The following is a 71,254-nucleotide window of genomic DNA, read 5'->3' as shown; positions in this document are numbered from 1 at the left end:
GCTAATTTCACTATAATATATATGAATTGGCACCTTTCTGCCTGCAAATTCCTCTGACTGTGAAAAATATTTTTGTTCTTCTGAAATAGTACTTCCCACCCAAACAAAACTGTTTCCTTGGATTTGGAAGAGAGGTAGAGAAAAGGGGAGTCTCTCTGCTGCAAACCAGAAACAAGACCCAGAAAAGGCTGAGCAGGAGGAAAAAACACATTTCATTATTCAGTGAGCAAATCCGTCTCGTCTATTCCTTCACTGGGCAAGTGCCATTCCCTCTTTGTTCAGTGTGATGGCAAGGCAGGATGAAAGGAGGCTAAATATGGCAAATGATGTGATGAAAAAGCAGGGGCAAGCATCATCAAGTGTCTGGCCCTTCAGATTAAAGAAGCCAAAAGCCCTTCTTTTTGTATAAATGTCTTTGCTCGTTTTCCTCCTGGGGTGAATTTGGCAATTCCTTTGTTTCCATCTGGTGAGCAGCCACAATCCAAGCCCTTGTTGTCCCACTGTTGTGCTGCAAGGCTGGAAAAGGAAAGGGTAATTGCACGGATCCAGACATTGGCTGCATCCAACTGAGGTAAAAGTTGTGATGGTGTAGAAAGGAGCTGTGAGGAAAACCTCCAGCTCCTCTTTAGGAGGTTGTCAGAGCAAGACTGGGTGGAAAATCCAACACAGGAAACCAACATAGTCTTCTGAGAGCTGTCTAGAAGTGGGACAGCAAATCTGACACAATGGTTGATCCATCACTGCTTTGAGACAGGAAGAGTGATTCAGAAAGGGAAACAACATTGGAGGAGTTTTGTAAATATCTTTCAGAATCTGTGGACCAGGCTGCTGGGGAACCCAGCTGGGATTGTGTGGAGCGTGGGCTGAAAAGTCCAAGGCAAAGCTGTTTTGTTGGTGCACCCACGTGTCCGTAGAAGTGCAGGTGGGGAAGGAAGCCCAGCCTTGAGGAGCAAAGATTGGCTTGGCCATGGATCTTATTCCATAGGCAATGTGGACACACCTGACATCTGCCAATGGGCCGAACACAGGTGCAGCTGGTGACAGCTAGGACAGCTCAGGCAGGACTTTGGGATCAATGATTTTCTGCTGTGAGAAATATTTTCCATCCCCGAGCATGCAATTCTAAGGTAATGCTTCCTTTTAATAAGGAAAAAAACAAGTTTCTGCAGCCTTGGATGTTCTTCATTTTTCTCATTACTGGTGCCCTAATCATGTCCCCAGAAGGAAAAAGCAAGATCCTTTTACACCTGACTAATTCTGCTGCTGTTACTCAGTGCTGCTTTCACACCACTTCCCAAGCCTGCCAAGATACCCTTGAACCTGTTTAGAAAAGGTTAGGATGCTAATTAAGAAAAGCTATTTCCCCCACCCCAAACCTGAGGGAGAAATGTAAAAAAGTGTGTGAGCTGGGGTTGGATCTGTTATTACTCTTTCTCCTTTCCCTGTGTTGTGAGACGTGTCCCACTTTTCCCTGGGGAATCCACTGCTCTTGTGGGCCCCATGTGCCAGTGTGGATATGGAACAAGAGGTTAATTTGTAGCCCTGTGATGCACGAGCTTTCCCTTTGCACAAATATTGATCCAAGGCTGTTCAAATATCCATCCTGGCTGGAATAGCAGCAGTGTGATATTGCTGCTAGAGATGCACAAGGACATCAGAGGAGAAGGGAACGAGGAAAGACAGGAGAGCTAGGTAGAGCTGCAGGTTGGGCCTCTGTGTTCTCACCTTCTCCCCTCCCTTCCCAACTTAAATATCCTTTTATTGACATTTGTCTCACTGGGCTGAGCAATCTTTCAAAGGAGAGGGAAGCAGCAGTGTTGTTCCACCCTGGGCATTCATTAGACAATATCGTTTCACCACTTGAATTGTCTGAGCTGCCTGAGCAGTGTTTAGGAGAAGGTTAAATAGAGCTGTTGGGTTCTGGGCAAATAAATCTCCCTTTGCCAGCTCAAAACAGAGAAATGCTCTCCTGCCTCTTGCCCAGAAGAGCAGTCAGAGCAGCTCCTTTGCTGAAGGAGCATGAGCACGGCTGGTTCTGTCCCTCAGCAGCACAAAACCAGTCAGGCTGAGGAGACGCCGAGGTTTTAACCCACCCCAGTGGGTTTTGAACATGCCCTGCTTTAGGCAAAACGCCTGGTCCCTCCGCCCGGTGGGCACCTCCGCACTCCACGCCAGAGCTCTCTGGAATTCTTTCTCCGTGAATAATGACGAGAACCCTTTATAAGTTAGCTGATTAGTCAGCTCCTCTAATTAGCTAATTACTCCGCTCTGCTTTCACTTGTGCTCTCCCGTTGTTTTCCCAACCTCAGGTTGAAGGAATGAGCGCGCACGTGGCTGCGCCAAGATCTTATCCTGCTTTGAAGGCTTTAAACTTGCATGATTCAGCCGTGTAGGGCTGACACGTGGCCGACCTTACACAACTTCTCTCTTTCAACGCTTTTGTGTTGAGTGCTGTACCTGCCTCCTGTGCCAGGGACCGGGAGTCTCCAGTGCCGGCTTATGCAACCGTTCCCTCCTCCGTCCCCGCTGCCAGCAGCTATTCCCGTTAAACTCCAATCCATCTTCCTGCTCCGTGTGACGTCTTGCTGTTGCCTATGGATCCGGCAGGTTTCCCCCAGGCTGGAGGAGAGGGGATGTGTTGTCTGGAACTAGCGAGGTGTGAAGGCACGATAAGAGTCATGCAGGGTCAGACCAGGCATCCCCCAAACACAAGATCCTGTCTCTGATTCTGGCAAAGGCATGTTCCTGGAAACCTGTGTAAGTACAGGGTCAACAGTAGTGGGGATTCTCTGGAATATTTCCCCAGCCTCCTGTGGTTTGTAGATCAGGGACCTCTTCCCCCCAAGCCATGTGTTTGTACATAACAGCTTCCACACAAAAGCTCTTAGCAAGAAAAATCCAGAATTTTTTAATGAACTCTCCTGAACTCCAGGCAGGCACAGTTCCTCTGTTGAGGAGTCCCATGTCATAGAGACAGGCTGGGTACAAAAATAGCTCATTTTGTTTGTTCTGAACTGGTGGGCTTCCTCTGATGCCCCCAGTCCTTACTCCAGGAGAGATGGAAACAGCTTTTCTTGTAATTCTCAGATCTCTGTCATATCCCTTTTCAAGGCTGAGGAGCCCTTACTTAGCTAACATTCCTTGTTCCTTTGAGCATGTCTTTGCCAGCCTCTGAAGCTGCTATTCCCTGAATCTGTGATAGCTTCCCTTTAACTTTTGGATGGGGAGGAGGGGTACACAACTTCATGGAGAACTCAAGGCTGGAACAGTGCTTTCTGCGTTGTCTTTTGCTCTTCCACTTCTGCAAGTCTTTTCCTTGATCCTCCATGGAAATTTATGAGCATGGTGAAAACCTGAGAGGGTCAAGGAGAGGAGGCTGTTTTGGTCAGGGGGGGCCCAGGAAGGGAGACTGCAGGGGGAAAGTTAATGGATTGTGAAGGAGAGACAGAAGCACTAATGAGAGAGAGAAAAACCAAGGGAAGTGCCAGAAAAAGAAAGCTCTGATAATCTTCAAGTGGACATTTTCATGTGGCTTTGGCTGTTGTCCATGTGGTACATCTTCTGTCCCTTCTGCAGAGATGTGGGAGATGAGCAGGCACTGCAAGTCACACCACAGTAGAGACCTTCCCCTCAATAGGAGCTGCACAGAGGAAGCTGCTTTTATTCTGGCAGCATCTTGGACCCTCTTCTGAGATATTTTGGGGTGACTACAAGTGTAGGTGCCACACAGGGGTTGTTAAGCAGGGACCTTCCTTACCCCAGACTTGGTGTTGGCTTTGAGGGCACTGTTAAGTTGACTTTACTCTTTTGCTGCTGTCACATCGTTCTCATGAAGGGCTCAGTGATGATCCCATCTGTAATCAGGGCCAGGATTCCCCACCTCCTGCTCCTGCCTTCCCCATTTACAGATAGAAATTAAGTCTGTGGTACAGATCCTTAAGCTGGTTAGACACTTGAGACTTGGAAGTCCTTAAGCACATTAGCAGCTGGAGGTCCATTATTATTCATTGAATCTCTCCCGGGCCGATTGGAATCCTCCTTTTAATTGTGTGCATTTCCCTCTGTCCTTTTTATCATGGAAGAAAGAAAGAAAAAGGGTGAGAGACACAGCAATTGTGTTATCTCATTACCCATCCTGGCCCTGGAATGGGACACAGGCTGGAGTCTGCTCTTCCCCTCCAGCAAAAGGAGGGAGAGGTGCCCATTTTACATATTAATGGCAAAATGACATCCCCTCTTCTATCTCCCTTAGCACGCTGCAGTTAATAATTCACATTTCATTAACACATCTTCGTGGCCTTACGGTGTTTCCCTTCTGTGAATGAAGAGATATTGGGAAGGCTTAGAGGACAGGGAATTGGGGCAGGACCAGCTGAAGCAGCTGCTTCAGGCTGGACTTGAAGCAGACAAGCTTTCAGAGCAGGGGAGTTTTGGGATCTCCTCTCTATATTTATGTATTAGATGTACTGGGCTTACAGCTCCTCACCAGCTTGTAAGGAAGTAGAGAAGGTCCCTCCCAGCAGGAAGATGCCTGATAATATCCTGTTGGTCAAGCAGGAATAGGGGAGAAGTGTTGTGGACTATCACAACCTGGCCTGGCTGTAGTGACAGAGGGGAGGGAGCTGGGAACACCAAAGCAGGACATCCCCACACTTGTAGTCAAGCCCTGAACTAATCACACTCTCAGAGCACCAAGCCACTGGTGAGAGTGGTTTTAAAGGGGGTCAAACAAAATACAGAGAACTCAGAGAAGTTGGCCATACAAGTCCTACTGCCAGCTTAAAGAATTTTACATGAGGAAACTTGTCTCTTGAGCTTGGTTTTCCACACACTGAAACATTAATCAGCTTTTGAACCATGTACCATATGAAATATTCATCTTTTCTCCTTGCGAAAAACAAACCAGAAACCCCAGCTATCTTCAAAGCTGTCTCATGGTGTTCCATGCTCTGTTCCTTTAGGAATTCCTGTGTCACTTTCACCTAAGTTTATTCTGTGATTGCTCAAGAGCTAAAAATCACTTCAAGAGGGACTCTACTGGTGTGTCTGGGTTTAAGAGAAAAATGGATTTTGGCTTGGAATTTGCTGGCCAGACTCAGGCTGGTTTTGTTTCTCTGCAGGAGAAGAAAGGGGTTTAATGCCATTTTCAAACCTAATTTCATGGGGAGCCAATTCATGCTGTGATCCATTGGCAGGTGATTTCTTGATTAAAATGTTTGAAGAGAAGGCAGCTTAGATCAGCCACCCTTGAAAGGGGAAAATTCTGTCCTGCTTGTCCTTTAAACTGGTGGAAAACCCTTCCCCAGCAGGCATTGATATCTCTCAGGAAAGGTAAGAGCCATGAGACTTGCAGGGATGATCTTCCCCTTCACAGAGATTGGTAAATATATCCTTGGCAAGGCTGCTCCTCTCAAACTTATTAAACTACGTGCACTTGGAAAGGAGCCCTCATAAATAAGCGTAAAACAAAACAAAATAAAAAATCAGATATAAAATGTCCCTTCCATTAGCAGACCTTAAGGTACTTTTAGAAACATTGAATGAATGAAGTCTCTTCCTTGCCCGGTCTGGGGTAAACAAATCCATCCCATCCTTCAGCTCGATCTGCAGTAATGTCATAATCCCACCTTTATTACATCACTGTTGTCATGGAAATAACTGTGATTTCATAAAGTCTCTGTAATGACTTTACCACAAGATCCATTAGGATGGGAAGATGGATTGTGAAGGCTAGAAAAACGCTTTCTTTAAGCAAATGCATACTGGATAATTAGCAAATGCGGCAAAGGCAAGGAATGGAAATTGGATGGGAAAAAATAAATGGATCCATCTTTAACACGGGCTATTTATTAACATTTTATTTGATTTGGTTTCAAATGGCACAAAGGCACTATTATAATATTCCAAATCAGTCTAGAAGTCCCATACTTCAGGGCATAGTCAGCACATGTTGAACAAAAAGCTGAGCCCTGCCCTAACCTTTTTACTCTGAGATTCCTCAGAGTTTGAAAGAAAGGTTTTGGCTTTTCCCTGGTGGCCCAAGGACCCCCTGCTTTACCTTTGCCTGGCTGAATGGAGGAGCAAGTTGGACATATGCTGAAGAGGAAGATCCTGGGGGTTGCCCTGGCCAGGAAGCCTTTTATGTCTCCAAGGTCTTTGGACTTGCCTGAACTATGGAGCCTGGAGTGGGTAATCCCTCCAAGGCTGGAGAGGTGCTTGATGCTGGGATCCTGGGGATCTGGAGGAGGCAGATGGTGGGATTAAACCTTGGATGAGCAGGAGCTGGGATACAAAATGGAGAATAAGCTGCTTTGGCTTGCGTCTCATTAAAGGTGTTGAAGGAAGAAGGCTGTGGAAACTCCCTGTGAATGTTCAGAGGTGTGAGAAATGAGACAACTCTTAGTAAAAAAAAATTAAAATAATTTATTGAAAACAGAAAAATTGAAAAATTACAGAAATTAGAAAAATATAAAAATTTGGGATCCTATGGCTCGGTAGATGGTATGCCCCAGGAGCGCAGGGATTTGAGATCTTCTGGCTGAGACAGCACTAGACCTCAGGTAGAGAAAAAGAAAGACTTGCAGTGCTGGGCTGGCTTTTGGCTGGTCCAAAAGTAAAAATTACTAAAGGCTCCTTAAAAGGAGTAAGGCTTCTAATGCCCAGCACCGACGTCTACCACAGCTAGCCTGCAGAGACAGAGAGAGAGAGACTGCCTCTTTGCCTCGTTGTTTTTATAGTGTCTTTGCTCTGCCCTGGTCCGCCCACAGCCCGCCCCTTTGGTTTAAAGTGATTGGTGTTTTCCCTTTGATAGATCATCTCCATCCACCAATGGCTCATCGTTGTCAGAGGGGCGGTATTAGTTGAGATAAGGGAGCTAAAATGCCTTCATTAAACTTCAGGTTGCCGTGGAGCTTGCCTACAGAGTAATGGCTCTGGGGCTAAAAATAGCTGCTGGCTGTTAGAACTGGGGTTTTTGGCCTTGGAACCAAAGTGCAAGTAAAAACACCTAAAAAAAGTATTAAAATACATCCAACACATCTTAAAACACTTGTAAAAGTATACAGTAAACACAGGAAAGATAACTCTTATGGTGTATAGGTGGTTTGAAGTTTGAAAAGGGAGCAAGTTGGTGATTTTTAACTGGGGAATTTTTAACTGGGAAAGGTACAACTCTCTTAATAAACTACTTTGAACAATTGAAAACACTGATAATGGAATTTGATTTTTGTACCTGGGCTGATGGGTTAATTTTAAGATTCAATTTAAAAATATTTAACTCAAAATTAATTAATTAAAGCACTTAATGTGCAAAGACCAAGCACAAATAGGGATTTCATGTATGACAGAGGTGTGGCACTGGATGCAATTCCTGGCTGGAATGCCTGTGGGTGCCCCTTGCATTGCACCCTCAAAATACAAGTGGGCAGCTCCTGCCCATTTCCCTGCAAGGAGACACGGGCAGGTGATTAAAAGTTTGATGGAGTATCAGAGCTTCCTGAACAAGAGTCCTGCATCTCTCAGCACTTCACACATCAAAGTGACCTTGCACTAACAGTTAATGCATAGAGGAATTCCCACTCTGATTTCTTCTCTCTAAGAACCTTCTGATGCAGATGGCTTTTTCCTTATTTCTGCTTCCCTTAGGAACATTGCAATCCCGTATTGAGATGTATTTATTTTTAATTTCTGGAGAAAAATATTGTATTTGTGATAGTGAGGCACACGTTTCTTGCTGAACAGTCTGGCACACTGTGATGGAGGAGGCAGCAAAGTGCTGGCAGTGGAATCCTGCTCTAAACTGTGCAATCCCTTCCCTCCTGTCCCAGTGGCCTTGTGGCACAGCTGGCAGCACCATGTGCAGCCAGCTCCCTGGAGACACTTGAGCTCAGGGAACAGGGAGGAGCAGGGCACTGGAGTTCAGGGAGGAGGTGTGGGAACACCGTGCTTGAGAAATGCGCAGGCACCGCACGGAAATGCTCAGTTGAGGGCTGCTGGCTCAGTGCTGAAACAGCTCTCAGTGAGCAGGGGCTGCTTGTGCTGCCCTTCCCTTCAGAGTTCAGCATCTCTCCAGCTCCTCTTTGCCAGCTCTGCCTGGCATGGGGAGCAGAGATGCTGAAAAGCACTCATGAGCTAATTAAAGTGGTCACATCCTCGCCAGTAGCATTTCCCGCTTAGCCAAATTTCATCTAAAACTAATCTCCTAGTCAAGACAAATCTCTTCTCTGCAATCCTCTTATTATATTTACATACTGGAATCCAGGGATGGTTACTGAATTGGGCCATGGTGAAACTTGTGGGGATGGCTCCTGAAGTCCCTGGCACTGCTGGCTGGAGAGGGTACAAGGCACTAGTGACTCCTGCATTCCCTAAATCCCTGTCTTCCCTGAAGGGGTCTGAGAAGTGGAGTAACTGGAGCTTAAAGTAGTTTTGAGCTGACGATCTGACTGTTCCTCCTGGTACATGAAAAATACCAGCTAAGGAAAAAACGCCCTGTGGTTGGATTCGACACAGATGCATGATGATCAGTGAACATTATCTTGTTAATCAGATCTTGCCTAACTTTAATTGCCAGTGCTGTTACTGACTGCTGTCAAGCCCATGATGGAGACAGAACATGACTTGGCTTTGAGAAATAACAACTTTTGGTTATTAATTATTGCTGCTGGTCACGTGCAGTCATTAATAATCTCCTGGGATGTCTGGCTGAAGCGGGAGGGAGAAGGTATGAGCCCCTTGTCCTGGCTGGGCTCCAGCTTTGGCTGTGCTGCTTGGCCAGACAAAATTCTTACTGGGCAGTCAGCCATCCATCGTGGAGTGCTACGGTGAGAGCAGCCAGCCTCAGGTTGTGCCAGGGGAGGTTTAGGTTAGATATTGGGAAAAATTTCTTCGTGGAGAGGGTTGTCAAGCCCTGGAACAGGCTGTTCAGGTAGAGTCACCATGCTTGGAGGGATTTAAAAGTAGTGTAGATGTGGCGTTTGGGGACATGGCCAGTGGTGGGCTTGGCAGTGCTTGGGGAATGGTTGTATTTGATGATCTGAGAGGGCTTTCCCAAACGAAACAACTCCTTGTTCCTCCCTTCTTTCTGGCAGGGGGAGGGCAGGGTAATGTGTGGTCTGAAACATCTGTTGCAGTTCATAAAACCAATGTGTTATAGGGGAGAGAAATATTTCTGTCTGCCAAAGGTGTAGTAAAGCAGGTGACCATTGCTGCTGACAGGGGAGGGAAGAGATTGGCATAGCCAAAATGGGAATGACCTCACCCCTTACCATGTGAATACCTCAGCCCCACCTAAACCCGCTCTTGGACACATCCCAAGTTGCCCTCAGGTGCTTTGCTGGAAAGCAGCAATATCCCAGTGCTGACTCATGGACTGGGGATTGGGAATGCCACATCCTGGCACTCAAACCCCCAGCGCTACTTCTACTTTTCATTCCTTCTGATACCACTTTGGGACTCACCACCCTGGGCCATGGAGCTTTAGCACAGAAGGATGGTCAAGAAGGTTTTTTCCCAAGCTTTGTATCTGAGGTTGGAAATAGGGCACCAGTGAAGGGGGTAACTTGTATTTTCATTTTTTCAGTTAAAAAAATATTATTTAAAAGAAACCCACATAAATCAACTGAAATCAGAAACAAACCTCTGCATAGAGGGTAAAATGAAGCATTTTGATTCACCTTGAAATAAATTTGTTGTCTTCCAGAGCATTGGTTTTGGGGTGTGATTTTTTGCACCGCTCTGCTAATGAGGTCCTGAGGTCTGAAGAATTGGTACTGTATTGACACCTCACTCCCTTTTTGTGTCTGATCCAAGCTCTGCAGAAGTCAGTGGAAAATAATGAATTTAACGGGAATCAAAACGAGCCTCTAATTTGTGTTTTGTTTGGGCCTGGCTGAAAGATGTGGGGATCCTTTAGGACACGTTATGAACAGTGCCGTCTTCTTCCTTCTCTGATGTCTCTTCTTGGGCAGCTCTCAAACAACACCAATTTATTCAGATGGACTGCTCAGGGCTGAAAGTTCTGTCTATTTATTACCAGGATGTTTTCCTCTTTAGACATGCTCTGCTTTTGATGAGGTCTGTAAGGAATGCTACCTTTGCCAATGTGGTGATGTTTCATGGAGTAGCCAAGGAGCAGCAGGACAGGATGTGTGGGGCATGCCCAGCCACTGCCCTGGAGGGATGTCTGCTGAGATAAGAGATTTTGCAATCTCCCAGCAGGACTCCCTGGAAAGGCAACTACTTTCGGGTCATGGCGAGGAAAGGTAGACCCACAATCCTTTGGGAGACACTATGCAAATCATTCTGTAACCCATTGGTCTGTCCCAGCCCCTCTGTAATCCATTGGTCCCCTACTGATCCCCTGTATCCCTATAAAGGCAAGCTCCCTCGGACCCCTCAACAGAGAGAGCCCGTCCCTGGCTTCCCCCTTTGCCGGAGGGAACCCATAATAAAGCTACCTTCGTGCGGAACCAGCCACACGGGCCTTCTCGTCTCTCTCTCTGGTCTGGCTTGGCCTGGAGGCTGCCCTGCAGAGCTGAGCTGGAATCACGAGCTGATATCACTAAAGAGCTGACAGTCTTTGCAAGGGCCCCTCTGCCAGCAGCTGAGAGGAAGACACCGGACCTCAGGAAGGCGATTCCTTTCGGGACCATCTCCCCGGACCGGTCATCTCTTCCTGGGTCACGGCCACAGACCCCACCACCAGCTGTAATAACGATGTATGCTGCCTCCTTGGCTGCCTATGCCATCCAGGAGAAGAAATCCTTCCACTGGGAGAGGTGTCCCTGCACCACCAGGTGCGTGTGTTGCTTGTTTACACACTCACTTATCTTATTAGCAGTAAGAAATGAGCCTTTTGGCAAATCACCAGAGACTGAAGAACTGCTCCCTGCCAGGCCGGAGGCTGAAAAATGTTTTAAACCAAGTCCTGATCTTGAACTTACCCTGCTGTGCTCACTTGGGAGCAGCTTGTGAGACAAACACCTTATTTACCACCTGCAGATGAGTTGCAGAGGTACCCCTTTGGATATCTCCAAAGAGGGATTAGACATGTCCTGGCTTTCTACCTGTGTTTAAATGGACTTGGATCATGCAATTTGCAAAACACCCCTTAGAAAGTAGTAACATATTACTGGCATAGGGAGCAATTGTATGTCTAAGTGTGTTTTTCTTAGGTACAGTTACCTTCACACTCCTCAGTGTATCCATAAAGGACACCCTGGGTCTCACAGAGTGGGATGGAGAAGGGAGAACATGGACAACTTCTTTTTTTTCCTATAGGATCAAGTTCAGGAAGGTCTGAGTTGTCTTCTTTCCTGACTAAAAGCATCCAGCTGCTGCCACGATATTACTATCAGAGCCTCTGTTCTAGGCAAGGGAAACAACCAATATCCCAGCAACTCCCTTCCCTCTCCCTAAGTTGTAGATGTTGTGTCTGCCCCATCCCTGGAAGTGTTCAAGGCCAAGCTGGATGGGGCTTTGAGGAACTTGGTGTAGTGGAAGGTGGAATTAGATGATTTTTAGAGTCCCTTCCAATCCAAACCATTCTGTGATTCCAAGACACGTAGCTCGGGGTTATCCCTCGCCCGCTGAAGATGTGGTATATTTGTGAATGGACTTGTGTATCAGACTTTAAGGATGATGGGGCTAATTTGCTGTATGTTGCACTTTTATTTTCCCTATCCTTTGGTTTCCCAAGGAGTGTTCCTGCCACGCTGGAGTCCTACATTTGCTGTGAGCAGCCGCAGTCAACCCCGTCTTGCCCCATGCGGTGCCCGCGAATGGAAGGAGCGGATCACGGACATTCTGAGTGCAGCTCCCAGCTTGTGCAGCAAATACACGAGACAGAGGGTCGGCCTCATGGATCTGAATGTCCACTCCTGACCTAAACCTCAGGCTGGGCTGTGAAACCAGCTGAGACTTGTTCCTATAGCACTTCAGGCTTGGAAATCAAAGTGAGCTCCAGGGAGAACACGGACAGCGTTTGAAGAGTCAGGAGGAGCTGGTGGATCTGATTAGCCTGACATGCCAGCAGGGGAAAGCGTGGGATCCCTCCATCCCTTAACATGCCCCTCTCCAGCCCTGGCTCTAATCACAGCTGCCTTGATTTGTGCCAGGAGAAGGGCAAGGAGGAACTGATGGGCTGGATTTTTCCCCCCGCCGACTCTCTGCAGAGAGGCGCTGCCACTGTAGGTCTGAGAGATCAAGAGCTTTCCCCAGAGCCAGGCTTTGGAGGCATCGTAGCCCTGAGCAGCTCAATCCTTTCCCTCTTCCCTTTTCTATTTTCATTTCGTCATCATGTTCAGGACTGAGTGGTAACAAGCAAGTCCCCAAATAACCTGGTCTCCAGCAGAAGCCTCACTTTTCCACTGTGAGGAAAACCTGTTTCTAGCATAGTTCATCCCCATGTGTGTCCTGCATGACCCCATAGGAGCTGTGGGCTCTTTGTAGGGGTCTGGGACAAGACCCAAAGCAAAGCAAACATGTCTGAATTCACTCCATGGGGTTCACAGTCCCACAAACCAAAAGGTTGAAAAATACCTGACTTGGAGTCCCGAGTGCAGTAAAAAGCCTTGGGAATACACAGTCAGTGATTTGTGTGAGGGAGGATTTCACTGAGCAATAAGGATTCAGACAAACTTGCAGAAGTGGAAGTGCAGCTTAATAGCAGAGCTGGGTTCATTTGTCAAGCCTCTTCCTTGCTTCTGTACTTAGGAGAGTGAAACAATAATTGGGAGCAAAGCTTAGGTTAATCTACACTGAGAACATGATATTCAGTAGCTTTATTAAAAGGGGTGGGGAGGGGGGAAGCATGGGGCTGCCTTGGCTCATTTTAATTTTCAGCTTCATCTTTGGTGCTCACAAGTGTTGGAAAATAACCCTGTGCTCCACTGACTGTGTGAGAAAGGAATCTCAGCTGGAGAAGATGGAGCAGTTACTCCCTTTCAGAGCAGCCTGCTAATTGTGAAAGTGCCATTAGACAGCTTGTGGAAGAAGGCTCTTAGGTGTGAAAACTGCTTTTCCCTGTGCAGGCTGGAAAGGTCAATGTGGCATTTACAAAGCCCTGGTGAGCATCATTGGCGTGAAACTTCCCTCTCTTCCCTTTCCAAATCCAGTTCCCTGCCAAGCTGTCCCTGAGCACTGTCACTTTCCTTCCCTCTGCAAGCCAGGAGAAACCTATCTTCTCCCTCTTGTTTGCTCCCACAGCTGGCTGTTTGTTCCAACATGGATCTTTACTGAACCCAGTGGTGTCTTTCCCATTGGTTTGATCCATATGATCCAGGAGGCTTTGCTGAGTCAGTGTTCACCAAGAGAGGGAATAAATGCCAGTGTCTTCCGAATCAGGTTGTTTTATTGAAAGAGAAGTGGAAGGGAATATATCAGAAGGGTGAGGAAGGCTGTGGGAGAGGGAGAACATCCCCTCCCCTTCCGCCCAGGTCTGGTCAGGCAGCACTTGCACCAAGCTGATAAAGGACTTCTCAGGTGTTAGGTTGTCCCTCGGACCCCTCAGAGGAATTGTAGAGCCATAACTCACAGCTGTTGTGGCGGGAATCTCCATATATACAAGCACCTGTCAGGCATTTATTCCTTATGTATTTTTACAGCAGCCTTTACAATAGGTAGAGAAAAGCTCCAGCTGCCTCTGGAGACCTTTTAATCACCAAGGGATGCCTTCAGCTAAAAGCCCTATGCCTGAGGTGATAAACACCCAGCCCATTGTTGGAGCCCTTTGGCTTGATGAGAGTTGCACGACTCATTCTATCTTTTGTGGAAAGGAGAAAACACAGCTCTCCATCCTCTGTGCCTGTGAAGAAAGCAGTTCTGGAATACAGGTGTGGCAGTGTCTTTCCTGAGTCAAGAAAATCATGGCAAGGAGTTATTTTTCATTTAAAGCACCTCTGGTGGGTACCTGGGTACCATGTTTGCCAGTTGGTGTGAGGGCAGGGCGTGGAGGAAGGCAGGCTGCCTGCAGTGATGTTGAGGGATCAGTTTTCCCTGCTGCACAGTTTGGGAGAATCCTTTTTCTTGTATCAGTACCAAAGGAATGGACAAGGGGCAGTCCACTGAGGATGGATGGTTGTGTTCTAGCAGTGCTGGTTCCCAGTGTGGATAGTGAGAAGGGATAAATTTCTTTGCGGGCTTTCAGAGGAGCCCTTTGCAGGTCTCCAAAACTGAAGCAGACCAAGTTCTACTTCAGCAGACACCCAGACTGCAGGGATTCTGATCTGCCTCCCTAAATAAAGCCCACTATCAGCCAAAACAAGAGAGTTACAGCAGTTTGCTCTAGATAAGTGGCTTAAGAGCCTAAAATTTTGCTTTCAGGGAAATGCAGGTCTCCTTACCAGGTTGCCTGGAAGTGTAGAGAACAGAAGTAGGAAGGAGATAAGCAAAGAACTTGGTGCTCTAAAAGCCAAATAACTGTCTCAGAGTTTCACAACTGGAAGATGATGTATGAACATGCAGAGAGATAAGGGAATGGGAGCTCCTGAGATGGTCTCATGCTATTTTAAAGGAGAAACAAACAAACAAACAAAACTGTTTGCTGGAGTCCCATATACACTGTACGAAAAAACATTCAGGTTTTTTGGATCTCTCTTCTGCGATTCCCACTTGCTGAAGAGAGAAAAGGGCTTTATGTTAGCAGAAGAGTTGGGCTTAATGTGACCAAGTGAAGTCACCTTAGTAAAGGCCTCCTTCTTGCCCAAGAGGGGCTTCCCATGTGAATTTTATTTCCCATTTTAATTGGAAATTGAGAAGAAATGGGATTCAATTTCCATTTACCAGCATTACTGCTCCTCACCTGGGTTTACAACTCATGTATTTTAGAACCTAAAACAAGCACTGCCATGCAGATAATAGTTTTGAAGTGTCAAGCAGCTTTGTGCAGGATCTTCTGGAATTCCAGATTGTTAATGGGCTCCAGCAGAATTCAAGTTCAAAGAAAGGGTCCAGCATGAGACTTTAAACAGAAGCTGAAAGCTAGCATCTGGCTTGGAGTATGCAAAGAGCAGGCTGCTGTGTGAGTGTGTTGGACTTGCTCTGTTTTTATTCCCATTTCCAATATTTCTGCTGATGAGCACAGCCTATGCAGGAGATGGGTTGGATGGACTTTGAGTGTGACACTGAGCTGCCACAGTGATGTCCCTTTGCTTGCACATCTGGTGACAGTGTTACCACCAAGGTGACAGCAGAGAAGGGTCCTGCACTGACCCTTTTCCCTAACATTCTTAGGAAACACAGGCAAGTTTTTCTTGTAAAGCCTCCTCCAGGTTTTTGTTCCTCCACGAGACACAGCCATAGCTCCTGGGAGCTTCCTTGCTCAACTAAGAGCCAGGCTAAATTCAGTGTTCCTGGGAAATGTCTCTTGATATATTTTACAGTTTAATATTTGTCCTCTGTGAAGCATCTTCCTTTCATGCTAAATGTGCACCTATTATATGCATGGCTTATTTTTAAATTCCTGGAGGAGGCTGGAGGCTCAGGCTGTCTGTAGCACAGAGGAATGCATCCCTCCAGCAGGAAGGCTCCCAACTTTATAGAACTCTCAGGCCTGTGAGCTGGATTTTCCCTGTGCCTCCTGGATTATTTGGCTAGAGGATGCATGTGCAGGCTTTTCCCAGGTACAGGCCATGAGCATTAGCCAGAAGAAAACATTCTGGAGGGGCAGTGTGTTGTTTTTCCATGTGCTGGGGAAAGCCTTTACCTCTGGATTTGGAGACGTGACTGCCTGCAGTCACTCTGTGGATTTAGGAATCCTACCCCACTGACAGTGATTGTTTTAACCAACTTGCCAGAGCTTGATTTTTCCTTTCTAAAGCTTGGCTTATTTGTCATTAGTTCTGGGGTCCTGCTAAAAGAAGAACAAACCTGAAAAACCAACAAGTCCTAGACTTTTACTCTGCTGGTATGAGTTTGGGATTGATTTAGGATTGGAGGCTGTAGGTGCCCCATCCCTGGAAGTGTTCAAGGCCAGGTTGGATGGAGCCCTGAGCAACTTGACCTAGTGAGTGGCATCCCTGCCCATGGCTGGAGGTTGGAACTGGATGATCCTTAAGGTCCCTTCCAACCCAAATACAGGTTGGAATAAAATCTGTGATTTTATTCAAAAATCTCTTCCAGTGCTCCTGAATTTCAGTGCAAGCTGTATTCTCACCTCCTTTGAAAACATAAATTCCTGTTTCCATGCTCCCACTTTTCTCTTGACAAGAATCTGACCATGCAGGAGATCAATCTCTTCTTCCCCTGTGGAAAAAGGATAGCCCAGAGAAAATTCCCAGGTGAAATAACAGGTACAAGGTCATGGTGGGAAACTCTTCTTACCCCGAGCTGCTCTGCAGTGGAGATCAGGACATCAATCGACCCAGGGGGTCCTACCAGGATCATTCCCACTGTAAACTAGTTCCAACCACGAGGGACTCGTGCGAAGGTTGCTCTCCCTCACTGCTCGTTTGGGGCTTGCAAGACAAATGTCAGATTTGAATGACTACACTGTGGGCAACCAGAGCAGAAAATCAATTAAAATACTAAGTAGCTTGGAAACAGGAGCTTTAATTACTCACAGACAGGTCTCTAAAGGGGAACAAAACCATCAGCCCGGAGTAAGGCCTCCTCTACCCTTGGGCTTTTTATTCCAGAGGTCTCAGGATGTCTCCATGGAGTGTTTTCCACGCATCCAGAGTAGGTGGCTGGATCTCTGTGCTGCTTGTTTGGGGGTGTGTGAGCTTTGTCACCCCAGGACATCGGTGGGGTGGGGGCTCCCTGCAGGTTGGGGGGGTCTGGTGGTGGCCAGGTGTTGCCAGCTGGGTTTGCAGCAAGGGATGAAGCTGCCTGGCAGGGTGTCCCCATGTCTGTGACTGGGATTGGGGCTTCCCATCCACAGTGAAGGTGGCTCAGCAATAATTTTGTTTATCAGTGGTTTGGGTCTGCAAGCCCGGGAGACAAATGATGCCCCAGCACATACAGACTTGCTGACAAAGTGATGGGCATTAGAGGGGAAAAAAAAAATCATACTTTTCTCAGGGAACACCAGGCTGCAGAGCCTGTTTATCCTGTCTGCCTGTTTATTTGCTTTCTGCTGACTTACTGTAATACATCCGATGTGGGCCTTCAGCGAGGGCAGGAACCACAGGGATTTCAGTGGCTCTTCAATGGCCCAGCTCCTCCTCCCGCTTCAAAGCAGCCCAGTGCCATTTGTGGGGCTGTTGCACAACCAAAGCAGTGTGGTAATAACACCCTGAGTGTGGAAAGTACAGAACAAAACACTGATGAAACTCTTGCAGGCTTTCCAGATGCCTGCCCACATCAATGTCCTGCTGGGAAGTACACAGAGTGAAATAAGGCTCAGTAGGGGCCAGCCAGGGAATGGGTTGAGCTTCTCCTCTCCTTTCCCAGCCCAGCGGAAGAGTCTCAGGACACAAGGTTGCTCTGCAGGATGTGCTGCTGGCTGCCAAGAAGAAGGAGGGAGCCTGGGTTTATTTTTATGTAACTTCGGGAAGGAAAGGCGAGACAAGCTTTGCTTTGTGCTCTGAATCAGAAGTTTGGACACACAAACTTTCAGCTCTTCTTCCTGCCACAAGCAATTCTGAGTCTTCCTGGGGGCTGCCGCCTGACTGTCATTCCCCCACCCTAAAAGGAGACAGGATGATTTAAACTCCTCATCTAGAGGAAAAATAACAATAATAATAAAAAAGGAATCTGCCTGGGAAGAACAGAGGAGGCTTCTGCTTGCCTGCAGGGAGGAAGACATTTAAAAATATTCCTTGTTGACAGAGAGATGAGCTATTGCAATCCCTGAGCAGCCAGGGTGGGGCAGAGCTAAGAGGCTGTGCTGGGCAGTGGAGGGGCTATTGGGGGTCTGCAAAAGGGGCTCCCACCAGTGACTGCTGCTTTTTGGTGCTCCTGGCCTGGATTGCAGCAAAACTTGTCATGGATAGCTCAGTGTATTTGCACCATGGTCCATTATTACAGCTGGTGATGAGGTCAGTGGCTCTGACCCAGGAAGAGGTGACCGGTCCGGGGAGATGGTCCTGAAAGGAATCACCTTCCTGAGGCCTGGTGTCTTCCCTCAGCTGCTGGCAGGAGGGCCCTTGCAGAGGCTGTCAGCTCTTTAGTGATTATCAACTCGTGATTCCAGCTCAGCTCTGCAGGGCAGCCGCCAGGCCAGACCAGACCAGAGAGAGACGAGAGGCCCGTGTGGCTGGTTCTGCACGAAGGTAGCTTTATTGTTGGTCCCCTCTGGCGAAGGGGAAAGCCAGGGACGAGAACTCTCTCTGACAGGGGCAGAGGCCTTAGCTTTTATAGGGATACAGGGGATGGGTGAAGACCAATGGTTAGAAAGGATCTGCATAGGGTCTCCTAACGGATTGTGGGTCTGTCTTTTCTCGATGTGACCAAAGAAGTGGTTGCCTTTCCAGGGAGTCCTGCTGGGCCATTGCGAAATCTCTTATCTCAGCAGAGATCCCTCCAGGGCAGGGGCTGGGCATACCCCACAGTCCATGGTTTCCAGGGAATGATGGAGCCAGCCTGGGGAAGCTGGAAGGAGCACACGCTCTAACATGGTGCTGGTCTTCAGAGTACTCCAGCAGCTGGAGCTGTCTCTTGCTCTGTGATGTTCTCTGCTTTTGCTTTTCCTTTCTAAAGAAACTTTCCAGGCTTGAGGGTGCAAAAAACATCCTGAAGGCAAGGAGTTGAACTCAGCCCGTGGCTTAGGAAGAGCAGTGAGACTCCATCACTGCAAATCTCTTCCTCCTGCTGAGGGGGAAAGGACTGAATGTGCCTTATGGAGCACTGGGATAGAGCTGGTGCTGGTCCAGGATAAGTGGGACATGACTGTTGGAGTGAGTCCAGAGGAGAGAGCCATGAAGGTGATTAGTGGGATGGAGCATCTAATGAGGAAAGGCTGAGAGAATTGGGATTGTTCAGCTTGGAGAGGAGAAAGCTCTGGGGTCACCTAATCGTGGCCTTTTAGAGACTTTTAGTACTTAAATGGGCTACAAAAGAGCTGGAGAGGGACTTTGGACCAGGCGGAATGGCTTCACACACACAAAGGGCAGGGTTAGACTGGATGTTAGTGTTGCTGCCTGTTCTGAGCTTCCCCTCCCCCTCCCAAAGACATGTGCTCCGAGCTCCTTTGTTCCAAGCGTGGGCAAAGCCAAATGTAACTCAGGCTCTTTAGCAGTGTCTGATTGGCCGGTCACCCCGGGTCCGCCCCCAGTCCTCCCCTTTCCCCTTCTCCTAATAAAAGATGGTCGAGGGGAGGCTACGCCCTCTCGCTCAGCTCAGCGACTTTCCTGCAAACGTCTCTGGTTGTCTGTCTCATTTGAAAGCTTCTAACTGCAGGGAATTGAGCGAGCAGGGAGCTATATTTCTCCCTCTTTGCTTCTGCTGATGGTATTTGCTCTGCAGCTGATTCAGGTACCAATTCTAGAGCTACTAAAGTGCTAGATCGCCCTTGCTACCTCTCAAGGCTGCTCGAGGCTTTCTAAGGCATTGAAATACAAGCGCTAGCCGGTATAAAGCTGAAAAGATACCTTCCACATTTGGCGCCCAACGTGCTATCTCTGAACTCCGGTTCTGAGAGACTTTAGGGTGTCCCGGCAGCTGTGTGTCTGCTGGAGTTAGCTCTGCACGTCCTGCTGTGCCAGCTCTGTGTGGCGAGGTGTTACTTTTTGTGTAACATCGAGCCCAGAGCCTCAGCCTGTACCCTCCCCCACGCCACGTGGCGAGGGAACGGCTGGAAAGCAGAAGACCCTTCTCGCGCATTTTTTTTTTCTCCGGACCTGCTTTCCTGTGATAAATCCAGAATTCTGGTGAGTATCTCCCTGCTGGTTTAGGGGCTCCTGTCTTAAGCTGGTGCCGGTGTAAACTTTCTCTCTTTTTTTCCTCATTTTTGGCGAGTAAGGGGTTGAGGTTTGGTGCTGCATTCATAATGGAATCTGAAGTTTCTGCACACCATAGAGAAATATACCACCAAGTTCAAAGTTACCTTTCTTTAACTGGGCATAAATACCCTAAAAATCTAGTTCAATCTTTTGTACAATGGCTTTTTCAGTACTTTCCTAATCTGACCTCCGAAGACATAAGATCTGCTGAATTTTGGGATAAGGTGGGGAGAAAACTCTCCTCTCTTAGGCGTGCAGGAGATGAAACAGTTGCAAAATTCTTTCCTCTCCTGTTACTAAGTTATACTCTGCCAGAGAAAAAGGCAGTACATGAAAAGCCACTGCAAAACCCCCCTGTTAATTCCCTTATACCCTCTTCCAATCCCTGTGTCCCTGATCCCTCTTCCCCTACGCTGGAAAACACAGCTAGAGCAGACTGCTTCTCAGCACAGGAGAGCTATCGTCCTCCTGGCTCACCCGTGTTTCCTCAGCACCCTGCCTTGGATGGGAATCCGGAGCCCATCCCAGGACCTTCCCAACCCCTCTTCTCCACTCCCTTTTCCCCAGTTTCTAGCCCTCATGTTTCAAGCGCGCGTAAAAACCCCTTCTCCCCTGATCTCTTTGTTCCCAGGGACGGCCATTGCCATGTGCTCGCAGCCCGGGAAAAAAACCCTCCCCCCAACCGCTTTTCTCCCAGTTTGTTTGTCTCCAGTAATGGCGGACGCAATGTTCCTTCCTCTCCAAACTACACCTCCCACAATCCCTTTCTCCGCCACCCCACAAATCCCTTCTTGTCCCCATCCTCTCCCACTCCTGTGTTACAACCTGACCCCGCCTCCGACCCCGTCCCCACAGCGTCGTGTTTCACCCCTCCCTCTGTTCCCGCCCACGGCTCAAGTACCGCTCCTGCCTCCCACAACCCCGCCCCCGACCCCTCCCCTCCGCCGGCCGTGTCCCCGCCTCCACTCCCCGCCCCTGCCCCTCCACTCCCCGCCCCTGCTTCCCATTGTCCCACCCCAGGTTCCCACAGTCCTGTGACTGCCCCTCTGAATCCGGGAACCCATGCCTACCAGGAAGTAACTCCAAATGCTTCTACTGCACTCTCTTGTACTAGCAATGGAGCTAACCCTGACTGGAAACCCCTTTCTTATTCTGATATTAAGGATTTGTGCAAGGCAATTAAGGAGTTTGGAATGCATAGTAATTATTTTAAGAGCCTTTTAAGTGCTACTTTTGCAACTCACTTACTTGTACCTCATGATTTACTTACTTTAATGCAAACTCTTCTCACACCTGGTGATTTTATGATGTGGAAAAAGCAATGGAAAATAATTTTATCTGATTTATTAAAAATTTTGTGGCAAACTCCAGATAATTACCTGGATTTTGAAAACAATTACATCACATTAGACCTTTTATCTGGTGACAATAATATGGCAAATCCTCAAAAACAAGCAATGCTTATCCCTCGTCCAGTTCTTACTGAAATCACACGTGCTGCTGAAAAGGCCTTAACATTATTACCATCTCAAACTCCTAATTCTCATTATACCATCATCAAGCAATTGCCAAATGAAAATATTATTCACTTTTATAACCGTTTGTACGAAGCTGTCTCTTCCCAGGTCCCTAAACCTGACCTCCAACAAGCACTCCAACTCGAACTTCTCCAAGTTAATACGAATGATGGTTGCAAACAAGTCATTCTCACTCTCCCGCTGTATCCTCCTCCTACTGTTGAATCCATCCTCGAAGTCTGTACGAAGAAGGTGCAACTGAACACAGCTGCTCCCTTTTTGAAAAAAGTGGGGATGGTTGGGGAGGTTGTAGAGAATGTTACGGGTACAGGAGAAACTCAATCGCGTAGTAACTTTATATGCTATCATTGTCAGAAAAAGGGACACGTAGCTCGCAATTGCAGAGCGATTATAACTGCTGATAAAAACTCTCCAAAGACTGTTTCCCCAGGTCAACAGCAGGGAAACTAGCGACTCAACGCGTCCTAACAGCTCCGCGTTCAGACATAAATAGGGCTGCAGACAAAGCAACTTGGACTTCTGGACTCAGGTTTAAGGTAACCTGTGATAAAGCACACCATTTCAACAACAACAAACAGACTGTAATACCCATCTCATTCCAGAATGTGGACCACATGCCAGAATTTACATACCTTTTTGTTATTGGGGACACTCGGGAAACACCTGCTGGGATAGAGGTTACACCCATACTCATGAAAATGGATCAGAACGGGTGTTCTAACCTAATTGTACAATGTATATATCCACCGTACTTTATGCCAAAGGGTCAAGTCATTGCACAGGCCTTTCCACTGCCCAAATACCTGCCCACAGATGGTCATATCCCAGCCATCTGTTGGACTGAGGTTTTGGGAAACGACAAACCTGTAATAGAATGTAAGCTCTGTTACAAATCACATAAAATCAGTATAATGGGAATGATAGGCACAGGTGCTGATGTGTCTGTCATTCCATTTGATAAGTGGCCTACGCAATGGGAATTGCAATCTCAGGGCATCATACAAGGGATTGGAGGTATCCAAATTGCAAAGCAGTCCAAACACACCATCCAAATTGAAGGTCCTGAAGGACAAATAGCGACACTTCATCCGTATGTCCTAGACACCAAATTCACCCTGTGGGGAAGGGATGCCATGTCTCAGTGGGGAACAAAAATTGATATCACCCCTAGACATCAAAATTTTCCCTTGCAGGCCACTGAAGCAGAGTGCCATCCACATAAATTAACTTGGAAAACAGATGAACCCGTGTGGGTTAACCAGTGGTCGCTAAAAAAAGAAAACTTAGAGGCACTCAAAACATTAGTAGCTGAACAATTGGCTAAAGGAAATATAGTTCCAACTAACAGCCCATGGAACACACCCGTGTTTGTAATACAAAAACCGGGAAAGAACAAATATAGGCTACTCCAAGATCTTAGAGAAGTTAATAAGGTTATTGAAGACATGGGACCCCTTCAACCAGGTATGCCATCACCTTCAATGCTCCCACAACATTGGCATTTAGCTGTTCCTGACATTAAAGATTGCTTCTTTCATATTCCACTCCACCCTGCAGATGCCCCCCGATTTGCATTTTCTGTACCATCTCTTAATCGTGAAACTCCCATGGAACGTTATCATTGGCTCGTGCTTCCCCAAGGTATGAAAAATTCCCCAACTCTCTGCCAAGAGTATATTGCTAAAATTCTATCTCCCATTCGTGCCAAAGCAGAGAAAGCCATCATCCTACATTACATGGATGATGTGCTGGTGTGTGCTCCCAATAATCAGTATCTCGAGCAGACACTTAACCTGGTGATTGAGGCCCTAGAGGCCAAGGGCTTTGAATTACAACCTGAAAAAATGCAGAGAACAAGCCCTTGGAAATACCTCGGACTCAAAATCACAGAAACCTCTATCATCCCAACACCTGTCACCATTAGTAATAACCCAAAAACACTAGAGGAAGTGCAACAGATCTGTTGGGACACTGGGACACTGAAGTATTTAAGGTCCTGGTTAGGACTCACCACAGAGGATGTAGCTCCTATTGCAAACCTAGTAAAAGGGGAAGGCGGTCCAGCATCCCCTAGATCCCTGACAGAAGAGGCAAGGCAGTCTCTCAAAAAGATACAAGAGCTCATTTCCACCAGACAAGCACACAGGTATCAGCCCTCCCTACCCTTTAAGCTTGTCATTCTAGGGAAGGTACCACGCTTTCATGGCCTCATATTTCAGTGGGACAAAGAGCAGAAGGAACCCCTCCTCATAATTGAATGGGTATTCCTTCCACTCCAACCTCCTAAAACCATCACACAGCCACAAGAACTAATGGCAAAAATTATCACGAAGGGTAGAGCAAGGCTCCGCATCCTGGCAGGATGTGACTTTGCATGCATCTACTTACCTGTAACAACTGATGCATTAGATCACCTACTCCAAAATAATACAAATTTACAATTTGCATTAGATAGTTACTCAGGCCAAATCTCAAATTATTATCCAAAACATGACATGTTTAATCTGCCATTCTCTTTCATCCCTCGAGAGATTCAAAGTAGAAAACCCCTCGATGCGATTACCGTTTTTACCGATGCCTCAGGAAAAAGTAAAAAGTCCGTGGTCACATGGAAAAATCCAAAGACGCAAAAGTGGGAATCTGACATCGAAGTAATCCAGGGATCACCACAAGTAGCTGAATTAGCAGCTGTTGTTAGAGCATTTGAGAGGTTCAAAGAACCCTTTAATTTGGTCACAGACTCAGCATATGTAGCTGGAGTAACTGTTAGAGCTGAGCATGCTCTCCTAAAAGAAATCTCAAACAAGAAAATTTATGATTTGCTCTCAAAATTAATTTATCTGGTTTCCCACAGAGAGCATCCCTATTTTGTCATGCATGTGAGGTCACATACAAACCTGCCAGGATTTATTGCAGAGGGTAATCGTAGAGCTGATGCTCTGGCTATGCCAGCAGACATAGTTCTATCAGCCGACTTACCAAAGCTCCCCCAAGTTTTTGAACAAGCAAAATTGAGCCATGCCATGTACCATCAAAATATTCCTGCTCTTATCCGCATGTTCCATCTGTCGCGGACACAGGCAAAAGCAATAGTGGCAACGTGTCCCAACTGCCAGAAGCTACAGCTTCCATCACTGGGCATGGGGGTCAATCCCAGAGGTATTAATAGCGGTGAAGTGTGGCAAATGGACGTCACACATTTCCCTGAATTTGGGAGATTAAAATACGTTCATGTTTCTATTGATACCTTCTCTGGTGCTATGTATGCCTCTGCACATGCAGGTGAAAAGGCTAAGGATGTTGAAAAACATCTTGTCCAAGCTTTTGCTGTGCTCGGTATACCTGAGGATATAAAAACTGATAATGGACCTGCCTACACCTCTCAGGAGTTTAAAAACTTTCGTCAGCAGTGGGGATTTCGACATGTTACAGGTATTCCTCACTCCCCAACTGGACAAGGCATTGTTGAACGTGCCCATCAAACCCTCAAGCGAATGCTGCTACAACAGTCAGGGACCACCAAACTCAACTCACCTGTCCTCAGACTCAGCAAAGCATTGTTTACCATAAACTTCCTGAATGGCGCCTTTGAGGATCCAAACCCTCCCATCTATCGTCATTTCCAGAACACCAGGAGACAGAAACTGCAGGAAAATCCAGAAGTCCTGATCCGGGACCCAGAGACTCAAAAAATCCAAGGACCATACAAACTTGTAACTTGGGGACGTGGGTATGCCAGTGTATCTACCCCTCAAGGACTGAGATGGATCCCAGGGAAGTGGGTAAAACCTTATGTCACTTCCTCAAAAGTTAAGGAGGTTAAAACTGCCTCCTGGAAGAGACGCCGTAAAAAGAATCCTGATTTTGCACCTTCATGTAAACCCCCTACTGCAGATTTTGATGTTAATCCCTTAAGTTAAGTTGCACTGTTTTGCACTCAGGTTTTGCACTGTATTTTGTAAATCTTCGTCCTGATACTCCATACCATAGATGTCCTGAATAAACCCCTGAGTTTTAACTGGGGAGCTAGTTTAAAGGCATCCTAGGTACTGTCGAGTTGTAGGGACGATAGATTCCAATTATATTTTGCACTGTTGTTTTGTTACTGTTCTATGCACTTTTAAGTTACTAAGAGTTACAACCCAGCTTTAAAGAAAAAAAAAATAGGGAATTGTTGCTGCCTGTTCTGAGCTTCCCCTCCCCCTCCCAAAGACATGTGCTCCGAGCTCCTTTGTTCCAAGTGCGGGCAAAGCCAAATGTAACTCAGACTCTTTAGCAGTGTCTGATTGGCCGGTCACCCCGGGTCCGCCCCCAGTCCTCCCCTTTCCCCTTCTCCTAATAAAAGATGGTCGAGGGGAGGCTACGCCCTCTCACTCAGCTCAGCGACTTTCCTGCAAACGTCTCTGGTTGTCTGTCTCATTTGAAAGCTTCTAACTGCAGGGAATTGAGCGAGCAGGGAGCTATATTTCTCCCTCTTTGCTTCTGCTGATGGTATTTGCTCTGCAGCTGATTCAGGTACCGATTCTAGAGCTACTAAAGTGCTAGATCACCCTTGCTACCTCTCAAGGCTGCTCGAGGCGTTCTAAGGCATTGAAATACAAGCGCTAGCCGGTATAAAGCTGAAAAGATACCTTCCACATGTTAGGAAGAAATTCTTCGCCATGGGGGTGGTGAGGCCCTGGCACAGGTTGCCCAGAGAAGCTGTGGCTGCCCCTGGATCCCTGGAAGTGTCCAAGGCCAGGCTGGATGAGGCTTGGAGCACCCTGGGCTAGTGGAAGGTGTCCCTGCCCATGGCAGGGGGAGTGGAACTGGATGATCTTTAAGGTTTCTTCCACCCCAAACCAGTCTGTGGTGATTTTATGACAGGATTCCCTTTGGAGTCTCTTCCATGTCCGCATCAGGGACTTGGGATGCGCAATACCCAGCACAACCCCTCGCTCCCGACTGCTGTGCCCAGCTCTCCCGCAGCTCAGACCTTTGGAGGGTGTTGTTTGGGCACTGAGCTGTGTGCCATAGCCTTGTCCCCAATCCAGGGTCAAAGCACTCCGGTTACTCCCAGTGCTGCAGGAGTGCCAGGGACACGGAGCCCATCAGAGCTGCGTGGCGTAAATGCCAGCAAACAATGCTTCCCATGTGCTGGAGCCAAGAGATGACATTGCAGAAACAGTCTAGGTCAAAATAAATTACTTTCTGGCATTCTGAGATTATCTAAACCCTTCTTTTCCTCAGGATGAAAGGGAACAAAGGCTCTTGCCTGCTCAGGAAAGAGCCTGGAATACCATTTTCTGCGAGCCATGAGAGCTTATTGGGGGTGAAGGTAAACAAAGAGATTTGGGGTTAATTTACTCCGGATGGGGAGGAGGGAAGCAGAAGCTGTTGGATTTTAAAGCCTGCCATTCTCACGTCAATACCAGCAGGTTGCTGGTGTGGTTGTCACAGGCTACAGTGTCTTTCCAGGGTATTGACTGGCAGCCCTGGGTGCTTTCTCTAATGGCACATTGATCTTCCTCGGATCCCTTCCAGCTCCACAGCTGCCCAGTGGATTAAAGTGGTGGCAGTGCTACCCTCTCACTTCTGACGGGGCTGGAGGGGGCTCTGACTCAGCCCTGGCTGCTGGGAGGGATTTTTTTTCCTGGAAGGAGCATCCTGTGGCCTTTTTCCACTCCCACATTTGCTGTGTTGCCCAGCTCACACTCCCAAGGCAGCTTCCTCTGCTCCTGCTGTCTCTCCAACAGCACCTGCCAGACCATCTTTGGAGACAGAGGATGATGGATGTTTCAGAGCTAGCAGGCTCTGAATCCACCAACGAATCCCCATTCTGGGTGAATACAGAGGTTGGCAGATGCTGGAAGCTGTTGGTACCTCTGATGGTGGCACTGGTGTTGCCCTTCTCTCTGCTGAGGTACAAAATCATACAGAAAAAGCAACTTACCAACCTAGATGTGGATTAAAAATAATTTGAAATTTTAAAGGGAATGACTCCTCTGGGACAGGTGGCAAAACTTTTCCAGAGTAGTGTTCTGAGCCTCCACAGCTGGGCATTTTCTCTGAAGTTTTGTAAAATCCTCATTTTTTTCATAGAATCATAGAATGGTTTGGGTTGGGAAGTGACCTTAAAGATCATCTCATCACAATCCCCATGCCTTGTGCAGGGATTCATGCCTCTGGCTGCTGCAGCCAGGTGACAGAAAAGATTCGTAGGCTTTGTTGTAACACAGAGAAGTTTGCTCTGCTGGGTTTGGAAAGTGGAGAGACATCTAGAGAGAAAACCAGATTTTTAAAAAATTCTTAAGGGTTTGGAATGATGACAATTAGTCATAGTGGAAGCCTTTTTTTCAAAAAGCACGTTAGTTCCATGTTACTGCAGTCCACGGAGAACCACAGCATGAAGGGAGAATTCCTTATTCCTTGCTGTTGCAGTGGGGATCCTGCAACACGCATATATCAAACCAGGAGTCCCGTGGAAAGGAAATATATATGGACAGACAGATTCTTGATAGCTGTTTCAGAGATGTTTATTTCTCCAGCCGCATGGCCGGGGCTCTGCCGAGGAACTGTTCCAGTCACGGGACCAAGGGTCCTTCTGCCCGCGCAGGGAACACAAACCAACCAATGGGAACGAGGCTGAGCAGGGGCAGGGAAACCCCGTGTCTGTGCCCTCAGGGCCCCTCTCCCAGGGCTACATGGCAGGGGGAGGGACCCCAACACCTCACCCGTTTTATTTTAATAAAAGGAGAATGAAAACAACTGGATAAACATAACAAGAACAGTTTCAAAACAAAACAAGCCACCCTCCTGAGTCTTTAAATGTCCAATCAGATTCTGTGGAACATCTTAGGGCTGACAGAAGGGAGACAGAAATCTCTGAGCATGCTTTGTGGGGAAACTGAGGCAGGAGAGGGTTTAACTTCTTCCCTCCCCCTTTTCATCCCCCACTCGGCATTGGAAAGGGATTTTTGGGGAAACAATTGGCAAAACCATGGTTTTGTGAGGGAAACCATGGATGAAAAAACGGATTGGGAATACACTGGGGGTAATAAGACGTAGGGTAAAAGGGAAAGGTGGGATTAGGAAAGGGAGACTGTAGGGAGGGCTTACAATGGAGATATTGTCTAACATGACTACGATTTTTAGCATATATACTGCCTTTCACAGGAACACCATCAGGCCCAGTGACCTGCGATGCTTGTAACCCTTTTCTACCTCGTATAATTTTGAATTCCACCACCTCTCCATCTCCCAAGCTTGGGATGCATTTTGCAGGGTTATTCTTTTTAATAGCAGTTCTATGCACGAATATGTCTTGCTGGTTGTCACACCTTGTTATAAAACCATAATTTTGCTTAACATTATACCATTTTACTATCCCTAAGATCTTAGGTACTGTGATCTTTTCCTTTTTCCGAGTGGCTGCTGTTTTCTGTCTCGCTGCGTCTTTGGTCTCTCTTTCGGTCGCTCCCGTGTTGGAATTGTCGGGGCTGCTCGTGCCTGCGCGCTCTTCCCGGGGTTGCATTCGGGGCTGCGCGGACCGGGCCGGGCCGCGCCGCTCAGTTCTCCGTGCGTCGCCTCCTCTGGTCGCAGCTTCGCTGCCGATGCCGGGCGCTGTACCCACGTCTCGGCCGGGCCCCCGAGCGACGACCCCCCCGTGCCCTGCTCCAGCCCGCGTCTCGGCTGGGCGCGGCTCCGTTCCACCGCCATCGCCGCCCGCGCGCCGCCCCTCTTGGTCGGGCGTTCATGGGGCTCGCTCCACCACGCGCTGCGCTGGGCCAGGTGGGCACCGCCGGGTCCCGCCGCGCCTCGCTCTGCCGCCGACACTGCGGCTCGCTTGGCTCCACCCGCACGCGGGAACTGCCTCGCTGCTGCTCGCAGAGCGCTCGGTGCACGTGGCCTGGGCCGCACGGTCCCTGCGCCAGGCTTCCCTTCGCCAAGACACAGCTGACATTGCTCAACAGTCTTGGTAATTAAATAATATTCACGAAAATATTCTTCCATCGGCATATATTTTGACTCAGAAATTAACTGTGTCCAAACGGTTTTCCAAAAGCCCTTCGTAAGAATTAAATCCCAAGAAACATAGAAAAAGTTCTTAAACAACCATGCCAGGAAGTGTTTCAGTTCTTTTTGAGCTTGAATCAAGCTAAAATTTACAAATCGTTGTTCAAGAATCATTTTAAGTTTAAGATAAATGTCCATATGCGGCTCTGAGAGCCAAGAGTCTTCCCATGGTTCCTCCATAGTTTAGATATGGAACAGCAAAACAAAACCAAGAAGAGGAATCCAAAGTTTCCAGGGTTTACTCACACAAATCAGTCGCTTAGGGATGGGGGATCGTTCTGCTCACAATTCTCCACCATTATGTTGCAGTGGGGATCCTGCAACACGCATATATCAAACCAGGAGTCCCGTGGAAAGGAAATATATATGGACAGACAGATTCTTGATAGCTGTTTCAGAGATGTTTATTTCTCCAGCCGCATGGCCGGAGCTCTGCCCAGGAACTGTTCCAGTCACGGGACCAAGGGTCCTTCTGCCCGCGCAGGGAACACAAACCAACCAATGGGAACGAGGCTGAGCAGGGGCAGGGAAACCCCGTGTCTGTGCCCTCAGGGCCCCTCTCCCAGGGCTACATGGCGGGGGAGGAGACCCCAACACCTTGCCATGAGTTTCCAAGCTGTGAAGTGTATAAAATCCCTGCATCCTCTTTCCTGTTTGGTTTTTTTTTTTCCTTTTTCCCCCCTGTTGTTTCTTCTTGTTTGTTTTCTCCCTATTTCTCCCCTAATTTCCTTTTTTCCCTTTTTTTTTCCTGAGTTCACTTTAGTAAGTGCTTTCCTCCTGCTTGGGCATTAAAGGAGAAGGGTCTGTAGCTTAAAGATAAATCTTTAGGTCCCCACAGCTCCTGTTGGGATGCTGGCAAGAGCAGCTTGAAGGGTGTTTGTATCCACCAGAGCAGGGTTGACCTGCCTTTCCCCTTTGGAAGGAAGCCTTTGACTTCCAGAGGAAACCTGATGCAAAATTGAGAGCACTTTGATTTATCCATGGAAATACCTTGTTTTAGCAAAGAAAAATCTAAAAACTTATTTTCTCCCTCCTCCCTTGGCCCCCCCCCTCCCCCATTTGTAATAGCACAGCAGATTTGCCTGCTGCTCCAGCTTCTTCCAGCTGCCTGTGGGATTCCTGAGGAGGAAAGGCCATGCTTCCCACCTCTTTTGTAGAGCTGTGAATACCTGTGTGTGTTGGTTCAACAGCAAACATCTGCAGCTTCCCCCTCTCCCGTGGCAGAGCTGTATCGTGCATGGCAGGAGCAGCATGGAGCAGGTGGATGGGCTGCCTGGTCCCTTGCCAGGTGAGTTGGCAGGAACCTGCACATCATTCCTTGAAATTCTCTGTGGGGTTTGATGGATGTTCACTGCTCAGAACATTTTGGTTCTGTTTAATTGGCAGGTTTTGATGAGCAGCCGCTGGGGCAGGAGGTTCTCACCTCTCCCTTAGGGAATTCCCAGGGCTGGCAGAAGCCATGAGGATAATCCTTTGAGTTCTTTTATTTGGAGCAAACATTTGCATGTGGGCTGAATTTTAAAAGGGTCATCCTTGGTTATCATCACCCAATGGTAAAAGGTAAAACTTGGCTCTTTCCACCTTCACCTTGGGCAGATGAAGCCATGTTAGAAATGACCCCTTAATTTTATCCCTCAGTGTGTGAAAACAAAAACCTGCTGGGGGACTGAAGCTGAAAGTCACCTTTTTGGGTGGACTCAGAGCTTCCAGAGAGAATCCCAGTTCTCATCCAAAGCTAATAGAGAGAAAATTTCCCTAGGAAATAGGGACACAGGCCTGAGAGCATTAAACTGGAACTTTATGCCAATTAATAGCCAGATAATTACAACCCGTTCCCTCCTACTTACTGCTGACTTCCCCACGTAATTTTCTTCTAATTTTTGCTTATTAGGCACGCAGAAAAGATGAGTTACTCAGCGTGCTGCTTGCATTTGACATGCGGTAGACTCCACAGTAGGGAAGACTGATGTTCTCCATCCATCCTGGATCAGCCTCTTGGGAGCAAGGAGCATGCTGGACGGACTGATGGTGCTTCTCAGCTTGTCAAGGGATGGAGAAACTTAAGGAAAATGGTGGAGGAAAAAAGTCAAGGCTGGACAGAAAAGGCAAAATGGTGAGTAGAGCGGGGTGCTGCTTCAACAGGATCATGGATTTTCCTCACTCTTCCCCCAGGCCCTTACTCTGCTCTGAGTCTGTTGTAGCAGCCAGAACCCTCTGGTCTTGCTCATTTTCAAATCTGAAAATGCAAAACTGGCATCTTCTCCACCCATAAGAGTTGCCCTCTCCCTTGCAAAGGGAGGAGTCGTTGGCCCTGGCACAAGTTGCACAGAGAAGCTGTGGCTACCCCTGGATCCCTGAAGTGTCCAAGGCCAGGTTGGAAGGGCTTAGAGCAATCTGGGATAGAGGAAGGTGTCCCTGCCTATGGCAGGGGGATGGAATGAGATGGTCTTTAAGGTCCCTTCTCACCCAAACTATTCTGTGATCTTATGATACCATGCCAGCCCTGACATAAAAGGCAGAGAAACTTCCACCAGCAATGCTCTGTCATACCAATTCCAAGGAGAAAAAGAAAAAGAAGAAATCAGCATTGCAGACTTTTATGAGCATTACATTAAAACAGTGCACGGGGTCTGTTTTGGTTCCCAGGCACAAACATTGTCTCAACTCTCCCCCTGCCTGCTCTCTAATAATGGTGGTACCCACAGGCTAAGCTCAGCCTGGGGGTGATATGCAAAAAGAAGGGAAATAAATAAAAAGCACCAGCCTTGTGGAGCCTGGTAAATGTAATTTCAGGTGTCTTGGCCTCTCTCATTACTCCTGTTCCCTGGCTTCCAGGAAATTAATCCTGCAGAAGGAAACCCCCAAATGTCTGAGTCACATTACCCCTGGAAGTGGTGGGAGCTGGGAGCTGCTCAGCAAACTCACCTGTGTTAGACAGTGGGCCCTACACAGGGAGCAGGGATTTCAGCAAGTCATGGAGTGGTCTGGGTCGAATCTTTAAAGCTCATCATGTTTTAAACCCCCTGCCATAGGCAGGGGCACCTTCCAGGGTGCTCCAAGCCCTGTCCAACCTGGACACTTCCAGGGATGAGGCAGCCACAACTTCTTCTGAACAACCTGTGCCAGGGCCTCCCCACTCTCACAGTGAAGAATTCCTTCCCAATATCCCATCTGACCATGCTTTCTGGCAGTGGGAAGCCATTCGCCCTTGTCCTGTCACTCCATGCCCTTGTCCAAAGTCCCTCTCAACCTCTCTTGGAGCCTCTTTGGGCACTGGAAGGGGCTCTAAGTTCTCCCTGAAGCTTCTCTTCTCCAGGCTGAACAATCACAATTCTCTCAGCCTTTCCCTATAGGATAGGTGTTCCTTCCCTCTAATCATCTTCATGGCTCTCTCCTGGACTTGCTCCAAAGATCCCATCCTGTCCCTTATCCGAGGGCAGCTCGTTTCCCTGCTGCTCCGCAGGGTTTGATACCTCTCCCTGATGGGCTTGTTAAGGTAATTAGATAACTGCTGCCAACACTCATGTTCACTTAATAAGTATGCTAATTGGTATTGACCATCGTGTGGCAGGCACTTTGTCATGTGCCAATTAGGAGTGCCTAAGAGGTGCTCCAGAGCCTGGTGATTAGACCTCCGGGTGGGGATCCAAGGAAATGCCCAGGCAGGACCTAAAAGGGGTGGAGTGAGCACAGGGGTGTGTCAGGCCCTGATAATCAGCCTTGTAATCATTCAGGGCTTGCTTGTGATGGATTAATGTGATCTGTATCAACCACACACAGTCGTTTTAGTTATGCCACCAGGGGTGTGGGAGGTGGGTAAAACAGCTGGATACACAAGGCAGGGTTAGGGCAGACAAACAGGATCGTGGCTGTGGAGGAGAGTTGTTGGAGTTCAGCTGCACATGGTGGTGGAGCTTATGCTGAGCACTGAAGAGGGATGAATGGTCAGCCACAGCTGCTGTTGCTCCCCTGGGATGCTTCGTGCTGGCCCATCCTCCTCTTGCAGCCCCATTTCACTTAGTGTATCCAAAAAAAGCAAGTGTTAGCTCTTCCCCATTTATTCCTTCCCCAGAAACGTACTGCAAAACGCTCTGCTTTCCCTATATTTGTCTTCTGTTGTGCTGGCGGCTGCTCTCATTTGTCTGGAGTGGTTTATTTATTGCCACCATTAATTAATTTCATTTGGGTAGGAAGGACACATCCTCTGGGATTGTCTGTGTGCTGGAGACCATTACTGCATTGGTGTCACAAAAGTCCCTGGCTGCTCCTGGCCTGGCACAATTAATCAAGTGGCACCACTCAGGTCCGTGTATAACAAGGCTGGCCCTGGGATCTTTTCCCAAGAAGGAGCCCAGGCATTGCATGGAAAAGGCCACCTATTTCTCCAGCTGGTACTCAGGAGCTCCTACCTCCCTCCCACCCCAAAATGGGAGCTCCTGCTCCTGCCTTCTGCTGTGGGATGGGCTAAGAGCTGAGCTGAAAAGCCAAAGCAGAAGTTTGTGATGGTCCCTCTTGACTTGGCCCAAATTCACCAATTTAAAAAGAGAACAGCCCTTGCCTTCTCCAGGCTGTGCCACTGTCTCGGCACATGTAGCCAGTCCTGGAGCACCACAGGAAGCCTGAAGGAGCAGAGGCTGGTTAGTTTCAGGAGCACATTTCTCAGAAATACAGTGACCTAATCTCACTCCTATTGATTTTGAGCTATATTTATACATACGCATGGGGACAGACAAGTGCTGCTGAGAATACAAAATCCTGTACTCCTGGAAGGGCAAAAAATTGTTTCCTCCAGGTTTGTTTTCAAGCCTAAGGAAATAAAGGACCAGGCAGAGAGCCTGACCCAGTTTCTGGTGGGTCTGTGAGACGGGTCCCCATTCCCAGCCCCTGCCAGCACTGCAGGAGCATGGTCCAGGTTGTATTAAGGAGGTGCTCCTTCCCAATCCCAAAGGTATCCAGCTGCCAAAAAGCATCACCTTCTGTTATTACTGCCTCCCTCCCTGGGATATGTAAAGTGGGAAGAGAAAAAGCCCCAGAAAATTAGGCAGAGCAGTTTATCTGACAGGCCAGCACTCTCCCAGATAAAGGAACAAACAGAGTTTGTCTCATGGTCAGGGTGATGCTTAGCCACAAAAGAAGAACAGGGAGAAGTTAATTAAACTCTGAAGAAGCCATTTATTAGGGAGGGGAAGTAAGACATGGCTTTTCTTCAATACTGCAGAAAGGTTCATTATAGAGGAAACCCATCCTTTAGTAGTTAATAAAATATTTTCTCCCACCTGGCTTTGAGGGATGGCTACTGGAGGGCCCATGGCTCATTTTAATGGGCACTTTTCCAAAGTGTCCATGGCCCATTGGCTAAAAGGGTTTAGAAAACAGCCGTTTCTGAAAACCAGGGAACCACAGAACTTGGCAGGGCTGTAAACAAAGGCAGAGGAGCCTTTTGTGGAGCCTTTTCCATTTGCCATTTCCATCTCCAGTGCTTCTGTGCTCCGTTCTGCTGGACATGCTGGTGGCCCATTCTGTCGCTGGGAAAAAAGGGTTTTTCTCTGTTCATCCCTTCAGTGAGAGAACAGGAGCCTTCATCAAGGACACCCTTTTCCTGCTGAGGCTTGACAGATTAAAGAATTCATAGCCACTGTATATATTTTTCAGAATAAAAAAACCTCAACTAAACCTGATTTTAGATGATGAAGCCCCAGCAGCTCTAAAGCCCCAGAACCCCCATGCTGGGAAACCCTTTAAATCCCGAGTCTGTGTTTGCTCCTAGCTGCGCTCGACTTACCCTGGTAACTCCCTCCCCTGGGGTGGGAAACTAAAACCTCTTGTTTTCCCCAGGCTCTGAAATCACCCATTTTCAGAGTTGCTGGTAAACATCACAGTTACAGCTCCAGAGGAGAATTTAAAAGGAATTTGAAAAGACTACTTGTTTTAGAGAGGCTTTTTCTCATTTCAGCTTGTGTTAGCTATGCTAAAATTCAACAGTTATTGAGTTATTATCTATAAAGCCACTGTGCATGGTGGTAGATGTGACTTTGTCACCTGCATCCTCTACCCTGTGGAGCCTTGAGAAGATGCTTTTGCACTTAGTGACAATTTAATATTGACAGGCCTTTTATTGTGCATCAGTCCCCTGAATCTGGGGAGTCCAGGTGGGTCTGGGAGAAAATTTAAAAAAAAGAACATTTGATGGCAATGCTTAGTTAATACCAAAAAGATTAAAACACAGCCAACCTCCAAGAATGGGAAAAGGACCTTATGATATTTAGTGAGCAGATAATAAAACAGCAGATGAAATTCAAGGATGCTAAATGAAAAACAGTGCACAGGGGGAAATCATTGGTCTCTGAACTGGCTGTTACTGCTCAGGAAGGAGATCTGACAGTTACGCCGGAAATAATCAAAATGACACTGCTGGTCCATGGTAGTCCAAAAAAAAACCAGGGAGGTAAGAGAGGCCAAAATGGGAAATGTTTTTGTGCTGCTTAATGAATGTCTGGTATCTCCTGCCTTGAGTAATTTGTGAGTAGCCCACAAAAAATGGATGGGAAGAAGCCTAGAAAATTATCCACAGAAGGCAAGGATTGATAAAGGCAGGGCCAGACACAAAATTGTTTGTGTTGTAAAGCTGAAGAATTAATCAGCAATGATGGCTTAGTCCAATAAACACTTGGAATCAGGAGTGTTACAGAATCCCAGAATGGTTTGGGCTGGAAGGGACCTTAGAGATCATCCAATTCCAACTCCCTGCCATGGGCAGGGACACCTTCCACTAGCCCAGGTTGCTCCAAGCCCCATCCAACCTGGCATTGGATACTTCACTTGTTGAACTTCATGAGGTTCACACAGTCCCACCTTTCCACCTGTCCCTCGAGATGCCATCCCTTCTGTTCTAGATACTGGGAAGATCTAGAGAACTTCCAAGAAGCAAAGACAAACTCTTTACCCAGCAGCCCGGTAGAAAGTAGGACTCATTGCCACAGGAAATTTTAGGTACTGGAAGCTTACATAGACTTGGAAAGTGATTAGATATTTTCACAGGGGGAAAAAAAATAAGGGATTAAATGGTTGTTTCTCCCCATCCTGTTCCAGAGCAGTTGGTGTGAGAAGACAAAGGGAGCTTTGCCAGAGGCTCACTAGGACCTGTCTTGTGTCCCATCCAGTTGGTGGCTTGGACTCTCTGCCTTTTCTACCTCCATCAAAACCCACTGAACTGCTTTCTGAGGATTCTGAGTGGACTGAAACAGCCTCTTGGAACAGCTTTGTTAGCCGAACACAGAATTAAACTCATTATTTTTACTGTGAATATTTAAACCGTGTGCTGAAGGTGCCCGTGGTGTTTTCCCTGTATTGCAAATCCACCAGGAGCAGCCCCTCAGGCTGCTTGGCTGCCCAGCTGCCCTCTCCCCAGGGGATTTGTGGGATCTGGGTCTTGTTCCTTACCGCAGAGGGAATCAGCCAGGGTTTTGCAGGCACAATACCCTTGGAGCTGGGAGGTGATGCTTCATTCCTCAGCAGAGCCCGGCTGCTGGAAATAATCTGCCCAATGGTCTCCTTTGTGGCCGGGCAGACAGGCTGAAATTCACGGCCACCACTTACCAAAGAATAATGGAACATTTCCTGAGATGGCAATAAATATCCCCTGCCATGACAACCCTCACCAGAGCCTCTTCGATCCAGGGAAATACTTTAAAACTCAGCAAAGTGAGACTTTTTTTTTTTTAATGCCTCTTTACTTGCTGGTTGCAGCTGTTCCCAGTCAGGGTGAGGGAGCATGGATGGGGTTTGTGGCTCCCTGGGGAGTTCCAACACTGGCCCAAGTGGCCCTGTAAGGCAGAGGATGACTCTGAGGAAAATTCCTTCTCCCCAGGCTGATGGAAAGGGAGAGGTTTGCAGCTGCTGTTCCCTACCAAGAGGTTTGTTCTGGTCCAGAGCAGCTCTTTCCCACCATGAGGAGGTGATGACACCACGGTCTGCTGGAAATATGGTGTGGTCTCAACACAGCCAGCTTGGCTCCTTTTCCCCAGGACAGTTTTCCAGTAGTGGGGGTGCTCAGCATGGCCTCTTGGTTGTTGGGCTGATGCAGATTGCAAAGAAAACCCATCAACTGGTAGAAAAATGCTCTCTGAGGGTGTCTGGGCCCAGCCAAATGTGGTTGAGTCCTCTTTATGCAGCAGCAGGTCTGACTGTACTGGATGCAAAGCAGTCTGTGCTGGTTTCCCCAAAGGGCTGGGCTTCCCTCACTCTACAAAAACAGAATTGCCACAGCCAGGAGAATGCTCCATGACAGGGACTCATCCTGCCTCTGCTGCTCTGAGGAAAACCAGCCTGGAGCCCAGACATGATGGCTAAACCTGAGGCCTCATGCACAGGCTGAAACCAGGAAGAGATGGGGATGTGGCAGCACCAGGCTGGGGGAGCTTTGCCACTTCCGATCTGGATGAGAGCCTAGGCACAGCAACCCTAGGGAAGAAATGCTCTTAGCAGCCCTGGCCACAGAGGGAAAAGGAGGTGTTTGATAGTGGAAGAAAAGCTGATGGTGGGAAAAGCGATAGATTTTTCAAATGCAGCCAGTGAATCAGTCTCATGGCTGTGGTCACTTTAAAATGGATCAGCAGAAATAAAGTGGGTTTAGATCTACAGTGGGAACATGCAGCAAGGAGCAATGGGAAGCGGGAGACATCAGATGGCAGCAACCAGCAGAGAAGATTGACTTAATGGGATCAGCCCTCATTTTGTTCTTATTATCAGCGCCTTGGGAGTGCAGCTTCTCTTAATTAATTCCTTTGGTCTCTCACACATGCAGCTGAGGTCTGTGTCCCATCACTGGCTGCTTGGGCTGGTGCCTGTGGGTCAGGGCAGGTAGGAAAGCACAGAGGTCTCTGTGCAGTCAGTGCCAGCATCCCAGAATGGTTTAGGTTGGAAGGGACCTTAAAGCTCATCTCATTCCATGGGGAATGAGGCAGGGACGCCTCCCACTAGACCAGGTTGTTTAGAAGAGTTCTTAATCGTGATTGGGAAAGAGTGGCTTTTCCCCCAAGACACTTGTGGAACATTCCAAAATCAGCATCTATTTTGAATGCATTTGATTGTAATATAGAATTCTCTTACTGGCTGCATAACTGGGCTGAAATACAGACAAATCTCGCCCTCCCTTCTCCTGCCATGGCGTTGCAAACAATTCACTAGTTTTTGGGGGAAAGTATTTCCCTCAGTCTCCCTTCGATGGTTCACTGTGTTTTTAATGTGGAGCAGGAAGAAAGAAAGAAAGAAAGAGTGAGCTCAATTTATGTTCTTGGTATCACTCAGCATTTTCTACACCTATGGTTAAGTTGTGATTGCTATCAAGGCTATCAAAATCTCCAGAGGCTGAAAATCAAGGTGAAAGCTTGCTTTCATGGATTATTTCCAGTCACTTTTCTTCTGGCTATGCTAAAAATAACGCAGGAATAGCTTTCTTCGAACATTCCTATTCCCTCCTGGCTGGAACAGAGAAGGTCAGGAGGATGAAAGTGAACAGCAGTGTGAGGAAGGAGTCACGGCAAACTCTTTGCTTCTGTGGGTTTGGATGAGATTTGTTTGCTGGTTTGTTTGAGTTTTTCACTTTGATCTCAACTTGATTAACTTTCCTTCTGCATTTCTTCCCTTTAGCCCATGGTGGGGAAAGCTGGGTGTTTTGGTCCTACTGAAGCAAAATACTTGCTGGTTTTAACCATTTCTGTTTGAAAATCTATGAGAAACATCCCCAAATCTAGATGGGGATGATAATATTGCCTCCAGTGTTTTAGGATCTTTTTAGGATTTTAGGATTTTATCCAAGACCTTGGGATGATGCTGTGTTCTGTATCTTGTGTCAGGATAGCTGACCTTTCCCTTGCAATGGTAATGGATTTTCTTAATTACTGGTTTGGTCCCTAAATTTTCTGCATCTTTTTAGTCTGGAGTTTTTCGTAGGATCTAACAGGAGATACTGGTACTCCAGGAGACAGCCAAGGTGTTATCTCAGGGTGGGCATCCAGGAGAGGAGAGCTCCTGGAGGCCACTCAGAGGAGGAGATCCCACTGCAAGGCAGCTGGAGAGGGAATTTCTGCCATGGCTTGGCTAAAGAGAGCCTGACCCCATTGCTTGGATGGACCTCAAGTTGATTAGAGGGGGAAACAGCCTTTCATTTGCAGATGATATGCATTTCCTGCTGGTTTGCTGCTTGCCCTGAGCTGGCACAGCAGCGAGAAGGAGCTCTCAGGGGGTCCTAGCCTTCTTTCCCCAAAATTTCTGCTTTTGAGGTGCTCTGGGGACACCCAAAGAACTGGCTCCCACATGGAGGAGATGCTCCCAAAAGAAATTTGCAGCAGGGTGGCCCCTGTGGAGCCAAGAGAGCCCTGCTGGTCCCACAGGAAAGCTGTTACAGGGATTTCTTTGGGTTGGTGCCAATTGCAAGTCCCAAGTTTCTTTGATCCTGGGCTATTGGTACAACCACAGGAGTTTCTGCCTTGTGTTGTCCCAACTTTTTCAAGGAAGGCTTTCCAGAAACAGTCCCAGGACACAAGTTGTGGGATGATAACCTTGGAAAACCAAAAGGAGAAGCGTGTATTTCTCCAAGGCTTGTGATACAAACCCTGACTCAGGCAGGGCTTCCTTACAGGCCTTTTCCAGCTTTCCAAGTGGGGTAAAGCCAGTTTTCCCTATTCTGGGAGAAAGGTTTAGGTTTTGAAGCAGCGTGTGTAGATGTATAAGACAAGGATCCTTGAGGGTGTTAGAGATGGTCCAGGGAGAACTAGAAGGGAGCAACAGCCAATCCTGAGGCAGCAATAATCCCTGCAGCTCTGGAAGGCACCAGGACATAACCCAGGGCAGAGGCAGCATCGGGGAGTGCTTCCCAAGGCAGCTGGGAGTATCAGGTGGGGTACCAGGGACAAGAGCTCAGGTAGACTTTAGAAAGAATTTTTTTAAAAAGCAGCATATGGAAGCATTTGGCAAAATTCCTACTGAAAGGAGGAAATACATATTTATATTTATGTGTTTAGATATAATTCAGCAGCTCTGCCAAAACTGTGATCCCCTTGTTTTTCAAAGGGGAAGACAGCCCACCTGACAGGTAAAGTAAGGCAAATGCAATGCTGCATTTTTAGGGGGGGGAGCATTGCTGTGTTGAAGAGTTAAGCTGGAGCTGCAGCCTGGAATATGTTCCCAAAGATAAGGATCAGACAGGCACTTACAGAATGGAATCTGACAGGCCCTTACAGAATGGAATCCTCAAATAGTTTGGGTTGGAAGGGACCGTAAAGACGACTCAGTTTCAGCCCTGAAATGGGCAGGGACACTTTCCACTAGACCAGGTTGCTCCAGACAGCTGGATCCAAAACTCTGCAGTAAAATTAAATATCATTGTCTTGTAATGTAGTTCTCTACCTCATTCTTAGACCAGGAAACTTTATCTTCATAATAACTTTTTATGTTATTCTAGGGTGCAGGAGGCTTCTTTTATATTTATCAATTTTCTTCTCATCTCCTAAGCGAGGTGCTGGCAGGCAGAGGAGGGAATTCAGCCCCGATCCTGAGGCTCGTGCTCTCATCCTGAGTGTGTAAATAATCCAAGCACTGATGGGATGGCAAAGGCTTGGCATTAAGGATGGCCTTGAGGGGATGTTCGGCCTGAGATCCTGCTCAGTGGGCACTGAGCCAGCATTAGCCCATGGATCATCTGGGGTGGTCACTCCAGCTGTTTGTTATTCCTTATTGGGAGCGTGTGACTGATCACCAGCATTACCCGCTCTGGCTTCTGTGCTCTGATTAGATTCCTGCAATTTTGTGAGAAGTGGGATAATAAATAACAAATCCTGAGGAGTGAATAACAAGTGCCTCTGTGCCAAGGGGTCCTTCTTTGCATGCCCAAACGAGGATTTTTCTGCTCTTGCTCTTCTCTGCCTGCAACTTTTTATTGGTGTGATGGCTTTGGGGGTGTTGTCCCACTGGAACTGGAAGCAAAGAGCTGTTTGGATGTGCATTAGCCAGGCGAGGTGGCAGCATTTTGGACAGGTTGCCCAGAGAAATTGTGGGTGATCCATCCGTGGAAGTGTTCAAGGGTGCAGCTATCATCAGTGGAAGGCATCCCTGCCCATGGCAGGGAGTGGAACAAGATGAGCTTTAAGATCCCTTCCAACCCAAACCATTCTGGGATTCAGCCAACTCAGAATGCCACTGCTGTCATAGCTCTGGCCATGTGCTGGGAATGTGTTGGGTTGTTTTTTCCTCTGGTGCTCTCTGCCTGCTGCTTCCAGCTGCTGGGATGCAGTCACCTCCTTTATCACCCCTGCTCTGGTGTCCTTTCAAAGCTGGCAGTGTCACCTTTTCAGAGTGCAAGTGCGAAGCTGAAACTCTTCTACAGCTTTGCTGGAATGCTGGGGGAAAGTGGCAGGAAGGGTAAGGGACATAAATTTCCTTTTCCTGCCCATCAGAAAAAAAAACTGGTCTCCATGATGCCAGCTTGGTGTGCTGGGGACAGGATGCCACACTGGAGTTTTGGGGTGGCTGCAACCATGTTTGCCTTTTTTTAAGGCTGTTATGCATGCTGAGCATTTGCAAGGGCAATGCTGGAGGTACCAGTGATGCTTGTGAGGCAGCTCCCTGGCAACCCAAACCATTCCCAGCCCCTTTCCTACCAGCAGGGAGTTAAAGCACTTGCAAACCCCCGTGTCTTGCTCTGGGGCTTTGTGCATGGTAACAGCATTGCAGGCTCCTTTTCCCTCCTATTTGATTCCCCCCCCCCCCCTTCTTATTTTCCCTAAGGACTTTTGAAATATTCTGTTGATTTTTTGATCCCCTCTACTTTTGAAAAGGCCATGAGGAAGGTCTTGTCAGCAATTTAATGGGGAGATAAAAGAAGATAGAAAAGGGGGATTGTGAGCAGAGGCAGAGTGCCTGACATCTGGACAGGACTAATGTGTGATAAGACGGGAGGGTCGTAGGAAATCCTCTGTGCTTGATCTCTCGCCAAGGCAGGGCTTGGACCTGACGGCTTTAAAGCCAGGTCCATGTGGATAGAGTCTGGGTTGCCCAAATCCCTGGCGGTGCCTGCGGATCAGGTAGATGGAGGCCTGGGGTCCTGCTCGCTCAAGTTAAAAGTCTCTTCTGATTGACTTCAAAGGGATATAAGCCCAGATTATCTGCACTGTCCATTTTGACTGGGGAGATAAAGAATTAAATAAATAAAAAGGAAGCTGCTGCTTCCAACCTGAGTCCCCGGAAGATGGAAAATGATTGTAGGACCAGCCAGAGGCTTGGGGGTACTGATGTCCTTCCAGAAATCTTTGTGATCCACCCAAACCTGCATATGGAGGTGGTCAGAACAGGCACTAGGAAGAGCAGTCACTACTTTTTTAGTTATTGAGCTTGTTAATTATTTGATTTGTCTCGGTGTTTTTCCATTCCTCCAAGGACTTGGGGATGGAGCAGCTGGTTTTCAGTAAAAACCAGGCAACCAAACAGGGATATGTTTGGATGCTGCTTTGGGGCTTCAAACACCCTTTGGCTCCTGCAGAATTGAGCGCCAGTACTTCAGCTAATAGAGTTTGTAGCAGAACCCTCACCTTGTCCTCAGCCCAGCATGGATCTGGGGCCAGCTCCAAATCCAGGCTCGGTTTTACCACTTAGGCCCCATTTTGGGTTTCTGCTGGTCTCCTTCTGCAAAGTTTTGCTCTGTGCCAGAGAAAAACCCAATGACAAAAGCTCAGCTTTTGGGGAAGGAGTTTTACCATGAGTGCAGAAGTTTGTGTGCAAGAAGAGCAAAGAAATGGTAGTCAAATGCACAATATCTCTTTTTTTTGTCCAAGATAGCATTTAAAAAAAATTTTTTTTTTAATGACAAAGAAGGCAATGATGAGGCACAGAAATAATTAGAGCTACTGCCTGTGTAGTAGAGATGCTGGCTCAAATGTTTCTTTCTCTCCATCCACAGGTGAGAATAACTTCAAAACTTAAATCCAATATAGAAAGGCAGAGAGGGAAAGGTTTAATTGTCCCAACTCTGCTGCAGGCTGATAAGCTCCCATTGATTTTCTGTAGTCAAGTCTCCAGAGTGAACGTGGGTGATGTTTGTGCAAGTAAGTGCATGAAAGTTTCTCACTCCTTAGGTATTCCTAATTCTCCATTTCCTATTTCTTATGGAGAGAGCTTGGTGCTTCCTCCAGAAAATGACCATTTGCAACACAAATTTTTTAGGGTTTGGGTTTTTCTCACTTCCTTTTTATGCTTTCTATTGGTTTCCTATGAACTTCCCATCAGAGTGGAGAGAGAGGTCTTAGGAAAAATGTCCCTTCAACAACATGTGTCCCTCAACCTGAAGCTCAAAGCAGCTTCATGTTCACCCTGTCCTTTAAAACCATCTGTTCCAGTGGTCTAATCCCTGCCTGTTTCTGCCTGCAAACTCAGACAGAGGGAGTAACACAAAGGCAGTACCCAACTGGGGATTTCCCAATAACTTGAACTATTTCGTTCTGAAAAGCAAAAAAATATCCAGTTGACTCTTTATCTATTTATTTTGAGGGCTTGTTGGAAAGAAAAATAAATGAACACAGGAAGAAGAGATGATCCAGCAAGTTTTTTGTTCATTTCAGAAGCCTACAAGCTCCAAAAATTTTGGGTGTCTACCTGGAACCTGGCTGCTTATCTCACCTGAGCCTCCAAACCCACTGAGATTTTTTTTCCTCAGTGCTAATTATAAAAAATTGGTTTGTAGTGCTGGAGAAATGTCCAAAGGAGCCAAAAAGGAGACAAGCAGCATTCAGACTGGGGGGGGGGGAGGGGGATAGAAAGAAGAGAAAGCACCAACCTCCCTGGAGATGTAATAGGCTTAGTAGTCCTGCTTGACACATGTCGGATAAAATAAAAAAAACCCACAACAATGTTTATAAGAAGATTAGCTTGAACATGGTGTAATTTCTCCAGGGACTGGCCATGTTTGAAGCTCAAACCACCAACTCCCAGAGCCTTATCAGAGTAATGAATTTCCACCACTTTGGGCCATTAAAAATCCTCATGCCAGCCCCCTTCCCTACCTGAAACATCTTGGATTTGGGGCACATCTGCTGGGGATGGTTGGATTTGTGCTGTGCCCCTCCTTGCCAGGCTGGAGGTGCGTCATTGGAAGTTAACTCGCTGGAAATAACCGGATGTGACTGTCTAATTTGTGGCTGCCATCCCTCTGGGAAAAAATCCCTGTTTCTGGGCAGCAGATTATCCTTGGGCTCATTACAACATTGTTCCCAAACAAATCCCCCAGGCTTCTGCCTGTAATCACTTTTACATATGTGTAGGCAAATATCCCTCCATCCATGTCCGCAGGTGGGGATGGAGCTGGAGCCACATGATAAATGGGAGAAGGGATGCGGCCACAACCCCTTGGACAGTGTCTGGAAACCACCAGTACTGACCAACTGGTCAAATTTGACCACTGGTCAAATTTCAAATCAGGTTTGATTTCCCTGAAAACCAGTAGACATAGGGTTTTTGGCCTTTTTCGTGGTTCACTGAGTTTGGAGTTTTTTTAAGAAAAGCAACTAAACAGCAAATGTAAAGCAAGTGGCTTTTAAAAATTCAGCCGAAATTCTCAGCAGGTATCAGTCTGGGGGAGAGCAGAGAGGTTATCCTGTACTTCCCATGGCTATTTTAGCCCCATCCAGCAGTGCCATGGAGCTGCTCCAGTGCTCGGTCCCTGCAAGCATTGCCTGGGGCTATGTTCCTTAAGCCCACTTTTCCCATGAGTGGTCTTCTGGTAAAATCCATAGTTCTCATGGTTTTAACCCATATATTTTGGAGTATCAGAACCAAGACGCAACAGCCAGGTGGCTCTTTTATATCTGCTTAATTAGGGGGATGTGCTGGCGATGGTGCCAACCCCAAAAGCAGGATGGTCACCTGTAGCCAGTCTTTAGAGCCTGTTTGGGGACCTCTTTGGTGATATTTTGGTGACAGTCTCTGGGGGAACATGTCAGGGTACTGGTGGGGTTGATGAGGTGTTTTGTAGATGCATAGTGATGGTGATGATATTTGTGGGGTATGGGGTGAGCAGTTTGTGAGATTTGGGATGTTTGTGAGATATGGAGGGCAGGCTTGTGGTACTCAGGGAATTTGGATGGGATTTGTGATATTTGTGCATTCCAGTTTGGAAGGTCTGAAAGAGCTTGTGGCATTTTGGAAATGCCCAGATCCACACTGGAGCAGCTGGTGGGGGAAGATCCTATGCCAGCAGGCAGCACTTGTATTCCACTTGCCCACCCCGGCAACCTCCTTCCATGGGATTACAAGTGATTAATCAGGTGTGGAAACACAGCCACCCTCACTTGGCAGGCAGAGGCAGGAGCAAAAGTGAGGAATCCCCTCACCCTTCTTCCCATCTTTCCCCCTGCTCTCCTGGTCATCCACGGGGATGCATTTCCTGCTGGCCCTCCAGACTCATATGGAAGAGTCATGCAAAGGGCTAGGAAGTTGTCCTTGCTTTAAAAATTTGCAAGAATTCTCTATGGCCAAAGCACACTTGCTAGAGCAGATACTTGAATTTGCGTGGTGCTCCATGAGAAACTCCCTGAGAGATCTCTGCCTTTACCTCCTTTCCATGACTTATGATCCTCCTCTTGTCATTTCCCTGCTCCACATGGTGAGGAAATTATTTATTTATGAAGGGAGGGGCTGTTAAGGGAGATGGATTATTCATTTGTGCTTTAAATACAGGGGAAAGGGAGAAAATACTCTTCTTCCTTCTTCCTCCCTCCCCCTCCATCTCCCATGGTGGGCTTGGGCCTACATCCCCTATTTTTCATCCAAATGGAACGGTTTATTTTTATCTCTCTTGAAAAATAAGCGTTAAAAGATCCAAGATGGATCACCCACATGCAGATCTTCCAGGGCTGCAGGGGAAGGAGGCTGTGGGGAATATCACGGCTGAGAGGAAGCCAAAAGATTAAGTCAGGAATATGTGTGGAACTGAAGGGTGGCTGGACCATTCATTCCCATTAGGGAGAGGTGCAGCACCATTAATAATCATTTTAACAAGAGCAGACCTGAGCCACCAGGGCTGGGCTGCATTTCTGGAGAGGGAATTTTTGTTTAATAAAAGAAATAATGTCATGCATACAAATGAGAAGGGGCAGTGGGGCTCACTTCTCCTACCTGATATTTATTATTGCTCCACCTGCCTTGAAATAGGAACATTTATTTGGCTAACAAATATTAAAAGGGCTGTGTGTGCCATATTTCCTTTCCTACCCCAGAATCTTTGGGTTTAAAGCTCCAAAAGTGCTGGTTTCTGAGCAGCTGTAACCCTTTCAGGGAGGAAAAGACCATCTCACCTGGCTGAAAGCATCTAACCAGCAGAAATCCCATGTTTTCAGGGGGTTTTTACACATCTCAGAAGCCTGAACAGTGAGGCTGGAGTTGGCCAAAAGGTCTCATTTTGCTCAGGTGTGCTCTTTGGAGCCCATTTTTTTCTGTAAAATCAACAGAGTGCAGGTCCCAGAGATGGAGTGTCACCGCATACTTTACCCATACCCCCAAATGGTTTAAAATAGATAAGGCGTTCCTTTTTAAAGGAATAAAGGAGTAGAAACCTTTGGGTCTTTTATGAGGCAGCCATCGGGAAGAAAGCTTTTAATCTTGGTGATTTAAGAGGGCAGGGGAACTAGCTTTTAACCAGGCACTCCTTGCCTACTCTATTTTTTAGGGAAAAAAGCAGCAAGGTAAAGAGCCAAACCTGAGAAGGGATTGGGAGCTGAGCGAACTGCTACAATCCCTGCTCCAGCTATCTTCACAAGGTGGTGGGATGTGGGACGGGAGCTCTCCCTGCTCTCAAATCATCCGTGCTCCCAAATTTTGTCAGAGTCCTGATATTTGTGTCCACACATGCCAAGGCAGGGATGTGGGGATGTACAGCCATTGGATCCTACTGATGGGGTGGGCTGTGATGCCTGGAAGTGCCACTGGGAAAGGTTCAAAAGGACAGAGAGGTTGGGCAATGCAAAGTTCATTTAGACATGAAGGCTGTGTGTGAGAAACCTCTTCCAAACAGGAAAACTCTGGAGAAGGACTATCCCAGGGAACTTTTCAGGCCATGGTGGGGCCAGAACAGTCCTATTCTCCTGGCACCTGATTCAGTGCCACCTCGATGGGCAGGCTCTTCTCAAAGACCAACCTATAGCTCCATTAAGGTACTTGGATTTGGATACAGTTTGCCTGATGCTGCTGGCATTAGGATTCCAAAGTGAATTTAACCAGTTTGTCCTGAGGAAAGTGTGGGGGTTTAATGAATACAGAGAAAAAAGTGAGAACACAACATCAGCTGGACTCCTGCCATGTCTGACAGCTTCATCTTCCCCTCCTGGGGAAGCTCTTGGCCGGGCTGTCTAGGGAACATGTTTGATGTTTCCTTCTCTAGATGGGCAGGGATAACTGATGATGGTCTCCTGCTGAGCACAGGGAGCCACCCCTGAGGTGACAGACCCACTGGGACATCCACACTGGGGCTGGTACAGACAGCAAACCCCTTATTCCAGGTAAAAAACCCTCTTTTCCCAGCTTGTTTCCCTGTTAGGACCCAGTTATCCAAGCATTAGGCTTTGGGAGGTGACTCGCTGTGGTGAGGACAGTGTATCTGGCTGAGGAGAGTGGAGGTTTGGATAGTGCCAAGCTGTTCTTTGGAAATGAAGGTGATCCGAAGAGCTGAGGGACAGGGATGGCTTGCTTTCATTAGTCACCGCTAAGACCTTGGTTCCTGGATCTCATAAAGGCCAGGAGAGGTTGAGGATTTGCTCTTTTCACAGTGTGGCAGCAGTAGATGCTGCAGGCTCAGTATCCAATGGGAAGTGGAGAGTGGAGGAACTATCTCCCTGGAGGATCCAAGGAGATGGGGAGATATCTTCTCCTCCTCATTTAGCTGAGCCACTTCAATCCTCTTTCTAGAAAAACCCTTTCCCATGGTACTACCTTTGTTTTGCCTTTAGCAGGGACACACAGGAACAGCTTCTCACAGCATTTGCCCCAAATTCAGAGAATCAGAACCATGGAATGGTTTGGGTTGGAAGTGACATAAAAAATCATCTTGTTCCAACCCCCTGGAAAGGGCAGGGACACCTTCCACTAGACCAGGTTGCTCAGGGCTCCATCCAGCCTGGCCTTGAGCACTTCCAGGTATGAGGCATCCACAGTTTCTCTGGGCAGTCTGTTCCACCTGTTATGGGGATTTGCTACTTTGAGGGCAGCGGCCTCTCCACAGATTTCCTTTAAAAGAAAACAGAGTGAAAAGCCAATAGCAGGGGTCAGGCAGACAGGAGGGGGATCCCACGTGCCTTTTCTCCTTAGGAAATGAGAAAAAAACGTAAATTACTGAGATTTAGGTTTCCTCTCTGATGATCCACAGCCTCCTGCCTCACCCAGTACCCCAGCTCTTATCTCATACCTGCTCTTTCCATCTTGGAGATTTTGGAAATTCAGTTCCATCTGGTTCTTTCTGATGGAAAGATAGTGTATCACAGGCAAGGCAGGCAGGGCTCTGTTAATTAATGGTAATCCCTTAATCCCAGGGAGATGTGAGAGACTGAGCTGCCCATTGAGTGCACAGAGGTGTCAGACCCAGACCAGGAAAACTGTCCATCCAAGATGGCACCAGAGAGGTTTTTTCCCCTCTGATTATCTATATTTCTATTATCTATAGTTCAATAATTAGGTGTTATCACAAGAATTTTTCCCCCACCGTTGGTTGTCATCATCTCGTGAAACCACTTTTGCCAGCAAAAAGAAAAGGAAAATTATTTCTTTTGCAGTTTTAAGGGGAGTCAGAGGTGAAGTTTGCTAGGACAGCTTTTCTTCCCATCTGCCTTTCCTCCTGGCATCAACATTTTTTTCTAGAGAAAAGCCCTGATGCCAAAAAGCACCATTTCACTTGGACAATTTACCATGTTTAATCTGGAACATTCCTCAGTGCTTTCATCCAGTCAGCCAAAACTGTTCAGCTCTCAGCTTTGCAACATAAAAATACCCCTTTCCTTTTTTAAAAAAAATGTTGTGTATGTCAGTTCTTCAACACCAAAAACAAGCAAGAGCGGAAAACATCCAGATCATGTAATTCCCATGGAAAATTGCATTTGAATGAAAAAATTTTTCTTCCTAGAATGTTAGTATTCATTAAAAAAAATTAAAATAACATATATATAGACTGGTTCTGCTTCTGCTGGTGCCTGTGTTTCCTTCTCCAGCAGGAAAGCACCACATCCCACTGCATGCCAGGAGGCACAATTGGGCTGTAGGATTAAGGCCACAGTGACACATCCTACATCGTTTACCTCTCCTACTTCCCACTGGCAGACTTTGAGCTTTCAAAGTCACTGGCCCAGCAGGAAACAGCAGGGCAGTGTTTTGATGGCCTAAATTTCTTCTGAGTCACCTTAGCAGTGCCCTTCTTCTCTTTATTTGCTCTGGGTTTGTTGTGTTGCCTGTCTCTGTGTTTTCCATTGTCACTCAGCCTTGGGTTGAGGCCAACATTAAGGCTCCAAAGGAGCTTGTTGGGCCTGGCAGAAGGGTGAGTTTTATCCCTGGATTGTGCTGACCTGGAATTTAAAAAGCTAGGAGATCTCCCCAGCTGGGGAGTGATGGAGCTGTGCCCAGGGTGGATGCTCACACCTGCTCTGACTCCTGTGGGCTGTCATGAGGTCAAGCAAAGCAGAGCATGAAAAGGAGGGTGATGTTTTGCTAAAATTTGTTATCTCGTGATGTGAAGCTCCTTGGGGTGGCTCACACACTTTCCAAGGATTCTCGATAGACCTTCTTCTCTAGGGTGGTCTGTGCCCTCTGCCAGACTCCTCAGGAGGGGAGGATCCATCCTGGATTTGCTGGGGTGTAAGATTTAGGAGCTTTTACTTTTTTCTCAGTATTAGCAGGGTTGTAGGAAATCTAAAATGTGGGCTTCAAATTAAAAATTTACACCAATACCATTCCTGGTGCATGCCATTAAAAAACTGCTGGGTTAAACAGGTACAGCACAATTCCACACACCCAGCAGTGCTATTCCAGGTCTAATGAAACCTTTCCCTCAAACACAGGGAAGTCTGACTGTTTCCTCAAAGCACTCTCCTTAATAAATCCATCCCTGCTGTAAACTCTGGTTGTCTTCGAGGGTCTCTGACCTTCCTTTGCTTCTCAGCTGCAGGGAGATGGGATGGGATAACAGGTGAGGCACATTCCCTGCTAAGGCCATTTTGTTGAGTGGACCCAGTTGCTGGGGGATAAAAGGGACCACCTGAGCAGCTCCAGGATGGTATAAGCTCCTCTTTGCTGGGTCTCTGCAGGAGGAGCTCAAGGTCTGCTGTATTTAAGGCTAGTATTTACTATCCCCTACTCTACTTTTTCCTTTATTTTAAGAGCTAAAGGACTCTCTGGCTTTTTGCAGCTCTTCTTTCATGGCATAGGAGAAGATTTTGGGAAAGTAGAGCTCATCTTTTCATCAGTTGTTAAGAGAGTTGAAAGCACCAGCTTTTCTTTCTCTTTGGTGCTTGAATTCCCTTATCTTGTGGTGCTTGGAGCAGCCTTTTGGCTTATGAAAGCTGTATGTGGGGATGGCTGGCAAGCCACAAAAGGTGCCTGATGGGAAGCCAGGAAAGATGCCTGCTGAAAAGCATCTTGGCCTGAGCATAGGAATAGCAGCAATCCTTCATATGGGAAGGAAAAAATAATGCTGGTGCTGTGATATGTGCTGATGCTGTGTGTGTGTAATTGCTGGGATGTGGATAAAACCCCAGCTGTGTTTAGCTTTAGTTTTATATTTCTTTGGATGGCTGAACCGGAAAAGGAAAGAAATGAAGAAAGAGCTGCACATGCATAAAAAAATAGAGGTGGATAAGACCTAGGTCATCTGCTCAGTACTTTCCTGCCACCAGATGATTGTGCCTGGACTCAAATCTCTGCTCTAAGTTGTGGCTGGGAATACATTAACCTTTAAAACAATAGTATTAGAATTTTATATATTTTCTTTAGCCAAAATGCTGGAAACCTGGTAAATGTGAAGGGCAGGTTGTGTTGAGCGAGTGATACCTCAGGAAACTGGATTTCAGGGGCTTTATTCATGAAGGAGTACTCAGCCTGTTAGAATTCCCTTGGAGGTGGTGCTGACCTGGGGGACTGGGCTCTGTCCTTCCAGGACTTTGTGGCCACCAGTGAAGCCCAGGCAAAGCCAACGGGGTCCCTGTGACAGCACTGGTTCTGCTGTCTGGTCTGTTGTTGCAGTGGGGATCCTGCAACACGCATATATCAAACCAGGAGTCCCGTGGAAAGGAAATATATATGGACAGACAGATTCTTGATAGCTGTTTCAGAGAGATGTTTATTTCTCCAGCCGCATGACCGGAGCTCTGCCCAGGAACTGTTCCAGTCACGGGACCAAGGGTCCTTCTGCCCGCGCAGGGAACACAAACCAACCAATGGGAACGAGGCTGAGCAGGGACAGCGAAACCCCGTGTCTGTGCCCTCAGGGCCCCTCTCCCAGGGCTACACGGCGGGGGAGGGACCCCAACACCTCACCCGTTTTATTTTAATAAAAGGAGAATGAAAACAACTGGATAAACATAACAAGAACAGTTTCAAAACAAAACAAGCCACCCTCCTGAGTCTTTAAATGTCCAATCAGATTCTGTGGAACATCTTAGGGCTGACAGAAGGGAGACAGAAATCTCTGAGCATGCTTTGTGGGGAAACTGAGGCAGGAGAGGGTTTAACTTCTTCCCTCCCCCTTTTCATCCCCCACTCGGCATTGGAAAGGGATTTTTGGGGAAACAATTGGCAAAGGTATGGTTTTGTGAGGGAAACCATGGATGAAAAAACAGATTGGGAATACACTGGGGGTAATAGGACATAGGGTAAAAGGGAAAGGTGGGATTAGGAAAGGGAAACTGTAGGGGGGGCTTACAATGGAGATATTGTCTAACATGACTACGATTTTTTGCATATATACTGCCTTTTACAGAAACACCATCAGGCCCAGTGACCTGCGATGCTTGTAACCCTTTTCTCCCTAGTACAATATTAAATTCCACCACCTCTCCATCTCCCAAGCTTGGGATGCATTTTTCAGGGTTATTCTTTTTAATAGCAGTTCTATGCACGAATATGTCTTGCTGGTTGTCACACCTTGTTATAAAACCATAATTTTGCTTAACATTATACCATTTTACTATCCCTAAGGTCTTAGGTACTATGATCTTTTCCTTTTTCCGAGTGGCTGCTGTTTTCTGTCTCGCTGCGTCTTTGTTCTCTCTTTCGGTCGCTCCCGTGTTGGAATTGTCGGGGCTGCTGGTGCCTGCGCGCTCTTCCCGGGGTCGCGTTCGGGGCTGCGCAGGCCGGGCCGCGCCGCTCAGTTCTCCGTGCGTCGCCTCCTCTGGTCGCAGCTTCGCTGCCGATGCCGGGCGCTGTACCCACGTCTCGGCCGGGCCCCCGAGCGACGACCCCCCCATGCCCTGCTCCAGCGCGTGTCTCGGCTGGGCGTGGCTCCGTGCCACCGCCGCCAGCCGCTGCCCGCGCGCCACCCCTCTCGGTCGGGCGTTCACGGGGCTCGCTCCACCACGCGCTGTGCAGGGCCGGGTGGGCACCACCGGGTCCCGCCGCTCCCGCTGCGCCTCGCTCCACCACCGACACTGCGGCTCGCGTGGCTCCACCCGCACGCGGGAACTGCCTCGCTGCTGCTCGCAGAGCGCTCGGTGCACGTGGCCTGGGCCGCACGGTCCCTGCGCCAGGCTTCCCTTCGCCAGGACACAGCTGACATTGCTCAACAGTCTTGGTAATTAAATAATATTCACGAAAATATTCTTCCATCGGCATATATTTTGACTCAGAAATTAACTGTGTCCAAACGGTTTTCCAAAAGCCCTTCGTAAGAATTAAATCCCAAGAAACATAGAAAAAGTTCTTAAACAACCATGCCAGGAAGTGTTTCAGTTCTTTTTGAGCTTGAATCAAGCTAAAATTTACAAATCGTTGTTCAAGAATCATTTTAAGTTTAAGATAAATGTCCATATGCGGCTCTGAGAGCCAAGAGTCTTCCCACGGTTCCTCCATAGTTTAGATATGGAATAGCAAAGCAGAACCAAGAAGAGGAATCCAAAGTTTCCAGGGTTTACTCACACAAATCAGTCGCTTAGGGATGGGGGATCGTTCTGCCCGCATTATCCACCATTTGTTGCAGTGGGGATACTGCAACATGCATATATCAAACCAGGAGTCCCGTGGAAAGGAAATATATATAGACAGACAGATTCTTGATAGCTGTTTCAGAGAGATGTTTATTTCTCCAGCCGCATGACCGGAGCTCTGCCCAGGAACTGTTCCAGTCACGGGACCAAGGGTCCTTCTGCCCGCGCAGGGAACACAAACCAACCAATGGGAACGAGGCTGAGCAGGGGCAGGGAAACCCCGTGCCTGTGCCCTCAGGGCCCCTCTCCCAGGGCTACATGGCAGGGGAGGGACCCCAACAGTCTGTCCATGGGAATTCCAGCTGGAGCTGTAGGAACAGCTCATGATAGTACAGGGAGTAGAGAAAGTGTTGCCTCAAGGCATGTAGTTTTTTTAAGCTCTCATGTAGACTAATTAAATGGTATTCGGGAGCTGTAGAGCTCCTGTGTGATTTCCGCAGCTGTTCCCTGGAGTTGGGTGGCAGGGAAATCATGGAATGGTTGGGGTTGGAAGGGACCTGAAAGAGCAACTAATTCCACCCCCCTGCCATGGGCAGGGACACCTTCCACTAGACCAGGCTGCTCCAAGCCCTGTCCAGCCTGGCTGTGAACACTCCAGGGATCCAGGGGTAGTCACAGTTGCTCTGGGCAACCTGTGCCAGGGCCTCATCACCCTACATGTAACAATTTATTCCAAATGTCCCATTTAACTCTGCCCTCTGTCAGATTGAAGCCATTCTCCCTTGCCCCATCACTCCATCCTTTGTCCCAAGTCTCTAGCTCTCCTGGAGCCCCTTTAGGCCCTGGAAGGGGCTCTAAGCTCTCCCCAGAGCCTTCTCCAGGTGAGCACCCCCAGCTCTCTCAGCCTGGCTCCAGAGCAGAGGGACTCCAGCCTTCTCAGCATCTCCATGGCCTCCTCTGGACTCACTCCAGGAGTTCCAAGTCCTTATGTTACCTTTCTTCCTCTCTCATTTCACAGCAGCCTGGCAACCAGCAAGGAGTGTGTCTCCTTGAGTTTTGTTAGTGCCCAGGGAGTGACTTCAGTAGGAATGATTTGTCTGTGGCTTTCAAAGTGGCACCATTAAATTTCCATCACTGTTTTTGCTTGTTTCACAGGCAAGACAACCAGTATACCAGATTGGAGGAGCTCTGTCTGGTGCCTCATCCTCTGTGCATTTCTTATCCTGAGCCTCTGCTACTGAATTCTTGTGTGCTGAGATGGTGCTGCAATTTTAAGTGGCTGGAAACCTCTTCCAAAGGAAGAGCAGGTCCAACTTGGAAACAACATATTTTTTAATCTTCTCTTTGGACTGTTGTCTGCTGCTTTTCTGAGTTATTCAGCAAGTTCCAACACAAAGACACAAAGAGAGATGTACTGTTATTATTGGTGGTTGTTGTTCCTAAGTCTTTATTGATTTTTATGAAAGAAATAATAACAATGTGCATGCAGTATCCAGCTAACAAAAGAGGTCTTGCAGTATTGATCTTAAATTAAATATAGAGAAGGAGAATCCAACTGGGATATTGACAGGCAAATACAAAGCCTTGTGTTTCAGGGCAGTGCTGGAGTGAAAGCAGGACTTTGCCTTGTCACAGCCCACCTTGATGAGAAGACAGCCAGCATTGTTCTTCTCTACAGCTCCTCAACAAACATGTCCAAAACATCTCCTGAGGCCAGAAAGAAGGATGTTATCAGTAGGAGGGAGCTGCTCCCTGAGACTCGACTTGACTTTGGGCTGATCTGTGATACCTGGGGGAAACTGGGCTGCCCCCAGGGCAGCAGGAGTGGGGTGTGAGCCTTGTAATGCCTAAAGGTACCTCGGTCAAACTGCTGTGCTTGAGCACACAGATGGGTTTCTGTAGAGGGTTTCCTCTTTGTCCGAGTTGCTGGTGCACATCAAAGCCAGGCTGCAGGGGGCTTGGAGAAACCTGGGATAGTAGAAGGTGTTCCCTGCCTATAGCAGGGGGTTGGATCTAGGTGATCTTAAAGGTCCTTTCCAACCCAAACCATACCATTCCACGATTCCATGGGGAGCTCAGGGCATCCTTTCAGCAATGAGAAAGTCATGAGGAGGGAAAGCAAAGAGAAAATCTGTTCCTCATGGTTGGTCTGACTTTCTTCCTGTTGGATTAGCTTGCCAATTCTGAGTCAAGGGTTGACTCATCCCAAGTAGGGAAGGGTGTAAGGGACCAGCTCTGACATTGCTGCTGATCTGAAGTCCATCCTCTTTATCCAACCCTAACAGACGGCCTGGAAAAGATCTCTCTCCTTTTTTTCTCTCCTTCCTTTCTTTCTGCATGTTCTCACACATCTCAAGATGTAACTTACATGAGAGAGATGGTGTTGCTGCTGTTCCACCTGAGAACAGGAGCTACTAGATGCCACGTGAAAAAGTGTCAGTCTTTGTTGCTGGATTCTCACCCCAAAAATGGTAAGTTCAATGAGGCTCAGGTAATGTCAGAATTTGTCTCTCCCTTGACTTTACAAGGAATTCCTGAGCACAATATTGAATCACAACCATATTGAATCACAACTGTATCTCTGCTCTTAAATCATTTCCTCTAGCAAAACATCACCCCACAGAGGCAGTCCTTTCAGTGAAGACAAAAGTGAAAGTGTTTATTGGTTTGAAAAGATCCCTCTGTGTGCCAGAATCAGTGTGAGAGAGAATGGAGTGTGAGTGCCTCTGGCAATGCCTTCACAGGGCGGTTTATCATGCTGGCATGAGAAGGAGCTGAGCAAACACAAATATTAAACTAATATTTTTGGCGCTCAGTGAATTTTGATTGTCAGCTTGCGGTGCCCGAGGCAGCAAACAGGAATGAGATGCATTATCCTTAAGCTTTGTATTCATGGCTGAATTGATGCTCCTTTTCTATTTATTTATAAGTGTGTGTGACTCTAGGTATTGCTATTTATATGTTGCGTGAGGGAGAGATGCTAATGAGGACCCAGCTGAGGCTGCCGAATCAAGAGGTAAAACAGCAAAACCAATGAGGTTTGGTCCTCAGGATACCTAAATCTACACCAAATTGATGATGTGGCAATTTTCTGCTCAAATGTGACTGGAGAGAGGGCCAAGGATGTTTAGGATGAGTGGAAAAGACTCCACATTTTCCAGATCTCTGCAGTTCAGTGTCAAGAATCCTTCATCCTACCAAGATGTGGGGCAAAAAGGAAAGCTGAGGATTGGTTGATCACCAGAAGGTCAAGGCTAATTCAGAGGCTTTTGCTCAGCTGTGGGATAGAAACCTGTCTTCTGCCTCCAGCTGTGCCCCAAATTGGTGCTGCCAGACTTGACTTCAAGGAGCTGGGATGATATTTTTTGGTGTGCTGTTTTCTTTTTTTTTTTCCCCCCCGTTCTTTTTTTTTTTTTTCCCTTGGACAGACACTGAGGAAAAAAAAACAAGATTGTCAACCCATGACCCTTCTGAAAAGATGGGACCACCTTTCAAGCTCCAAAGAGCCCTGCTGTTGGTTGAGAGGCATTTTGTGGAGACTGTACCAATTATGTGGGATTTTTCAGAGTGTGGGAGCTGTTATTTTCTTGAGTGAGCAATGAAGAGGCTGAGAGGTATGAGAGGTGATAGACAGCTTTGCAAGGGAACTGCAGTTAACCTGGAGTTAAATTGAACTCCCTGGGAGCATTGGGAGCCAAAGACAAGTTCTGTGTGTTGCTGCACATGGGAAGAAGCACTTCCCAGGTCACTGCATGTGGCTTCACAGAGGGAGCTTGTCCAGCACCAGGTTTGTTCATCTCCCGGGTCATCCTTGTGGGAAAATGCAAGAACCAAGCTCCTTCCTGTGGGGAGATTCAAGAAAATTTCCATGTTGTGCTCCTTACTCAAACCTGGTTAAAAAAATGAGCTGAATGGCAAAGAGAAAAAGGACAAGCAGTTCTCTTTTTTTTTTTTTTCTTCTTAGCCATCTTTGAGGGTGATTCACCTTCCCCAAATTCCTGACAATTTCTCAAAATGACCAGCAGCTCTATCTTGTAGTTTCTGACTCATAAACTGCTGGAAGTTTCTTGGGCTGAATTCAGACTAAGAAAAATGTAAGCATTGGGTTTGATCCTGCATGAAGTTGTTTTGTAGAGGGCAAGGGGCAAACCAAGAGGGGAAAAAGCAGAAGATGTAGTGAGAAAGAGGTAAAGATGAAGGAACAAGAGGTAAAACCCAAAAAGGAAACCTGTATGTGGATTTTGAGCAATGGAGAAAAAAAATAATCTGTTCTGAGGCCAAACAAATGTGCAAAATTATGAATGATGCAAAACTTGGAGCTGTGGTTGGTTTCCTATTGTGGCAGTGATATTAGTAATAAAATCAATACCAATACTTAGCTAGGCCTAATAACTACACAGATCAGATTGGATTAGATGGATATTACTTATCCTAATAACCTGCTTTTGTTGCCATTGCACTCTAGGTAGGGATAGGTATCATGTCTCTTACTTGTAGTCGTAACTGGAAATGGTTGGTCCATACCCCAGCAATTCAACCTGTCCTGAAATGAAAAGAAAGACAGATTCCATGGAGAATCCTCTGCCTGACAGCCTTGGTGCTATGGCACATGTGACAACGCAGTGCAAGGCACTGAGAATCAAGGTAATTAAGACCAGGCTTGCCCTGAGCTTTGGACCACTAAACCCCTCCCAAAATAGGCTTTGCAGCAATTTTTGGAGGTTCTGACATCAGGTTCCAAGGCTCCATTTGATGTTGGAGCACCACCAAAAGCCCTCGACAGGTTTGTTGAAGAAGGCTGTGTTGAAATGTCTGCTTCCAGGTGAGGCAGGTCAGGCTGGGGGTCATCACCTCTTCCAGGTCAGGGTGACCACTGTGCCCCACGTCTCATCTTGGAAACCTTCCTGGCAAACTTCTGGCCTTAATCAATACTCTTCCATGAGGAACACCAGCTTAGAGAAAACAGCATATTTAAAAGCAAAAGGCATGCTGGGGTTTCTTGAATTTGTTCCAAACAGTTCTACATTCAATCACCCAGAAACTGTCTCCCTGCAGGCAACAATATCTTTTACTAATGAGGGTATGGAATAGCTGGGCTTGTACTTCACAAGTTCTTTGCTCTGACTCTGCACCTGCCCTGTTGGGGCTCCTCCCTCCTTTTTTGGGTCTTTTTGGGCTACTTTGTGTCAATGAAATCATCAGCAAAAGGAGGGGAAGGAAAAACCAAGAGGCGAGGTCACTTTAGATCTGAAATGAGAAGGATGTTCACCTCAAATCTGGGCCCTCTGAGCTGGGAAACAGGAATTTGGCTTGCTCTCCTGCTCTCCAAGTGGCACCAAGGGGGCTGCTGGGTGTCAATTCCAGACACTTTGGAATTAACTCCAGCCTTGGGACAACTTTGGCACTGCTCCACAATGTGCAGGGGGTGGGTGAAGGATGCTCTAAAAATCTCTTCATGGGCATCCCCCCCTGAATATGCACTCACATCAGTGCCTGCGGGGTGTCCCTGCTGAGCAGGGACACAGGGACCCAACAGCATCATCCCCACTGCATTGCTGCTGCCTCATTTCAGCTGGCCTGGAAGTGCTTTCAGCCTAAAAATAGACAGATTGTCCACTTCAGCTGTAATTACCAGCTAAAAAGAACTGGTGGGCAACAGGAGGGCTGGAAGATGTAGAAGGGAGGACAGAGAAGGAAAAGAGGAAAGGGAGAAAGTAACAAAGAAATGCATTGCTGGGTGTGATTGTATCCATCATCCAGGTTGCTGCCTGTGGTCCCTGTGAGGGATCCTGAACCAAGGAGGCTAGACCTGTGACTTCCTTGAGGTGCAGAAGAACGGCTTCTGTCCTGAATTATCCATCTGCCCCAAATTATTCATCCACCCCATTCCTGCATTTCCCAGCAAGCAAGGCTGGCTGGGATTGTCTACCCTTACCCCTGGGCCAAGGTAGGCTCTTTTTCAGGCAGCATGGAGCTCTGTGGTGTCCTTGACTCGTCTTCCATCAGCCCTGGCCTGTGGAAAATGCACAGAAGAGGAAGAGGGAATTTCCTCCTGTCAGGAACCAGGACTGAAATACACATACACGCTGGATCCATGAGAATTTTTTTTTTTTTTTTTTTTTTTGGGGGGGGGAGGGGGAATGTCTTTTGCCACCCTCCCCATCCCATATGTGTCCTGATCACTCACGTCTCCATTTTTCTGCAGTCTTTAAATATCAACCTCTCCACCAGCCAGGTCCTATTTGTAGAGCTGTGAACTGGATTACATTCATTTCTTTAAGTGTATCTGCCTCACTGCTTGCAGGAGCTGATGATCTTTGACTGGGCTGAAGAGGAGGGAAGTGCAATTCCAGTGCTCGCAGTGGTGCTGCCAGCCCTATCCCTTCCCCTTGCTCCAACACCCATAAGCGAGGAGGGATCCTGGGTGTCAGAGCTGGTGGGTAATGAATTAACTGGAAAACTGGAGCAATTCAAGTGACTTTCCCAGAGTCACTGACACTTCTTGGCACTGCAGCAAGGGGTCAGGAGGAGGGTCCTGGGATGATCAAGGGATCAGCAAGAAGGCAGTGATAATGTGGCAGGCAAGTTTTGGGGTTGCCAAATGCCCCCACTCCTGCACATCTCCATGAGCCAGGAATGCACCTTGGGGACAATCCCCTTTCCACCCTCTGGCTTCCCACCCCCTCCAGCACCCAGGAAGGCTGGAGAGCCCATGCACAAGCTGCTGGGATCTTAGGGAAGCACTGGCCAGATGGCAGATGGAGAGCACAGCACACCCCAAGCCTAAAGCTCTGGCTATGCCTGTGGTCTCTTTTAAATTCCAGCAGTGTCCTGTCGTTGTCAGCTAATGCCCTCTAATGGGTCCATTAAACAGCTCTGTCTTTGCCTTGGCTCCTCATTCCCCCCTCCCCTCCTCATAATCAGGCAGCATTACCTGCTCCAGAAGATACGAATACACTCCTTAAATCTGTCTAAATGACATCGCTGAACCAGCAGCAGACACACCCTTCCTTGGCCAAGGCAGACTCTTGGATGCCGGTCTGAGAGTGAGGGAGGATCCACCTCTGGCACACAGCATTCCCTGCAGGAGTGTGGGTGTCCCCAAGGGCACCTGTCTGTAATTAGAACAGATTTACAGCAGATAGTTCCTCCATCCCTGTGGAGCAGAGGGATATTTGCTTCCTCTCCACCTACTCTTGACCATAAGCTTTGCTGCTCTTCCAAACATTCCAGCCGAAAACTCTGCTCACTGCCAGGGCAAAATCTGCCATGAAACCCAGGCAGGACAGACACTCATCCCTGGCCCCCGTTTGCCTCTGCGTGGAAGCATCTCTTCAAACACCAGAGGAACAGGGACTGGAGTGACTCAAAATCAACTCCTTTTTTGCTCAGTACTTGGTTGGCTTTCTCTGGAGTTTGGGGAAATTTTTAATAACGCTGACTATTGATAATCTGTCACTGGGAATTTGCTCAGCGCTTTGCGGCACCAATGCTAAAAATACAAGGTCCTGCTCCCCAGAGTGCCTGGAAACATTGAGGGAAAGCAAATTTGGAGAAGTGGTAAGGTCAGGGAGAGACGTGGAGTTCCCAGGTGCACAGTCAGCTGAGAAGGCTGATGGGGACAGGACCAAGCAAGGCTTGTGGGCGACTTGGAGGGGAAAAGGGAGAGAAATGTGGGTCTGTTGGAAGCTCACTGCCTGTGCTGAAGGAGCATCATGATTTTGGGGTCCACCACATGATTTTGAGACATATCATTTGCTTTTCTCTGCTCCCCTTTCCCTGAAGATGGGGAAAACAGGGCTCTGGGGGCTCTTTGAGATCCATGGGTGGAACCACAGTGATGCTAATTTTGGCTATCCAAAGGAAGGCTAAAGGAAGAGAGAGATAAGAGGAGCCCCAGACCTGAGAGAGATGCAGAAGGGTGTGCACAGCTCTGTGTCCTCAGGCAGACGGGTGTTTTGTAGCAGAAGGTGAGGACAGAAATTGCCTTTAAGACAACATGGCCCTTGTGCAAACTTAAAAGTGCATTTAACTCTCTGGTTTAATGTCAGTTTTATTCCTAATGACCCCTGATATGGCAGGCAGGCCTTCATCTTCTCCTGTTTGTGCTGGGCTGCGCACTCCCGGGTTTGTTTTTCCCCCTTCCTGTGTTGCTCTGTGATAATGTCATGCTGATCTGCTGAAGCCAGCTGCAGTTTTGACAGATGATGTACCAGTTCCCTCCACTTCAGATTTGACATTTCCATGAGCACTAAACACACATGCTTATAAATTTTAAAAAGGAAAAGAAACCCCACCACCTCTCTCTCCTGGTTTGGTTCGTTGGGGTTTTATTGTGTGTGTCATTTTGAAGTTGTTGAAAAGTGCAGGATGAATGGATCTTGAAATTAAAACCTTCTATATAAGGGTGATGGAACCACTGTGTGTGACGGTCCTCACTCTGGTGGCAGTGCCATCCATGGCACCTTCATGCCATGACTTTCCCCCTTCCATTAGGCTGTCTCCCATTACTCCATGGCTCTGGATTTAGCATACAAAGCTCTAAATATTTCAGGGCTGTGCTGCAAGACATAGCAGCTCCTTCCTCCTTTGCGGCCAAGACAGTGGAACACAGTGGTTTGGGAAAGACGATCCACTGGAAGATGGGAGGGAGGGTGTCATGGGTTAGCAAACACAGTCCTGGAAGTGATGTTTTTGCAAAGGGGTGCTTACAGCTTCCTCTGTGACCTGACAGAACCTATTAACTGGCTAGTTTGAGTACTGACAACTTTTTAAGTCACTTAAAAATTTGACTGCCTCTGTGATCCACACTTAAGAATAGACACCACCCCCCCCCAGCTCTGTCTCCGGTGCTGGGACAGGAATGTGGGGGCCAGCGGGCCCAGCCCAGGCCCTGCTCAGACCAGGCCGGGCCAGGCCATGGCCATCCTGGAGCAGATGGGCCCTGTTCCACCTGCAGAACCCCCGCACAGTCCTGCTGTGGGCAGCCGGAGCGGCCCGGCTCCCCCTCTCCAGTGCGGCCAAGATTCAGCTGAAGCTGCCCTGCTGTCCAGCAAAGATCATGTGACCAACAGCAGTAAGTGACATTCCAGCTGCAAGGCCGAGGTGAGATTAACCCTTTTAGTGCTGTGAAGAGCTGAAAACCTGAGGGAGAAGAAAGAGGAAATGCTTAAAGCTGAAATTCTGTTGTAAAGCTATGATGTATCAGTATCTGTTATAACTTCATGAAGGCATGGGACGTGGAGCGTTCAACTTGTATTTGCGAACAAAAGCACCTGTGCTGGAATAAGCAAATGCTGAAGCAGCTGTAATTTGATGAGAAGTTTCAACAGGGAGAGATGGAAGCGATGAGGACTCTTGCTCCAAATGGAAAGAAGATCTCAGTTCCTAGATACTCCCAGAGATAGTCCCAGAGATGAAGATGAGGAGGACCCTTTTGCTCCCAGGGACAGGAGGAGTGCCTCTGTTCTTAGAGATGAAATGTTCCCAGAGATGAGTGAAGAGAACTTTTATTTCTGAATGGCTCAACCTTAAAATTGTACCCTAGTGGCTCAAGATTGGACCCTCGAAAGCAGTTGTGGGAAAAGCTGCAAGTTGTGGGAGGGGGACTCTCACATGATGCAAGCAGAGAACTAACCCGAGCAGCTGTCTCGTTGTGACAATTTCTCCATAGCATGAGCAAGAGAGACTCCTCTTCCTAAATGGACTGAACAAGGTTATTATGGAAGTGGTAAACAGACTGAACATCTCAAGGGTTGTCTTTTTACATTGTCAGTGGGAGAAGGGAGGAAGGTGGGGGGAGGAGAAGTGTTCTGAAGGTGTGGTATGATTTTATTTCTTTTTCCTTATTTTAGGTCTATTAATAAACTTTTTTATATTCTTTCAAGTTTGGTGCCTGCTTTGCTTTCTCCTAATTCTTATCTCACAGAAGGTAAATAGTAATGAGTATTTTGGACCAAACCACTACACTAAAATGGTGTTTCTGCCCAGTTTTCAAACTGAACCCGCTACAGAGGGCTAACCCCAGAAGGGAGCCTCTACTTGAAGCCTGGTCTCCTGGCAGAGAAAGAACAGGGGGAAAAGGTGGGAAGAACTTTAAAGCCATCGGCTGATATTCTTTGAGCTTTCATGCTTTCAGCAGAAGAAGCCAAGGGGAATTTTTCCTTTTATATGGATGGAAGCAGGATCAGGCTATTTATCTTTGATGAAATGCCAAGAAATGGTTGATTTTGTTTAGAAGCAGCAAAAAAGATGTAATAAATAGTGCTTCCTGCTCTGAGAAATGAGTGAGGAGCCCAGATCTGATAACTGCCTGCAAACATCCTTTCTTTTGTGCTGTGAGTGATGGGACTCCAGCACCCACAGAGGATCTTGGGTTGGAGAACACACCAAGGTCTGACACTTCTGCCACCTAAAGAACTGACTAAACTTGCCTTGGGATGTTACAAAAGGGGGAGTGTGGGTTGTAGAGGTCCCATTTCTACAGCGTAGCTCTGGCTAATGCAGAGGAGGATGCTGTGAGTCAGTTACTGCACAGAAGAAAAGCAGCCTCAATTCTGGGGCTCACGTATCTTTGGAAAGTCAGCTGATGAAAATCACCTTCTGTTGTAGTGCTAGGTTTAGTTTAGCAAGCTGCCTCTTTCCCTGAGAGCTCAGCGGAGCTGCTTAGGGCAGTGCAACCATGGTCAGTCGCCCTCCTGTAGTCCATTTTGGACGGCTCCGCGGTTTTGCTCTGGCTAGCTATCAGCCTTACAACCAGTGATGGTGAAGGAGGCGAGAAGGGTCTCCCCATGAGGGTTTCAGAGGACTTTTAATAGTTACATCTTGTCCCAGTGACCCCCAGAGGCAGAGAGACCTGGTGATCCAGGTGCAGGGGGGTTTTCTCAGGGGCGGTACATGGGCGGGCTTGGGGTACAGGAACCAATAGGGAGGACCCAAGGGAGTGGCCAGGGCTAAGGGCAAGGAAGGGGGAGGGAACAATGTGGGATAGGAAAAGCAATGGCTAAACAGATCGCCACATCTCCCCCTTTTCATATTAATTGAAAAGGGAAGGGCGTAATTTTTATACAACAGAAAAAATGGTAAAACAATGCAAAATAATTAAATTAAAAATGGTGAGGCAGCTGGTTGTTGTTGACTTTGGAGACGGGTGCTGGCTGAGTTCTCACACAGCAGTTGCTTTTGTAGCTTTCTTCTGCTGAGGCTGCTGGGATGGCTTCTTTTTGGTTGCTGCTTTTTTCACTTCTCGTCAAGGTGGCATGGCAAATAGGGAAGGGGGGTGCTTGCGGCGCTGTTTCTATGCCGTGCGGTGCACAGAGCTGCCGATACCCTTGGGGCAAGCCAGGTCGCATTGTCCCCGGGCCAGCCTCACCCCCGCGGGTCCGGTCCGGGGCCGGGGCTTTTCCCCAGCGCAGCCGCTGCTCCGGTGCCGATACTGCTCGGGGGGCAGGGGCGGCTCAGGGCAGGACTGCGGCGGGCTGCGCGGCTCTGGCGGGACGGCGCCGGCACGGGCTCTCACGCTGGGCCAGCTCTGCGTGCATTTCTGGGCTCGGAAAGCGAGGAAACCGGCGGAGGGGAGGCAGGGGCTGAGACAGGGACGGGACGGCACAGGCTTGCCGGTGAAGGGGGGCGTGAACACAGGCGGGACTTGCTGCCGGGAGGGGAGAGGCTGCCGTGGCAGCCCGCGCGGCTCAGAGGGAGGGGAGCCTGTGGCCGGAATGGGACACACGGTGACACGGGGAGGGGCTGCCGGGGGCACACACCCTGCTGTGGGGCAGGGACTTGGCACAAAGGCACTCTGCATTTTGGGAGGGGGGAAGGGGGCCGACGCAGCACACCGAGCGATGCAGGGGGTGGGGTTAAGGAGGGGCCAAGTGTTTTCACGCACGCGGGAAGGTAACCGAGTACAAGAAGGAGAAGGCAACATGGTGGAGCCTAACACGCGGCCGCCGCCATCTTGGCTGCTACTTAAGAGCCGATACGACGGGGGTTTTGGGGGGCCGGGATAAGGGTTTACGGGGACCTCCCAGGCTGGGGTGATCAGCCCTAGCTCGGTGAGGGGACAGGAGAGACATGGAAGGATTCAGAACATTTTCTGATCTCTCCTGAGGGTCAGAGGGAGAGGACTGGAGGTTTCTGTTTCCAGATGACTGAGTGAAACAAAACAAAGGTTAGTTCTTTTTATATCTCGCGTGCAAGGACCCCCCCCCCCCCCCCCCCCCCCTCACTGCTAAAATTAACTCCCAAACTGGGGGCACTGAACTTGCATCTTCTCTTGTTAGGGATGGTTTTTTTCTTGCCGGGGCTTCACATGAGGTGTGACCTCCTTCATCTTGACAAGAACTCACCCCCAACCCTCCATCCAAACCGAGGCAAAAGGATTAAACTAAATAGCAAAATGACCCTCTGAACCAGGCCATTCCCGGCTCCCTTTTGAGGCTTACCAGCACAAAGCGTCTCCCACTCTTTTACCAGGCTTGCCAGGCTCCTCTTCAGGGCTTTCCAGAATGGGGAATCAACTTAGAGCACTCTGTGTGGTCCATCACTGTCTAGCCGACCCCGTTTTAAAAGCGCGACTCTTATCAAGAGGCTACCGGCTGTCCCTTCCGTCGTCTAGCTGAAACGCTACCTTCACGTTGGGGAAATGGCTTCCCAAAGGCGACTATGCTCGCCAGGGCACCTCTTCTCGGATGCCTCATATTGGGACGCCATTTGTTGTAATGCTAGGTTTAGTTTAGCAAGCTGCCTCTTTCCCTGAGAGCTCAGCGGAGGTGCTTACGGCAGTGCGACCATGGTTGCCCTCCCGTAGTCCATTTCGGATGGCTCCGCGGTTTTGCTCTGGCTAGCTATCAGCCTTACAACCAGTGATGGCGAAGGAGGCGAGAAGGGTCTCCCCATAAGGGTTTAAGAAGATCTTTTAATAGTTACATCTTGTCCCAGCAACCCCTAGAGGCAGAGAGGCCTTGTGATCTGGGGGCAGGGGGGTTTTCTCAGAGGCTCAGGGGCGGTACATGGGCGGGCTTGGGGTACAGGAACCAATAGGGAGGACCCAAGGGAGTGGCCAGAGCTAAGGGCAAGGAACGGTGCGGGGGGAACAATGTGGGATAGGAAGAGCAATGGGTAAACGGATTGCCACAACCTTCAAACTCCAGCCAGGACAGAGAAGAGCTCCAGGCTGCTATTCCTTGTGGGAAAGCATGGTGAAGAGAAGGCGGTGAGGGTTTGCTGTGGAATCAAGGGCAACTGAAGGAAGAAGAGGGACCTCAATACCTGTAAAGAGAATCCATCTGAATCCATAGTCAGCACCATCCCAATTCCTGTCTAATGAAGTGCTATTCCTGTTGCTGTCAGAGTTGAAGCAATGTGAGATTTAAGAGGCTGGTGAAGATATTGTGTTGAACTGCTTGATGCCACCTCAGCGAGTGAACAACACTGCTGCCTTCCCCTGAATATTTTGCATTGAAAATTGGAAGTGCCACATCAATCCAAAATCCCATTATTGGCTTTTTTATTATTATTTCTTTTGTAACAGAGCCAGGGGAGCAGCTCACCCTGCCCATTTTCCAGTATCCTGGTTTTCCCTGTGTTAGCCACCCACTTTTGCCTGAATGGGAAACACCAACCCATGGCATTGCACAGGCAATCAAGTAATATTTCCCTTCACTAATCACAGAAATGAATGCTGGCTCAGGCATAAACGAGGAACAAAACCAAAGGATTTGATCTTTCTTGCCCCAGCACTGGCATTTGCCTCCACCTCTTGGACCTTTGGCAGCTGGGCATCACCTCCATGTCCCTTTCCTTGCCTGGAGTGTGTTTGAACAACAGCCCTGGAGATGCCAGGGAAAGAGTTGGAAGTACCAGCCCCACCCCAAGCAAAGGGCACGGGGAGGTGACAGCTGCTCAGGTGACACTTCCTTGTTTTTTGGAGCGCCGGTGATCCAGAGGAAACACGTTTGTTTGGGAGGTTTGAACAGAAGTGGCAACATATGCACTGTGTAATAAAAACATGAAAACCACTGTTATGCTTTCAGGAAGGAAACAGGAGAAAAACTGCAGGCATCAGAGAAAAAGCTGGCAGAATTATGGAAAGGCAATATTTAATAGTTCACCAATCGCATTTCCAAGGTATGTTACCCCTAGAGCTGAATTAAATATTGATCTTTTTTGTTTGTTTGTTAAAAAAAAAAAAAAAAAAGCACAAACCCAAGCATCTCCCACCACCAAAAATGTAAATGTTGGCTGCTGCCCCTCCTATTTCTCACACTTGAATGAGTGCATCCCCCCCTTTTAAGCAGCTTGGGTCAGTTCTTGTTTAGCATCCCCTGGTAGCCCCTTCCCCCTGGCTCTACCCAGGGGTTGGTCACCCTCACTGCTTCCTGGGCCTGTGCTGAGAGCCCAGCAAGGGTAATTGGGAATTTTTTTTTGGAGCCTTTTCATCAGGGGTGTGTTTTACCCTTCACACCTGAAGTTTTTACTAGCACAACTGCAGATCTAGAAAAACTCATGCAGTTGAGGGAGGATGGGAAGATGTGGGAGGTAAAGGGCAGTTCTGAGAGCTTCTTATACCAACTTCACCTCTAAAAGCTGTAACGGGGCCTTTTGACACTGCATTAATACCACAGATATAAATAACTATCTCTGAGTGGTCTAGCTCTTGTGAGGAGATATCAGCTTTGATAATTTTTAAATTTGTGTAAGGCAGCTTGGAATTACCTCCAAAGGGTTCTCTATAAAGCCAGATTGTATTGCATTTAATACATATGCTTTTAGCCCTTTCTTCCCTGATTTTCTTGGACTTAGATTGATAGTTCTGTGGAGGACTTTATTTTTTTTCTCTTTTTAAGTGCCTGTGCTGGCTCAAAAGTGACTCAGTACTTGATCAATACTACTGGTGGCTGTTGTTGCAGCCACTGATGGGAAGCTGGAGGAGAATTATTCTGGTGAAAGCCTCCGAGAAAAATCAGTCAGAGAAGGTTGGTGACTATGCTTGGCTTAAATCTTCAGTGTTTTCAGAAATGGGCAGGGGAAACAGCCAGAAAACAGGTTTCAGAGAAGGCCAGAGGTATCTAAATACTCAGTGGAGGGAGTTTATAGTGACAAAGCACATTACTAGCAACCCCCCTAATAAAGCATATTTCCAATACCTTTGCACTTGGCAGTAGGGAAAAGCCTCTAAAGACATAAGAAAGGTTTTCTCGTTCAGCTGAAGAGCATGTCTGTACTTACCACAAAGGCTGTCCTGACTCCTGACCTCCAACTGTTTTCCTCTCCAGGGAATCTTGGAGTCTGATGTGATTTCTCTGCCTAGTAACACCCAGCAGATTTTCTTCCCTGCATCCCTCTGTGAGCCCACACAAATCTCTTCATCCCCAAGATGGAAAATGTGCAGAGCAATGCTGTTGAAATTTGCAGATAGGCACAAGGGTGGGGTGGGGGGAGTCAAAACCTCCTTAAAGGGTCAAATTTCCTTGTATCCTTTTATAGAATCACAGAATGGTTTGGGTTGGAAGGGACTTTTAAGAACATCTTGTTCTATCCACTGACATGGGCAGGGACACCTTCCACTATCCCAGGTTGCTCCAAGCCCTATCCAGCCTGGACTTGAACACTTCCAGGAATGTGACTTTTACCTTGGAATGTGCTGCTGTCCCCTTCTCCAGCACAGCTTGGAAGGAGCAGAAAGACCCTCTCTGTCTTTCCCCTCCTTTCCCCTCTTGTCCTTGGGAATCAAGTTTATTCCTGATGCTTGCAGGCTGTTAACCACCCCCCATTATCAGATGCCAAGGGATGCAGGGAGCGCTTACACTGCCTTCCACAGTCCCATGGGACACGGGAAAAGTGCTGCTCTCCGCCTGGGACTGAAGCAGGGCACACCATGCTGCAGACCTTGTGCTGCTCTGCTCAAGGGATGCTCCACTGTCCAAACCCTCCCCGGGGACTTTCTGCTCCAGCAGAGCATCCTGACCTTGCATCTCTGAAGGTACTTGAGAAAAGACCCACTTCACTCGTGTGCCTGGTTTTGGGCAGCCAAAGGGAGAAGCAGCACCTTCATGGCACCTGGCAGACATCTCTGCTTGGGAAGCCCAGCACCTCCCAGTAAATGCTCTCTCCCTGAGCCTTGCTTTCCTTTCCTTTCCTCTCATTCCAGTCCCGTGCCATGGATGCTGTGCTACACACTGTGTGTGCCATCTATCTTCCCAGCTATGTGCTGTCACATCTTCCAGGAAGGGGCAGATTAAAAAAATTGGTCTGGACAGACTTTCTTTGTTAAATGGAAAGTGTTTTAGTGGACAAACAGCAGCCTGTATCCTTCACCAAGCACTTACAGGTAATGTTTGTACATTTAAGGGGGGAGGAAAAGGTGTGGGGCTAAATTTTGGGGAGCCCCTGGTTAAAGCCTTGGCAGCACATCACTGCACTGGCTTGTGAAAATGTGTCACCCCTGGGCTAAATCCAGCCCTGACAGCCCAGGTGAAACCAGCCAGAAGTGACTTCTCCCGTCCTCCTCAGGAGGGAAGATAAATGTCATCAGTCATCAGCCGTCACAGCTTATACAAGGCACATTTTTCTCTGCCTGGTGCTGAGCTGAAACCGCTCTGAAGGGAGAAGGGAAAGCACAGGGAGGGCAAAGGGGAGCTGTGAATCCTAAACTTCTCCCTTGGGTGTCTCTGTCAGTGCTGATAGAAAAATGTAAGTAAAGCAGGGGGAAACAAGGCTCGGGTGACCACCCGAGGCAGCCAAATCAGGGAGATAAATGGGTGTCTGGGTGCAAAAAAAACCCCTCCAAAAGTTATCCCAGCTGTTCCCAAGCAAGGTGGGGAGGAAGCAGTGTGCTGGGAAAGGTCAGAATGAGGGGAGGGGATATGGAGCTGGGAAGGCCAGCTTCTCACCCAGCTTCCAGGTAGTTTAAAGCTAATGGTGAGTAACAATTCCTGCAAATCAGTTAATTGCAGTCCCCAAAGCCGAGGAAATAATTTCAGGGCAGCGGGCAGTGCTGGGCAGCACAGCTGGGCAGGAGCAGGCAAGGGATGGGGATATTCATCCCAAGAGACAGGTGTGTTTCCTGGGAGCCAAATTCTGATTTGAGTGAGCCTCCCCTGCTCTTGAGTTTTGGTGGGAGATAAAATTATGGGTCTCCTCTTCCCTGAAATCCTGTTTGTTGCAGCTCAGTGTCCCTTGGCAGGGCAAGAGAAGGTGATTCTCCGCTCAATTCAGACATTTCCTTGGGGATACCTGACACCAAAACCTCTTCTGTGTATTTAACAATCTGAGGGGAGCCTTAGCCATGATCTTGTCCAGTCTTTCCTGGAGCTCAGGCAACCTCTTGGCATCTGTGACATCCTGTAGGAAGTGATCTCTCATTCTAGAGTCCTCTGTTCCATGGAAAGTGGTGGAGTCACTAACCCTAACTGTATAGATGTGGCCCTTGAAGACATGGGTTAGTGCTAGATTTGGCAGTGCTGGAGGAATGGTTGGACTTGATGATCTTGGAGGGCTTTTCCAACCTAAATTACTCAGTGAAGAATCACTTAACCCCTTCCAACAGCATCCCCAAGCCATGGGCTCTGCCAAAACACCTCCGCATGGGCAAGGCCCATCCTGGTATTTCTGCTCTCAATTC

The 71,254-nt window shown here is 47.8% G+C and overlaps 1 long non-coding RNA gene across 1 annotated transcript; it reads left to right on the top strand.

Annotated features, from left to right (window-relative positions):
- Nucleotides 1-30,513: 30,513 nt before the first annotated feature.
- On the top strand, nt 30,514-36,891 carry LOC125329775. Its single transcript, XR_007205270.1, has 3 exons — nt 30,514-30,761; nt 31,365-31,586; nt 36,563-36,891. It is a non-coding gene; the product is annotated as an uncharacterized LOC125329775 (long non-coding RNA).
- The last annotated feature ends 34,363 nt before the right edge of the window (nt 36,892-71,254 follow it).

The sequence above is a fragment of the Corvus hawaiiensis genome, chromosome 8 (genome assembly GCF_020740725.1).
Source record: "Corvus hawaiiensis isolate bCorHaw1 chromosome 8, bCorHaw1.pri.cur, whole genome shotgun sequence".
Classification (NCBI taxonomy): Eukaryota; Metazoa; Chordata; class Aves; order Passeriformes; family Corvidae; genus Corvus; species Corvus hawaiiensis.
The sequence above is the reverse complement of the archived record's forward strand: the minus strand, read 5'-3'. Positions and strand labels throughout refer to the sequence as shown.